The sequence below is a fragment of the Coturnix japonica genome, chromosome 2 (assembly GCF_054131305.1).
Source record: "Coturnix japonica strain WE chromosome 2, WE-NBRP24, whole genome shotgun sequence".
Taxonomy (NCBI): domain Eukaryota; kingdom Metazoa; phylum Chordata; class Aves; order Galliformes; family Phasianidae; genus Coturnix; species Coturnix japonica.
In genome coordinates this window covers 67,721,678-67,785,498 of record NC_140664.1, presented here as the reverse complement: position 1 = coordinate 67,785,498, position 63,821 = coordinate 67,721,678, and the positions used below count along the sequence as shown (strand labels likewise).

At 44.2% G+C, this 63,821-nt stretch overlaps 2 protein-coding genes and 3 long non-coding RNA genes across 5 annotated transcripts; 2 read left to right on the top strand and 3 right to left on the bottom strand.

The window, feature by feature from the left end:
* Positions 1-5,899: 5,899 nt before the first annotated feature.
* On the top strand, positions 5,900-12,413 carry LOC146761908 (uncharacterized). The gene is made up of 4 exons (XR_014942704.1): positions 5,900-6,702; positions 8,062-8,480; positions 8,884-8,986; positions 11,937-12,413. It is a non-coding gene; the product is annotated as an uncharacterized LOC146761908 (long non-coding RNA).
* Positions 12,414-18,045: 5,632 nt separating this feature from the next.
* Positions 18,046-23,552, bottom strand: LOC146761907 (uncharacterized). The gene has a single exon (XM_085537732.1). It carries the CDS (start codon positions 22,529-22,531, stop codon positions 21,059-21,061), a length of 1,473 nt encoding a protein of 490 aa, XP_085393858.1. The 5' UTR covers positions 22,532-23,552; the 3' UTR covers positions 18,046-21,058.
* On the bottom strand, positions 23,252-29,183 carry LOC107310341 (uncharacterized). The gene has a single exon (XM_085537733.1). The coding sequence runs from the start codon at positions 27,736-27,738 to the stop codon at positions 26,266-26,268; it is 1,473 nt and encodes a 490-aa protein (XP_085393859.1). The 5' UTR covers positions 27,739-29,183; the 3' UTR covers positions 23,252-26,265.
* A 6,352-nt stretch (positions 29,184-35,535) lies between these two features.
* Positions 35,536-37,217, bottom strand: LOC146761906 (uncharacterized). The gene is made up of 4 exons (XR_014943715.1): positions 37,042-37,217; positions 36,862-36,924; positions 35,936-36,609; positions 35,536-35,600 (listed from the first exon to the last, which is right to left on the bottom strand). It is a non-coding gene; the product is annotated as an uncharacterized LOC146761906 (long non-coding RNA).
* Positions 37,218-42,120: 4,903 nt separating this feature from the next.
* On the top strand, positions 42,121-47,321 carry LOC146761905 (uncharacterized). The gene is made up of 3 exons (XR_014942703.1): positions 42,121-43,171; positions 43,597-43,706; positions 46,627-47,321. It is a non-coding gene; the product is annotated as an uncharacterized LOC146761905 (long non-coding RNA).
* The last annotated feature ends 16,500 nt before the right edge of the window (positions 47,322-63,821 follow it).

The window sequence follows — 63,821 nt, the reverse complement described above, 5'->3', positions numbered from 1 at the left end:
AATGGGACAGGACTTCACTGAATGCAGTTTAAAAGCAAATCACCCCAGCTCTTGGTTGGGCTGTTGCCCTCTATTGCTGGGGATCCCTGACCCCTGGCCTCTGGCTTTCCACCCATGCATCCTTCCTTGGAGCCAAGTGTTCCTTTCCCAGCAGCAAGCACCAGGCTGGAGTCAGCACCAAAACCAAAACCTCCTTGCATCTTTCGCGTCCTTCTTTCACACATAGTCTTTTAGTTTCAGAAAATAGGGCCAGACCCCAATGAAACAAGAGCTCTAGGACAAAGCAGCTGCTTTATTTTCCTCCTTCCCTTTCCTCATCTACACCCCACAGAAAGACCATTTGCCAAGTAAGGGATGCAGTGATCAGGTGTATGAGGGGCAAAGCGAATCAAGCTTAATTTCAGAGGCTTGCCTCTTCCATGTGACTTCCCTGAGGTCTGATACAATCGTACAGTCATAGACTCATAGAATAGCCTGGGTTGAAAAGGACCACAGTGTGCAGGGTCACCAACCACCAGACCAGGCTGCCCAGAGCCACATGTTGCCTTGTGTAAGGTAACCTAAAGAACTACGTCCATTATTGAGAATGTGCATCTGACGGCCCCATGACCAAGTTACACGCTGATCACACCAATATGGTGAGCTGTAAAATGGCGTTTAATGAACCGTGTGAGACCCTTATATAGGGCTCCAATTTCAGCCTCATATATATACATTACCGAGCACGGGGAGGCCTATCGCGTTACATCCCGTGAGTTCGTGCCGCCTAATACATCATTTCCCCCTCTCCATGCTCGATAAAGTATGCCCCGTTACATCCCGAACGCTAATCCTTAATCCTAATATAAAAATGTTAGTCTATATAATTTAAACTTGATAAGTTATCTAAAAAGTGAGGTAGACAAGCTACAGAGGTAGGTAGTGCAATATCTAATAACATCAGTAGTTTTCTAATGATTATATCCAAGGCATCTTGGGTTTATACAGTTCCTTCTTCTTCTCAAAGTTTATCATATACCCGTTGGTACTCCATTTTTTCGTTAAACATTCTTTCTATCATACGCTGTAAACAACCCTGGACACACTGAAACAAACAAGGTAAGCAAATCATTAAAGCTAAAAAGAATAAAATACCTATGATTAATACTTTGAGAAACTGCTTAAGCCATGGGCCCAGATTACCAAACAGTCCCTCCAACCAGCTTCCGAATGCATCACCTATTGCGATCTTCTTCGTGTGTTCTTGCATCCATTCCAACTTCTTATGTATCGAATCGCTGTGGTCGCTCAGATTGAAACAACACATCCCTTCAAAGTCCTTGCACCCGTGCCCTTGAGCAAGCAGCAGAAAGTCAATTGCAGCTCTATTTTGAAGAACAGCGTGTCTGATGTTGTTCACGTCGATCAGGAGTTCCGACAGGACTGCTGTGGTGACATTAGCTTGCTTCACGGACCAGCATGCCAATCTCTCAATTTCTCTTAGGGCCTGGGCTGAAGCTACTCCCGGAGCTAAGACGGATGCAAAGATTCTAGCTGTGGGACCCCACAGCTGAACCTCATCACTACAATCCTGGTCCAATGTTTTTATTGACCTTTTCTGGCGTCGAGCTCGATCGATCTTTTTCATAACACTTATCATTGCAGTGTGATTGGGAGCCAACAATGTCAGCTTTCCCAAATAACACGGCCCCCCAACTGGATTCTTTGGTATCCCTTGCCAAGCTCTATCCCCACATATCAAAAATATGTCCTTAGGAAGGGCCTTGGCTGTACCATTGCAGTTTATTCCTTCCCCAGCTAAAGGTTCCTTTCGAGAACAACAACCAGAACATGCCAGATCATCAGGGCCCCAGTAGCATGAGAGATTATAGGTGGACCCGTTAGGATGACGTACCACATACTTCTGATTGTAAGAGAGCCACCTCCCACCCTGCTTTATGCATTGGTCTGCAAATCCACTCTTGGAGCCATCCCCGGAGCAGGGACGGGAGAATCCCTGCACCCTTTCAGCTGAGAAACCACAATATGCCCCTGACAAGCTATATGTGTCAAATTGAATGGGGTTAAGTAAAGTAAAGGGTTCCGACCCAGTTGTTCCCGAGAATGGTGCCCCATTCCCGAGTAGGCCTTCCCATACCCTGCGATTGGACAGTTGACCCGGTGTCCTAAAACCCGAAAAATACAAACATCTAACCGGGCGTTCCCACTTTTGAGAGTTCTTATTCCATGTTACGTTACCAACCGATTGGGATCCAAGAAGCTGCAACTCTGGTGGATCCCAGGGCAAGGAGGTGTTCAAGGATCTAATAAAACATGCAGACATTCTGGCCCAGTCAGTGAATTTAGACTCAAATGCTTTCATAAAGAAAACTTTGTCCACTGCATCTCTCTTGCAGTTGTTCTTATGCACATATCCGTTGAACTCCTTTGGGTCCCACCTGGGTACACCTAAAAGGCATGTTCTAAACGGTGATGTGGCTGACTGCAGGCTAAGGCAGAAATCTTTCTGCCCAGTTCGATTAGACCATGTAACCCAAATATTTTCTGGTTGTGATGTTAAGTGAGTACCCTCTCCCCCGGTAATGAATGCAATTACACAAAGACACACAGCAAGTGATACAACAGATGTCCTTCTCGTTGGTACTAGCAGCAGTTCTTTATCTGTTCTTTTTCCTTTTTCTGAAGAGTCACTTCGCGGTTGCAGCTGGCGGGTTCCCATCAACCATGCCTGAAAAGAATCCTTTATAACAGAAGTCAGCGCTTCCTTAGGCAGTTCCGATCCTTCTACTGCCTGTATCAATCAATTGGCAAACTCAGAGAATGACTCTGAGGGACCCTGCATAATCTCTGACCACGGGGCTACAGGCTCTGCTTTTCTTATAAAGTGTATAAAAGCAGAGGTAGCCGCCCCCGTGGTGGCAAGCAGCTCTCCTGGGCGGAGGTCCCTAAGCTGCCTCTCTGCAGATCCAGCCAAATCCGCAGATGAACCTGAAAGCCTCATTAAATCAGTTTTTGGATCTCCCTCCTTCCCATTTGCTGGATGCTGTGGATCGCGCGCAGCCTGTGCTAAAACAGCTTTGAGTTGTATTATCCACTCCTCCTTCCACACAGTAAACTGTACTGGTTCGAGGGCTACTCTCATAAGGCTTTCAATATCATATGGGAGTAGGGGACCTGGGGCTACGAGAGCCTCAAAGGCACTCATTGTCATCGGGGATCTCAATCCCTTTTTGTCAATCGCCTCTATAAACCGAGCAACTGCTTTTGCTTCCAAAGGTACCCAAACCGGTCCCTCCTGTTTGACTACAATTGGGAACACCGCCCAGTCCCGCTCCTTGAGCCCCACCTCTCGCATTGTATCGCAAATGTCAGTCCAATCAGTGGGCTTACGCGATATCTCTCGCTCCTCCCACTTCTCCCCCCTCCTCCGGGGAACCACGACCGACTGGGTGGGGACAGGCAATTCCTTCTGTTCCTCCCCTTTCTCCTCCCCCTTCGCGGGAGACGAAACCGACGGGGTGAAGGCAGACAGTACCTTTTGTTCCTCCCCTTTCTCCTCCCCCTCCTCGGGAGGCGAAACCAAAGGGGTAGGGGCAGGCAGTACCTTTCGTTCCTCCCCTTTCGCGGGATGAGGTCCCTCCTCCGGGGGTGGGTCTAGGGGTGGCTTAACGCCTCCATGGCGCGCCTCCCCCCATGACTCTCCCTCCCTCGGACAGGACCCACCCCCCTCAGGTGAACGAAAGCTCTGCAAACAGGGGTATAGGCGGGGATAATATGGCGGCGCCTCCCCAGATGAGGCAACTTCCGCCATCCCTTCCGGAGTTGTTTCGGGCGCCGCCATGGCCATTGTGAAAACGGCCGGCGTGGTCGGCGCCATCTTGGGTACGGAGTCGCCGCAAGGGAGCGGTTCCTCCGCACCCTCCGGGACCCCAGACGTCCCGGAACCCACCCCAAAAACCCCATTCGCGACTGCCTGGATCTTTTTCTCCTCCTTAGCCGCTTTAAGCGCACCCAGGACCAAAACCCAGGTTTTTAACTCCTCCGCCTTATAATCGTTTGTTGCTCTTAGGAGCAGGGCAGCGGTGAAAGATTCCCACCGCTCCGAATCGAGCAAATTACAAGGGGAGGGTGAAAGCTCCGCTTCCTGCAAAAAAGTAATAACGGCAACAATCTCCTTCTTAGAAGGAGCATTCCTACCGCAGTGGGTTTTACAAACCCGTAATAGTACCTTTGTGACGGAATCATGTCTTTTCTGGTGCTCGACACCGTACGTCCTCGCACCCTTTGTATATATACCCGGGCCCAAAGTCCCACGGTCTTCCACGGTCTCACCGCAGGATAATCAGTAGCTGCAGTCAATATATCGCCCCTCCGGCGCTTCCACGGGATCTAACCGTAGGATTCGCGTCCGTCTCGCGGTTAGCCGTCGCACACTCACTCTCAGGACTGTCTCACACGGGGCACCAATTGTTGCCTTGTGTAAGGTAACCTAAAGAACTACGTCCATCATTGAGAATGTGCATCTGACGGCCCCATGACCAAGTTACACGCTGATCACACCAATATGGTGAGCTGTAAAATGGCGTTTAATGAACTGTGTGAGACCCTTATATAGGGCTCCAATTTCAGCCTCATACATATACATTACCGAGCACGGGGAGGCCTATCGCGTTACATCCCGTGAGTTCGTGCCGCCTAATACATCAGCCACATCCTGCCTGGCCTGGTCCTATCACTATCCACCCTCGTAAACAGCCGTTCCCCCTCCTGTTCATATGCTCCCTTCAAATACTACAAGGCCGCAGTTAGGTCTCCCTGTAGCCAAGCAAAAAAAGTTCCCTCAACCTGTCCTCGTAGGAAAGGTGGTCTAGCCCTCTGATCATCTTCGTGGCCCCCCTTAGCATTATTTGCATTTCTCTTTTGCCTTCCTAAAAAAACTACACCTGCTTCCGGGCACATTTCATCCCACTGTTAGGCCTTGTAAGAAGCACTACGGCAAGTCCACATGCAGAAAACACTGTCATTCCATTCAGTAACAGAGAAACCATTCTGCCCTTGCTCATGACTCTCGTCCCTGCCTCCTCCTGAACTGGACAGTGTTTGTGGGCAATGAAAGAAATCCCCACATTCTGGAAAATACAGACAAATAAGAAATAGGCAGAAAAGCGGCACTAATACTTTGTCACTAGTGGGAATCTCCACAGAAAGTGTTGTGCTAAAGATGTGAGGTTAAGGGATCATCACTTAAGATAAAAGTCATAGCATGGAAGATTTAGGGATGGCGTGCTGACTAGAAGGAATAAACAACACTTACCTTGTATCTTATTCATTTTCTCTCTCTTATCCTCGGATATCTTACCCTCATCTACAAAGCTCTGAGGTTGTCCAAAGCCTGTTGCCATGAGCTTTGCTAAACGCAGCACTTCTGTGGCTCAGAGGTATTACACTGGCACATCGCAAAAGAGAACTCCATAACCCAAGTGTCGAGGGAAGAAGAAAGGGGAACTGTTACAATTAATTACCTCCTCTAAATTGGTAACTCTAGGCTTCTTGTCACACACTAGTGCCTTAAAGCAGAACAGCACAGATCTTGACAACCATGACAGGGATTTCTGCATACAAGCAACCACACGAGGCTGGGCACACTCTCCTGTCTGTTTGCCATTCCTAGAAAGACCCAGAAGAGCTCAGTGTTCTCTTGCTGTTAGTTTACATACTCCAAGCATTTCCAAAGGCATGCTGCTCTGCAGAAAAAGCTGAGCTGTCCAGAAAGTTTGTTCAGGAAGAATGCAGCAGTATCAGTGCCCGTCATCCTGGGGGACCTGAATGCATTTGTTAAGAGAACAGGGAAAGAAGAGGGAAGAGAACAAAAAACCAGGCACTAGCAGTGCTGCCCACAGGGGGCGGGGCTTGAGGCAGGGCCTGTGCCAGAGGGGGGCCTGGCACAGTTAGGGCCAGCTCAGGGCCTGGAGCAGAGGGGGAGCAGGCAGAGGCAGGGCCTTGGGGCCCAGGATGGAGGAGGACCAGGCACAGCTGGGGCCAGCTCAGGGCCCAGACTGGAGAGGGACCCGGCACAGTTGAGGCCACTGCAGGGCCCAGGTGAGAGGGGAACCCAGCACAGTCGGGGCTGCTTTGGGGCCCAGGCTGGAAAGGGGCCCGGCACAGCCAGGGCCTTGTGGCAGCACTCAGACTCTCCAGTTCAACCGTTAACCATAACCTCAAATGGTAACTGTAGTGAAAGGCAGAAGCTGATACAGCTGCTTTACTCTGTTTTAATTTTCCTAAGAATGGTGAAGAACTCGAGCTAGCAAACAGAAACAGAAATTCTGGAAAAAAAACCAACACAAATCTAAAAAAAAATCCCAAATACACTTTTCTGAAGAACAGGATTCACTAAATGTTACTATGGAGCAGATCTCCAAGTAGAGACTCTTTCTCTTAGACAGCCAGCTCTTAGATGAGATTAGGGAGGGCAGGAACCAGGCTCTCCCCCTTTTTTGCACATTTGAAATGCTTCCAGCTGTGCTCCACAGCAGAACATCTTTTAATGAAGATTAAAGCCTGTGAAATGAAAGAATCCTTTCCTATTTCTTTCACATTTGTGTTTATTGACTTCAGTTCCAACCAGGTGGACTCGCAGTGTCTTACAAGTGAGACCTGGAAGCAGGTACAGAGTGGAGACCCAGCTCCCTCAATCTCCAGGTGAGTAACAGCAGCCAAGGAGGCCTTTGGGCTCTGCAGGGTCCAAGTGTGGAGCATTACACACAGGAACACCTGAGTATAAAGACAGTGGCAGAGCTGTAGAGCTAGCAATAACAGAGAGGCACAGTGGCTCAGCTCATTTCCCACAGTAACACTGGAAATAAGAGCCATGAGGGAAATGCAGATGCTTTCTGCCTTCCTCTTTTGTCTCATGCCTTCTGCCCTTATCAGAGGGGAGGAATGAGCTGCACTTCCACAGAGACATTCCTCTCACAGCCACTCACACCTCAGGTGTGGAGGGGTGAGCTGGGGCTGCTGGTGGCAGCTGTGGAACACTGCCATCTGTGGTGCCCCATCCTACCCTGGAGATGGGCATGTAGAGCTGAGAACCTTTGACACTGTGCAAATGACTGCAAGCAGAGATGCAGCAGAGGGAACACAAAGCATCTAATAACTTATCATACAAAGCAATGAGTAATAGAAATAACAATATTTCCAACCAAATATCCCCCATCCTAACAGTCATGTCTGGTCTCCAAAATCCCACCCAAACAATTTCCCACCCCCTAAAAATATTCCATTCCCCTCAAATGCCACCTCCCCTCTCCATCCAAACCTTGAATTTCCTTCCCACAATTCCCACCCAGGAATTACCCACACTAATTACCAGCATGCAAGGCATGAGGAACGCCTGTTCCTTGTGTGCGGATACCTGAAAAAGAGAAGTGGCAGGGAACTGGGGTTCTGTAGCAGGTTTTAGAGGCTCTGCATGGAACACAGCCCCAGGCCACAACCCCATCAGCTGCTGGGGCAGCAGCATCCCTGTCAATGGGGGATTTCGCCAGTGGTGGGCAGGGACAGAGTGAAGCCACACCTTGATGTAGCTCTGCATCTGCTCCTTTCCTGCTCATGTCCAGTCCTTTCCTCTATTGCACTTTCCATCTTCTGTCCTTCTTTCTTACCTTTATCCTTTCTTCTTTTCTTCTCTTTTCCTCTTTTTTAGTTGTCTTACCTGTATCTGTTTTTCCCCTCTTCTGTTCTTTTACTGCTCTGGTCTGCATCCAGTGTCTGCACCACAGCTCTAGGTTGGACTTTGTGTTGGGATGGAGAAAGGTTCACAGGGCATAGATTTGTACAAGAAGAGCTCTCCTGCTGTGCCCAACAGGTGATGAAAAGGAGCCCTCAGGACCCAGGTCCACAAAGGCAGCTTTTTTTTCCAAAGGCCACAGCGTAAGCTCGTGTAACTGGGAAGGACTCTGTTGTATATCTCCTAGAAATGCCTTTGAATGAATAATTTTCTGAACTTGTTTCCAGTTGTTGCTCAGAGGAAAAGAGGTTTTTATACTTTTATCTTTTCAGGAAGACAGAGAGGAGGGAACTTGTCTGGTGAAATGCTCAGGTGCCATTTCCTTCCTTGCACCAACAGCCTGTTTGTGTCCACGCGATGCCAGTTGTCCTCCTGACAGTTTCTACTGATCCTTCCCTGAGTCCTTCTGCTAAGCACTGCTGTTTCTGTATCCTTGGGGCCCTGTTAGGACTAAAAAGAGGAGCGGATAACAGATGGAAGGATCTGGCCTTCTGCTGGGTGATAGCCACCTCCATGTCATGTTCCTGCTTTCTCTTTTCCCCCGGTGGCATTGTGCTTCCCAAGGAGCATATGGACCTTTTAGATGGGAGTGCACAGCAATGATCCAACAGGGTCTCAGCTTCCTTCCTGCCCTGCACCTGAGTGAGGGACACCGTGACCTGCTCAGGAGGCAAGATGTCATGTCAGGGAGGTGCGTTTTCCTTGTTCTTTGTCGTCTGTGCTTGGCTCTGCTGTGCTGTGCTGTTTTTTTCCTTTGTAGTGCTAAACTTTGATTCCCTGGTCTTTGGCTTGCTTTTTTCTTTATTTTTCTTTGTATTGCTATTTTATTTTTCTTTTGCTGTGTCATGTTCTGCTTTATGGTGACATTTGCAAGAGACTGTGAATTCTCCTGGTTCAAACTGCAGTCAGCTTCATCAAATGTGTAAGAAATATATAAGGGCTGCTGAGGCCAGGCTAGATTTCCATTTCTTTATGAACTGGGGTGTTGCTGCGGATGTGTTTATCTCCTGTTTTGTCTCTTGTGCTTGTTCATGAATTTTAGAACATACTATGTCAGTGTTTGTTTCTATCCTGCTTTCTCTTCTCTCTGGCAGGTCAGCTCATGTTGATGGCATCACTGTATGAATCGAGGTCAGTTTAGGAGCAGCTGCTGGTGGAAGGAATCAAGTCCAGGCTAATAAACGGAAGCATCTCCTGGTAAGGTGTCAGAGGCGGCAGTAATGATGTCTGTCATCATAAAAACCAGAGGGCAGGCTCATCCAAGTTCTTGCTGGCTGATGTTTGGGAGTATCTTGTTTTCCAGCTGAATGATAAGAAAGCTAAACATGCTGAGCCGTTACAGCTTGAGCTGAAGTTCTGAATGTGCTCCCGGATGTTTCCTTTAGTGGTAAATCATGTTCTGGCGCTGTGATAGTCCTATCTCTGTCATTATTTGGAGCACAGTGTCTGGTTGCAAGCCTTGTGTGCCTGTTTCCATGAACCTTGCTTTCTTTCTGTCTTCAGAGTCAGTGCAGGGTGCTTCCTTGCTTTTGGTGGATTCATCCAGGAGGCTTTCAGAAGGCCAATTGCAGTATTCATAACACAGAGACAATGGGAATGGACTGTCGTTACCACCAGGCAAAATTTTCGCATGTCATGAACAATATAAACAAAATTCTTATTTCTGGCCTGGCCCTGAGCTGCTGCAGCTTAAAGGCTGTTTGCTTTTGGGTGGCCCTTCCTGGAATTACCTGATGAATTTTCCCCCAATTTTTTAATGGCATTTGCACTCATAGCTTCAATTCTAAATTTGGGAGAGGAGTTAGATAAGGTTAGGGTAAGGTGTTTCTTTTTTTTTCTATTCTCCTAGGTGACTGTGTATTTTCTGCCAGTGCTGTGCTAGCTCTGTAACCGGGGATGGTCCTAATGCTCATGAAAAGGCTCTACTGGCAGCACAGAATTTGACCATTGGACTGCCTGCTGGATTAATTTCTGTAGATTGAACAAACCATCTCAAAAAGCATACAATCAGTTTATTTTTTGAAAGGTTGTCAGCTTTTGAGGTCGCTGAGAAGTCTTGGTTTATCAGTCACTAGCAGCTTGCTGGAGCTTGAAGTAGTTGAATCGTCCCTTACAGAGCAGTTAAATAAAACCTTCTAATTACTTTGGCATTGTAGCTCTGAGCTAGGCTATACCGCTGGTGTGTGTGCCTGTGCTGCAGATGCCATCCTTCCTCATCCTTCTGCTCCTCCTTGGCAGAAGGTATCACCATCAGCTTTCTACCTCACCCAGCAGTTGTTCTCTGAGCAGAGACTTGGTCGCTTCCCAGTTTCTCTGTGGCACTTCCCTAGGCTGTTAGTTCTCTCTTTTTCTATTGGTGTTCTGTGTAGTCTTCAGTTTGCCCTTAGATGCCAGGCCACATGAAAAGTGTTTTCAAATTATATCCATCCTGATTTCTTTACGTGTTGTCCTTATTTTAAACAAACAAACAAACAAAAAAAAAAATCAACAACAACCAAAACAAAACACAGCAAAAAAAAACCAAACCAAAACAAAAAAACGTCCTTTGTTCTCCCTGCTTTTCTGTCCTGTCTGGATTTATTTGTTTTTCTCTTCAGCCTGCTTTCCTTCCAGTGCTGACAGTCATGGGGAACTCCTAGTTGTGTCAAGGAAAATGAATGCCACAGCACACATTCCTTCTTGATGTATAGCAGGTGCTGGTGATAGCAGAGCCCCTGTTCTCTGTGAGCAACTTGTGCTTAGCCTGCATTCGTTGATCTCTGATCTGCTAACCTTGTGAGAAGATGAAACAGAGCTTCCAGCTACTTCACTGGGATTGTGGTTTGCACTGCTTTGACTTTAGTCCTGCTGGCCAGTGATGGACAAGGCAGAGGTGTTGGGATACTGAGAGAAGTGTTTGTGTTTTGAACTGGGCATTTTTTTATTTTTATTTTTTTCTTAACCATCACTGGGGACTGCTTCAGTTTAGCAGAGGAGCCTTAGTGGTGTGGTTGCCTCAGGTGTACCTGATCTCATGATGGTATGTGGCCTTTTGGCAGAGTTTGGGAACTGACCCCTCAAAACAGTGTTTAGAACTAGTTGCAGGTGATAGCAAGGCTAATCCAGTAAGGTTTTGATGAATCTGTCACAGAAGAGTTACCTGTCCTTATGAGCATGGCTGGTGTGTGGTGTATGTTGCTGCGACCTTCCTTCTTCTGTGTTTGATGAAGTAGCTGCTTTTTGGGAGGGACATTAAGGCTTTGGATGTGATAAGTTGGAATCCTATTGTGAGCCCAAATTCAGCAAACAGTTACTGCTTAACAGGGGCCTCAGGCATATGTTTTAAGTTTCTCTGTTTCCTGTAGGACTTAAAAACGTGTTTATAGCTTTGCAGAGTATATATGGAACAAGGTGTGCTTGAGTATCTTGTGTTCTCCTTGGCAAGGACGTAATAAAAACCAGTCCTGGATGTTTGGTGAGGGAGCAGTGTTGAGAGAGGCGAGCCAAGTGGTGGTAGGAGTCCTGAGCCACCGGGTTTCTGTGCCTCTGTGTGGAGCTTTTTGCTTTGGAAATGTCCAGATTAGCTTTGGCTAAGCCTCTGAGCTTCTGGATGCTTCTCATAACCAGCTCAAACCTCTCAAAAGCTTGAGGTTTGTCCATCACTAATTTTCAAATGAATTGCATGGGGAAATGAAGATTAAAACCAAAACCCTCAAGTAGAAGTACTTGTTATTTTAAGAATAGAAAGTATAATGAATATGCCAGTAGTGTTTGATTGTTATGGAGGAGCACAAAGTAGTGGTCAGGAGATAGGAGAAATAAGGAGGAATGTCTCTTGGTTCTTTTCTCTAGGATCTTCAGGAACTGTTGATAAACGTAAAGATGGGTAATACACACATAAAGAAAGATAGTGGTTTTAAGGGTTAGAAAAATATTGTGAAGCACCCGTGTTTCACCCCAGATTAAAAGATTTGGAACTCTCCCAGAGTAGAGAACAGTTTGTCTGATTTCCATTTTGCTGAGCAGTTCAGGCCATCAGAGAGGACTTGCTGGCCTCTGGACAAAGGGAGGGTGTGAAGGAGAGGAGGAAACAACGATGTTAAGATCTGTGAAGAAGGATGAATGGCAATGGTTGTTTGTCACCTTACTGCCCTTCTTGTCTCCCTAGAGCCCAGCTGACTTCCTGGGATTGCTGAATAGCTGCCTTTTGTTGCCTTTTGCTGCCTCTTGCCTATCAGACTAAAAACCAGTGGTGTAAAACTGAGTGTGAATTTAGTGGGGTAAGTCCTTGAGTATTCTTTATTTCCGTAAAAGGCATTGGATGTCTCAGGATGGAAGTCCACGTACCTGCTCAAGTGTATTACAGCAGTCATGGAATTTCTATTTCAGAGACTTTTCAAAGCCCTTCAGGTGGAAAGGCAAAGGGATGTGCAACTTTGGAGTAGTAAATGGTGCATATTAAAATGTAAAGAGGGCTAATTAATGTAAACAGACTCTAGTCATGCCGGTGTATAGCTTTCTTTAGGAGGGTACTCAGGAATTCTTTTCTGACAATGAGTGATAGTGTCCCAACTCCAGGTGCGTGCTCAGCTTGGAAATGCATGCACATAGCTTTTGCTTGGCCAGCTGCTTTGAATGCATCTCACTACATCATCTTGTCTTGACCTCTTTGCTCCCTCCATCAAAAGTTTTTCTCGGTCTAGACTAGTTGCAGGTACTCACTGTGTTATTTTGACCCACGTGAGATCAATACAGAGATGAATACAGAAAATTAAGTAGGGTTGTGCAGCACTTATTTGAACGTCTTAGGGAAACGATCGTGCTTAGGATAGGGTATCTTCCACACTGCTGATTGTCATCGTCGCCCACCCTTTGTGGGACTCAGACTTGTAGAACTAGCTCTTTGAAGAGAGGGCTCCTAAGGTATTAACCCATGTAAACTTCAGAGTACCAGGTTGTGTGATGGCATTTATGAGGCAGAGCCCACAGGGAATATGCCTCTGTCGTCACTCAGTCTTGTGATGACACAGTGCCCGCTGCAGCATGGGGTCAGTGGGACTGCAGGCACAGCGGCATGGAAGCTGAGCCAGCCACAGCCTGGTGTGTGCTGTGCAAGTTGCCCTGCCTGGTGCTGGGCTTAGTGCTGCCCTGTGCTGATGAAGGCAGCCTCGGATTGGTGTGAGGCAGCACTTTTTGCAGCTCCCTGCCAATCAGGACCCCGACCAGCAGCAGGTTACTTGTGTGAGCAGTGGCGTGGGGGGGAGCTCATTTCACTTGCCGTTACAGCCTCAGAGAAATGTGGTTATTTTTAAAATGAAGCTTCTGACTGCCGGAGGACTCGTGTCATTCTCGCATCCCACTTTAGTGGATCTTGTCATGTGACTTGAGTGCACAGGCTGAGAGTGCAGGCTTGTTGGATTTCATTTGATCTTTCCTGTCGACAGGAACCAGTGGGTGGCTTCCAGAATAGTTCAAGATGTTTCTGTTAAGATCGAGTTTGAACCCTGAGCTCTTGATATTGTGCTGCTGATTAAAGCATTCTTTCCAATCAGCTGAAGAAATAGGCTTAGGAACACAGAGCATAATTCCTAGCTGCAGTAGATGATAGTGTAGCTTGAAGAAGTGTTCCCGTGGCGGCTCAGGTAGTTTAGATCTTAATAGCATCTGGTAGTCTAAAGCGTGACTGATTCAGCTGGTGTACTTCTCTTTGTATTGTTGTCTCTTCATTGTTGGTGGGTAATATCAGCAACCAGCCCAGCAAAGACTACTGGTTGGCAGATAGGCTTCTGTACTTAGCCTTGGAAGGCAGGAGGATGCAGAGAGTAACATTTTGCAGAGTGCAGAGTGATTATAGAAACTGCAGAAGGTCAGCTTTGATAGGGATCATAGAGTCATAGAATTGCTCAGTTTGGAAAAGACCTTAAAGATGGTCAAGTCCAACCATAACCTGACCAAATGTACCCTAAACCTGACAGCCTGCTGCCAAATCATGTCCCTGAGCACCACATCCAAATGGTTCTTAAACACATGCAGGGGTGGTGACTCAACCACCTGCTTGGTTTTTCCTTTGAGGAGCAAGCTGTCAGAGATGTCACTGCAGGAGCTGGTGCGGAAACTGGACAGAGGTGTGTACTTGGTTTTCGAGAAGTTGCAGGGCCTAAGAATCTGCCTGGAGAAAGTGATTGTGGGGAAGCCAGAGACACTGCAAGTTCCATCACAGCTGCCACAAGGACTGTGGTGTTAAATCTCATTGAATCATAGAATTGCTCAGGTTGGAAAAGGCATTAAGGATCATCAAGTCCACCCACAACCTAACCATACTAGCCTAACTCTAACAGCCCTCCACTACACTTTGTCTCTGAGCACCCCATCAAAATGATTTTGATGATACCTTTTGCATACCCCTTTTACCTTTGCCTTTTCTTCTATGTCACTTACCTTTTGCCTTTCCTCTGTTGAATTTGCCCTCAGGTTTTTTCTTCTCGCACTGCCATTTGCTTTTGCCCTTTGCCTTTGAATTTTGCATTTTGCTTTTGGTGTTTTCCTTTTGTCCTATGTCATTTGCCGTTTTCCTTTACCTTTGGCATTAGCTTTTTCACTTTACCTTTTGCATTTCCCTTTTGCCTTTGTCTTTTGTCCTCTGCAATTTTCCTTTTGCCTTTGCCTTTTGCTTTTTCTTTTGCCTTTGTTGTTATGCACTGTCTTTATCCATAGCCATTTGCATTGACAAGTTGCCTTTGCATTTTCAGTTTTCCTTTTGGCATTTGCCTTTGCCTTCTCTCCTGTGCCATTTGCCTTTTTCCTTTGCTTTGTCATTTTGCCATTTTCAGTTCCCTTTTGCCTTTGCCTTTTGTACTAACTGTCCCACTTAGCTTTTGCCTTTGCCTTTTGGAATCTGCCACTTACCTTTTGTCTGTGCGTTTTTCTTTTGCCTTTTGCCTTTTCCTTTATGCTTTGTCTTTTGCTCTTTCCATTAGCTTTTACCCGTTGTCTTTGCATTTTCAGTTTTTATTTTGTCATTTCCCGTTGCCTTCTGTCGTATGCAATTTGCCTTTTCCTTTACTCTTTCAATTTTCCTTTTTCATTTCCCTATTGCCTTGGCCTTTTGATCTATGCCACGTACCATTTTCCTTTTGTTTATTGCCTTTTACCTATTGCATTTTACATTTGTCTTTGCCTTTTGCATACATATTACATTTTCCCGTTGGCCTTGGTGGGTGCATCTGCCCTTGTGTTTTGTATTTTCCCTTTGCCTTTTGCCTCAGCCCTTGGCTTTTGACCTTCCGTTTGCCTGTTGCCTTTTTCTTTTGCCCTTACCTTATAGCTTTGCCGTTGCATTTTGTCTTTTCCCTCTGCCATTTGCTTTGGCCTGTTGCATTTGCCTGTTGCCTTTGCCTTTGGCAGTTTGCTTTTGCTTTTGCATTTTGCCTTGTGTCCTATGCCATTTTGTTTTGCCATTGCCTTTTGCTGTTGCCTTTTGCCCTTTTTATTTTTCATGTCTTGCTTTGCTGCTCCGTCTATGTTGCCATGGATTGCTTTTGAGTTTTGGGTTTTTTTTTTCATATCTGTTGATTCCTTTATTTTTTTTTCCTTTTCCATTCTTGGCACTGTTTTATCCTTCACTATGCGGTATTCCTTTTTGTTACTCAGTATTTCAAGCCATTTTGCTTTCCTTACCTTGGCTTCTTAGTTCTTCAGCTTTCATTTCTCTTTTTTGTTTTATCTTTGCTCTTTAGTTTTTCTTTTGAATCTTTACCTGCCCTTGTTTTTGAGTGTTCTTTGTTTCTTTCCAGTGCTCAGCACTGGTGAGCTTTTTTATTGTTTCTTTGATATGGACTCTTTGCTTTGACATGATCTTGTGTTCAGGTGATTTGCTTTACTCTTGCATTTCTAGACCTTGTTTTGCTTTGCTCTGTTTTCCTTCCATGTTTCGTTTTCCCCTGTTTGATTTTTTATAGTGCTCCTTTTTCTTTACTTTCCATGGTCCTTGTTTCATTATTGTTGCCTCTTTGTCTTTCCTGTTCCTTTATTTTCCTTAGTGATTTTTGATATTGTTTTTATTCGTTTCCTCTTTGTGTGTCCTGCAATTCTGTCTCCTGCCAGTGTGTGTTTCCTGCTATTGTGTGTTTGTCTCCTGCCAGTGTGTTTTTTCTTTCTGTCTTTTAATACTTCTCTGTTTACTCTCATGGCTGCTTAAATCCATCCCTTACCTCCTTCTTGGCATGACTGCAGATGCTTTGCATTCCTACAAAGATATCTTTTGTTCTAAATGTCATCCAGAGACCCAATCTGGGCTTGTCACCCTGATGTAGCATCTCTGGTTGAGGCAGCAGCATGCCCTGTAGCTACCCATTCCTCCTCCCTGGCATGGATGTATTACTTTTTGTGTCCTCGAGACTCTGTTTGCATGTCTGCATTCTGTCTTTGATACTACTTTTCCCTAGTGCTTTCCCTTCGTACATTTCCTCAGAGTTTTTCCTCATTGATTTTTCTTAGTGTTGTTGCTTATTGTTTTTCCGTACTGTTGTGTTTTTTTTATTTTATTTTTTCTTTGTTTTGGTTGTGTGTGTCTCCTGCCAGTGTATGCCTCCGGTCAGTTCGTGTCTCCTGCCAGCACTTGTGTCCTGCTACTTTGTGTTTCCTGCCTGTGTTCCTCTCATTCCAGTCTGTTTTTTTTTTCTTTCTTTCTTTCTCTCTTTTCTTTTTCTTTTCCTCTTGTCACTTCTGAGATTCATTTCCCAGTAACTAGCCTTACCTTCTCTGGTGGACGTAGCAGCATGCGCTATAGCTACCTATTCCTCTTCCCTTGTATTGTTGGTGATATCTTGGCCTTTTTCTGGCTCTGTTGGCATCTCTGCATCACCATGGGAGTGCATTCTTTTCCTTATCCTTTTTTTGATGTGTATTCCTTTGTTTGTTTCAGTTGTTGTTGAATTGTTATTTTGTTGTTGTTGTTTTTTACTTATGCTGTTTTTTTCATTTCTCTTAATCTCTGAATTTTAACTCGTTATCACTTAGCCTAATTTATAGCCTGCAGTTCTTTTCCCCGAGTCACGTTCAGGTTTGGAACCAGTCAGCCTGGGGTTACACCTCCCCATGCTGCATCTTTGTTGTTGCTAGGGAAAAGGAGTGGTTCCTTTTCTACAAGATACTCTGAAAACATCTGTACTAAATGCACGGGATTTGATTTTGGTTGCGGAAAACAAACTGCTCCCCGTCTTACTCCCCCGTCACTTCCTTGGAGCCTTTCCTACTGTTCGCATTTGCAGTTCCTCTTGTAGACATGTAGTTAGATAAGAGCATCTCTGCTTTCCTCGTCCCTTTCCAGCTTGCCCTGATTCTTCTGCTGCTGTCCTGCCTCTTCTGCTTCTTTCTCTGGTTCTCCTTGTTAAATAAATTGCAGCCCAACCTTCAAAAAGGAAAGAAGAATTTAACTGCAGTGACCGATGTCCTTATCCCACTGTGGTCTGTGCTGAAATGGCTATTGACTGAATTGGGAACAAGGCTGCCTTCCTCCTGCTTTCACATAGCCTCTCTATGGCATACAATAAGTGGGGTTTCACAGGTTGCGTGAGGAGCATCCGGGTCCAAACCTTCCCTCCTTGTCAATGCAGTGGCTGGGGAGGTTTCACAGCTCCTTGGAGCCAGGGAGCTCTTTGGTGGAGCTGACGGAGGAAGGTCCCACCTCCATCAGGGGAAATAAGAAGGAATTCTGCCATGCAAAATAAGGAATAACATACCAAGTGGGGATTGAACAGTGAAGCAGGAAACAGATGCTCTGTTGGAATACGGAATAAAGGGGGACTAAAAGAGGGAAACTTAAAGGTAGTTTATAGAAACAAGTAAAGGATAGTTAAATTTTACAAGTAAAAGAAACAAGGGGCCAAGGAGAGCAAAGAGGATGCAGATAAGGAGTGAGACCTCACGGACGACATCAGCCAAGGAGAAGAATAGATATTGTAAACTACCAGAAGAGGAGTTTCATCCCCCTGATAAGAACAAGAGGGGGTCTTCATGCTAAAGACCTATTGAATATGTATCAGAATTCCGAGAACTATTGACTATGTATTAGAATTCTGAGAAATCATTGAGTATGTATTAGATGTACCTATATCTGTGTCATGATTTTAGAAGTTAGTGTGGAAGTTTGGTGGAGCTATCCCCCTTACACCCGGCACTGGAATAAACATACCTGCTGTCTCGCTCCAATTTACAGGAGGGAGGCAAGGTTCTTTTGTGTATATACCCGGCGTGAGATTAAGAAGCAACGGTTCAAATGTTGGTCCAACCAGTTTATTAAAGACCTAGGTGTTTTTTTAGGGAGACGGGGAAGGGAAGGTAGGCGATAGGGAAAGTAGGAAATGTAAGCAAGGAGTCTTTGCAGATAGCAAAAGAGACATAGTCACCACCGTGGATCCAGCGAGGTACACAGCAGTTAATCTCAGGAACTCGTCTGATCACCGCGGGAGATGGGAGACAGCCAGGGAGCTCCGCAGCAAGCCGGTCCCGGGGGTTCTTCCGACGAGGTTTTCCCCTCAGGGAATTCTCCGTCAAAGGTGTCTTTGGGAGTTTGTCTCCAAAGTCCCCAGTTTAGCGAGGGCCTTTTATCCCCCATTTCGGTGGGAATTTTCCTCTTCGAAGTCTGAGAATTGCAGCTCAGCATTTTTGGGGGAAATACCAAACTTCTGAACAAACAGGCAAACACTTCTCAAAAGATGATTTACAACCAGCTTTTGTGACATTCCTGGCCACAGATGAGCCAGCAAGGAAGGAAGAGGGGGTCTCTGTTGCTGGACACAAGCGTTATCGCCTTCTGCAGTGGTCCACTCCTTCGAGCAGCACCCCTGAGAAAGAATGCTCATTCTGCTTCTGCTTATCTTTGCAATCATAAGCAGAGGTACTGTGGCACAACAACACCCACCATTCACCCTCCTAGATAGTTAGCAGTCACCAGTCTTATCATCAGAAAGGCCTCATGAAGCAAGCTTTGAGACAACAAAAGAAAACCAGTTCTGTCTTTCACACCACCCCGTGGCTCAAAGGTTGCTTGAAATTGATGCGCAAATGACCATTCACGGTGGTGAGGAAAGGAAAAAAAAAAAAAAAAAAAGCATAAGGGAAAAGAGGGATGGGTGATATGGGGGAATTAAATGTTACACAATCATCATCATTCAATCAAAACCTTGATTGATAACACATTAACTAAACATGAGGTTACATGTAAGATCATAATTTTTTGAGTTGACATATACACACTGATTCCAGCTTTCATTTTAGACAATTCTATAAATGGAAATTTCAAAGTTAATGTATTATTACTTATCAACAACTATGAGGTGGCAAACCACCAAAAGAAGACAGAAGGAACACAATAGCGGTGAATGTGATAGGCAGTGCCTGCAGGGCGTCCCCTGCTTCAAAGTGCACTTTGCCTTTCTCACCCATCACAGATTCTCTCCTGTTTTAATTCTTGCTAGAGATTGCAAGGTTTTTTCACATGTGCTCCACATCCGCATGGCCAGTGCATGATATAGAGCCCAGGTGGAACACCTGCTCTTAAAAGATAACAAACAACTATATTAGATCTCTCTACAATACAAACTACTCAGAAAAGTTATTTAGAGCTACAGTTACTTATTCCTATTGTTTGTTACTTGCTTTACCCATAGCTTCCTGTCTTTATTTAATTGGTAAACTTTTTCTTGTTGACCTACTCCTACTATTGTTACAAAAATCATCTAAGGGTAGTAATTATTGATGCAGTACAGAGTGAGATGCACCCGTATCTACCAGAAAACAAACATCTTTACACTGCTATGTGCATGTTGCATTCAGTCCACTGGGGGCAAAACTCATCCTGGGATCTTCAGGTCCTGCTCTAGTGCAGCTGCTATTATTCTTCCCAATTCTTTCATTACAATCCCTCTTTCTATACAATTTCCAAGCTCCATTCACATACCCTCAATTATACTTCTGTATCATTAACAGTTCTTATACCATCAAAGCAGTTTGTCCCATTCCCTTCAGAACCCACAGATCAAACAACACAGTTCTTCAGTTTCCACAACACCCTTAGTACCATATAACTTTCCTTTAGCAATCCATACTTACATATACCATAAACATTTAAAAATCACAAAGACAGTGACAATAACCAATAGTATCAAATAAACATGTAAAACAAATAAATAGGGGTATTTGTGTCAGCTGCTGTCCACTTGAGCATTTCCAAAGCAGTTCAATTGCTGAGAGATATAAATACTAGTTTGGCAAGTTAGAGTACTGTTATAGTCTACCGAACTTTTCACAGGACAGTGTGTGTGTAGGATACCCCACAGTATAAACCATAAGAGGGATAATCCCAGAAACATACACGTCTCTTATCAAAACTTAGACATTTTTCAACAACCATGTTTTGTATGAAACTCCTGAACTTATGTGGCACTGAAAAACATCACTGCAAAGGGTTTTATGATAGATTTCTTTTTTGACCACATCTATTAGATGGGTCCCTTGGTTCATTTCCCAATTTGTTAGGAATTTGGAAACACTATGGAGGAGTTACATGCAAATCATAATCACTTTGACAAAAAGGGGTAAAAAGAAGGGATCAGAAGGAATCCTGATCACTGTGCAGAAAGTACCAGAAAGTCAGGATGACCTGAAAAAACTCTGAACCAAATTGTGAAGTTCTAACAGATCCAAGGACTGATATCAATCACAATCCACAACAACAAACAAAAGCATAATACTATTGCAACCAAAATATGTAATAAGAGAGGTAAATTCAGAATTCTAGCACAATCACATCTTCAACTTTTCTGTCACAAAACACAAATGGTTAAAGTCAGCTATCAGTCATTCTGTTCAGTGAAGGTCCCACGGGGATCTTCTGTAAAATAAAACAAAACAACAACTTGCCCTTTTGGGGCTTTGTTAATACAATTAAAAAAATGAGAGAACAATCCATCGAGGAGTATATTTTACATTCCTTTTTCGGGGTGTCCTTAGCCTTCTAAGGATATTTGTTAAGGGATTTCATTAAGGTTAGGGAAACGCCTCATGTTAGCTGAGTCAGTCCACACAAGCTGGCCAGAGAGATAAGTGTTTCCCTAGCTTATCAGCAACTGGATCGTGACTCACAGGGGCAATTGGCAGGAGTGGGGAGGCCTTGGGACAGAAGGTGTTAAATCGAGGATCTCCTTTTGTTGTGAGCTTTCTAATAAACATCCACCCTTCACTGCCTTCCCCCCCCCACCTCCCACTCATCTGGGGGAGGGGGCGAAAGCATCAGCTTTCCTTGAGCTTTTGTTCTGGCCACAAGTTAACTAATTTCTCTAACCTGACTGTGGGTAATCCATTTATCAAGTCTCGTGGAACACCCTTTTGCCAGCCCAGTGTCCAGAGACGATTACGTTTATGATCAATATTTCGCCTACCTGTTCTTACTGGCAATGAGACCCTTCCAGTTCCACAGAGTTTTGGGCTAGGTGGCCTAGGAGCAAGGATGGTTGCTGCAAGCCTTACTTCCTCTGGCTCAGATATACTGGAAGAAGCCACAGGCCCATATTTCCTTTCATAATTAATCAACTCTTGGGCAACCTCCCCCCATGTCCATACTTTATATCCCGACTGCAAATGGCCTGAGGTGCCAGTTCCTTCTAATGCTGCTAGGGTTCTTTCTCCCTGAGGCATAGCTTGTATCTTTCCTTGTAGTTGTATACCTATAGGTTTCAGTGATTCTGGAAGCCCCCTGATTAAAGAAGTCATCCTTTCAGGATCCACAGGCATCATCATAGGTGATCCATGATGTGTCTGCAGCTTTCTATCATACATCATTTGGAGACAAGCAGCTTTTTGAACACTTTCAACCAATTGATCAGCTGTCCCATTAATAGCAAGAGGGTCTCCCCTTTCTAAAGGGTTAAGACCACCTGCCCAATAGGCAGCCCTCTGTGTTAGGGACCAGGGAGCACGGTTGTTACCAGTAGTTAAAAATACTCCAGGCCCCCAATAACCTTCAGCTTCCTTTTCAGTTAACAGTATTTGGTCTCCACCAGTTAAGCTGACTCTCCATACATATTCTGTTTCCGATTCCTTTGGAGAGCGGCTAAAATCCTTTTTCAGTTTTGCTAATTCAGTGGCAGAAAAGGGAATTTCTTTAACATTCATTTGAGGGTCCAGATCCTCACTGTTATCAAACGTATATTCAGTTTTTATCAAAGGACGCAATTGGGCTGGCGAGTCCTCTAATTTGCCAAGCCCTTCCTTTATTCCTTGTAGTTCCTTCTGAGGAAAAGTTTTCTCTTGAGGCAAATTATGGACAGCAGTATTGCTAGTATTCTTATATGTTAATAGTTCCTTAAAAGCCATTTGCAACAAAACTGTATTATGTTGCTCTCTTTGTAATTGTTCTTCAAGGTTCACTATTTGATTCTGCAGAGTTTTTACCAATTCTTGCATTACTTTAACTGATTCCTGTAATGCTTGTATGGTTTGGGTTTCTGCCGAATGCTTTTCATCTCGGAACTCCACGGCAGCTTTTAAAGCAGCACCGAGTACCGCACAAATAAACGATTTTCCTTTCCCGGCTCGAGTATGAGCCTCATATTGTAAAACACGAATGCGGTCGGAAACACTCTGCAAGTTATACCAGTTTTGTCGTGCCCAATCCACCCCTGATAAAGAGGGCCGAGCACCATGCTTTTCTAAAAGGTCAAATAGCACATCTTCACTTTTCGTAGTGGCAATACTGCCACTCATTTCTCAATACCCAAAAAGACACACACTAAGGGAAGACAAGGCACACTTAACTCCTTACCCCTCCCCAGGGAGGCACGCACCTATCAAACAAATGCAAATGCTACAATCATTCCTCCCTTTCACAAAAGACCAAGAAGCCCAATCAACACTTACAAAGAAAGTGTAAACGCCTAAATCGCTCCTGGCTACCCTGTCAGGCCAGAAAAACTTCAAGCTTAAAGCCACACAAGTTACAAAACGCTTCTAGGTTTCTCAGAAAGGAATAAACTTCTTGGAGAGGCACAAACGTCAAAAAATTACTTCCTCACTTCCCCAAGAAGCGCACACACAAAACTTTCAAATTCCAAAATACGTTACAAGTTACTTAAACCACAAAATGCGAAATAGTCTTCCCGAGGAGGCACACACGTATAAAACAAGAGCAAATAGTCAAAATTAATTCATACGTCCCCGAGAGGTAAACACTTAAGCAGTAAAGTTTCAGAATGTGGAGCGATCTTCCTGGAGAGGTGCTCACATCTAAGTTACCCAAATTATCGCTCCTTGCAACTCCAGGAGGTGCACATAGAAAAGTTTTAGTCTATGTCTGGGAGGACAACACTCTCACGGCGGGCATCCTGCCGACTACGCCAATAAAAATGTCTCACTCCAATTTACAGGAGGGAGGCAAGGTTCTTTTGTGTATATACCCGGCGTGAGATTAAGAAGCAACGGTTCAAATGTTGGTCCAACCAGTTTATTAAAGACCTAGGTGTTTTTTTAGGGAGACGGGGAAGGGAAGGTAGGCGATAGGGAAAGTAGGAAATGTAAGCAAGGAGTCTTTGCAGATAGCAAAAGAGACATAGTCACCACCGTGGATCCAGCGAGGTACACAGCAGTTAATCTCAGGAACTCGTCTGATCACCGCGGGAGATGGGAGACAGCCAGGGAGCTCCGCAGCAAGCCGGTCCCGGGGGTTCTTCCGACGAGGTTTTCCCCTCAGGGAATTCTCCGTCAAAGGTGTCTTTGGGAGTTTGTCTCCAAAGTCCCCAGTTTAGCGAGGGCCTTTTATCCCCCATTTCGGTGGGAATTTTCCTCTTCGAAGTCTGAGAATTGCAGCTCAGCATTTTTGGGGGAAATACCAAACTTCTGAACAAACAGGCAAACACTTCTCAAAAGATGATTTACAACCAGCTTTTGTGACATTCCTGGCCACAGATGAGCCAGCAAGGAAGGAAGAGGGGGTCTCTGTTGCTGGACACAAGCGTTATCGCCTTCTGCAGTGGTCCACTCCTTCGAGCAGCACCCCTGAGAAAGAATGCTCATTCTGCTTCTGCTTATCTTTGCAATCATAAGCAGAGGTACTGTGGCACAACAACACCCACCATTCACCCTCCTAGATAGTTAGCAGTCGCCAGTCTTATCATCAGAAAGGCCTCATGAAGCAAGCTTTGAGACAACAAAAGAAAACCAGTTCTGTCTTTCACACCACCCCGTGGCTCAAAGGTTGCTTGAAATTGATGCGCAAATGACCATTCACGGTGGTGAGGAAAGGAAAAAAAAAAAAAAAAAAAAGCATAAGGGAAAAGAGGGATGGGTGATATGGGGGAATTAAATGTTACACAATCATCATCATTCAATCAAAACCTTGATTGATAACACATTAACTAAACATGAGGTTACATGTAAGATCATAATTTTTTGAGTTGACATATACACACTGATTCCAGCTTTCATTTTAGACAATTCTATAAATGGAAATTTCAAAGTTAATGTATTATTACTTATCAACAACTATGAGGTGGCAAACCACCAAAAGAAGACAGAAGGAACACAATAGCGGTGAATGTGATAGGCAGTGCCTGCAGGGCGTCCCCTGCTTCAAAGTGCACTTTGCCTTTCTCACCCATCACAGATTCTCTCCTGTTTTAATTCTTGCTAGAGATTGCAAGGTTTTTTCACATGTGCTCCACATCCGCATGGCCAGTGCATGATATAGAGCCCAGGTGGAACACCTGCTCTTAAAAGATAACAAACAACTATATTAGATCTCTCTACAATACAAACTACTCAGAAAAGTTATTTAGAGCTACAGTTACTTATTCCTATTGTTTGTTACTTGCTTTACCCATAGCTTCCTGTCTTTATTTAATTGGTAAACTTTTTCTTGTTGACCTACTCCTACTATTGTTACAAAAATCATCTAAGGGTAGTAATTATTGATGCAGTACAGAGTGAGATGCACCCGTATCTACCAGAAAACAAACATCTTTACACTGCTATGTGCATGTTGCATTCAGTCCACTGGGGGCAAAACTCATCCTGGGATCTTCAGGTCCTGCTCTAGTGCAGCTGCTATTATTCTTCCCAATTCTTTCATTACAATCCCTCTTTCTATACAATTTCCAAGCTCCATTCACATACCCTCAATTATACTTCTGTATCATTAACAGTTCTTATACCATCAAAGCAGTTTGTCCCATTCCCTTCAGAACCCACAGATCAAACAACACAGTTCTTCAGTTTCCACAACACCCTTAGTACCATATAACTTTCCTTTAGCAATCCATACTTACATATACCATAAACATTTAAAAATCACAAAGACAGTGACAATAACCAATAGTATCAAATAAACATGTAAAACAAATAAATAGGGGTATTTGTGTCAGCTGCTGTCCACTTGAGCATTTCCAAAGCAGTTCAATTGCTGAGAGATATAAATACTAGTTTGGCAAGTTAGAGTACTGTTATAGTCTACCGAACTTTTCACAGGACAGTGTGTGTGTAGGATACCCCACAGTATAAACCATAAGAGGGATAATCCCAGAAACATACACGTCTCTTATCAAAACTTAGACATTTTTCAACAACCATGTTTTGTATGAAACTCCTGAACTTATGTGGCACTGAAAAACATCACTGCAAAGGGTTTTATGATAGATTTCTTTTTTGACCACATCTATTAGATGGGTCCCTTGGTTCATTTCCCAATTTGTTAGGAATTTGGAAACACTATGGAGGAGTTACATGCAAATCATAATCACTTTGACAAAAAGGGGTAAAAAGAAGGGATCAGAAGGAATCCTGATCACTGTGCAGAAAGTACCAGAAAGTCAGGATGACCTGAAAAAACTCTGAACCAAATTGTGAAGTTCTAACAGATCCAAGGACTGATATCAATCACAATCCACAACAACAAACAAAAGCATAATACTATTGCAACCAAAATATGTAATAAGAGAGGTAAATTCAGAATTCTAGCACAATCACATCTTCAACTTTTCTGTCACAAAACACAAATGGTTAAAGTCAGCTATCAGTCATTCTGTTCAGTGAAGGTCCCACGGGGATCTTCTGTAAAATAAAACAAAACAACAACTTGCCCTTTTGGGGCTTTGTTAATACAATTAAAAAAATGAGAGAACAATCCATCGAGGAGTATATTTTACATTCCTTTTTCGGGGTGTCCTTAGCCTTCTAAGGATATTTGTTAAGGGATTTCATTAAGGTTAGGGAAACGCCTCATGTTAGCTGAGTCAGTCCACACAAGCTGGCCAGAGAGATAAGTGTTTCCCTAGCTTATCAGCAACTGGATCGTGACTCACAGGGGCAATTGGCAGGAGTGGGGAGGCCTTGGGACAGAAGGTGTTAAATCGAGGATCTCCTTTTGTTGTGAGCTTTCTAATAAACATCCACCCTTCACTGCCTTCCCCCCCCCACCTCCCACTCATCTGGGGGAGGGGGCGAAAGCATCAGCTTTCCTTGAGCTTTTGTTCTGGCCACAAGTTAACTAATTTCTCTAACCTGACTGTGGGTAATCCATTCATCAAGTCTCGTGGAACACCCTTTTGCCAGCCCAGTGTCCAGAGACGATTACGTTTATGATCAATATTTCGCCTACCTGTTCTTACTGGCAATGAGACCCTTCCAGTTCCACAGAGTTTTGGGCTAGGTGGCCTAGGAGCAAGGATGGTTGCTGCAAGCCTTACTTCCTCTGGCTCAGATATACTGGAAGAAGCCACAGGCCCATATTTCCTTTCATAATTAATCAACTCTTGGGCAACCTCCCCCCATGTCCATACTTTATATCCCGACTGCAAATGGCCTGAGGTGCCAGTTCCTTCTAATGCTGCTAGGGTTCTTTCTCCCTGAGGCATAGCTTGTATCTTTCCTTGTAGTTGTATACCTATAGGTTTCAGTGATTCTGGAAGCCCCCTGATTAAAGAAGTCATCCTTTCAGGATCCACAGGCATCATCATAGGTGATCCATGATGTGTCTGCAGCTTTCTATCATACATCATTTGGAGACAAGCAGCTTTTTGAACACTTTCAACCAATTGATCAGCTGTCCCATTAATAGCAAGAGGGTCTCCCCTTTCTAAAGGGTTAAGACCACCTGCCCAATAGGCAGCCCTCTGTGTTAGGGACCAGGGAGCACGGTTGTTACCAGTAGTTAAAAATACTCCAGGCCCCCAATAACCTTCAGCTTCCTTTTCAGTTAACAGTATTTGGTCTCCACCAGTTAAGCTGACTCTCCATACATATTCTGTTTCCGATTCCTTTGGAGAGCGGCTAAAATCCTTTTTCAGTTTTGCTAATTCAGTGGCAGAAAAGGGAATTTCTTTAACATTCATTTGAGGGTCCAGATCCTCACTGTTATCAAACGTATATTCAGTTTTTATCAAAGGACGCAATTGGGCTGGCGAGTCCTCTAATTTGCCAAGCCCTTCCTTTATTCCTTGTAGTTCCTTCTGAGGAAAAGTTTTCTCTTGAGGCAAATTATGGACAGCAGTATTGCTAGTATTCTTATATGTTAATAGTTCCTTAAAAGCCATTTGCAACAAAACTGTATTATGTTGCTCTCTTTGTAATTGTTCTTCAAGGTTCACTATTTGATTCTGCAGAGTTTTTACCAATTCTTGCATTACTTTAACTGATTCCTGTAATGCTTGTATGGTTTGGGTTTCTGCCGAATGCTTTTCATCTCGGAACTCCACGGCAGCTTTTAAAGCAGCACCGAGTACCGCACAAATAAACGATTTTCCTTTCCCGGCTCGAGTATGAGCCTCATATTGTAAAACACGAATGCGGTCGGAAACACTCTGCAAGTTATACCAGTTTTGTCGTGCCCAATCCACCCCTGATAAAGAGGGCCGAGCACCATGCTTTTCTAAAAGGTCAAATAGCACATCTTCACTTTTCGTAGTGGCAATACTGCCACTCATTTCTCAATACCCAAAAAGACACACACTAAGGGAAGACAAGGCACACTTAACTCCTTACCCCTCCCCAGGGAGGCACGCACCTATCAAACAAATGCAAATGCTACAATCATTCCTCCCTTTCACAAAAGACCAAGAAGCCCAATCAACACTTACAAAGAAAGTGTAAACGCCTAAATCGCTCCTGGCTACCCTGTCAGGCCAGAAAAACTTCAAGCTTAAAGCCACACAAGTTACAAAACGCTTCTAGGTTTCTCAGAAAGGAATAAACTTCTTGGAGAGGCACAAACGTCAAAAAATTACTTCCTCACTTCCCCAAGAAGCGCACACACAAAACTTTCAAATTCCAAAATACGTTACAAGTTACTTAAACCACAAAATGCGAAATAGTCTTCCCGAGGAGGCACACACGTATAAAACAAGAGCAAATAGTCAAAATTAATTCATACGTCCCCGAGAGGTAAACACTTAAGCAGTAAAGTTTCAGAATGTGGAGCGATCTTCCTGGAGAGGTGCTCACATCTAAGTTACCCAAATTATAGCTCCTTGCAACTCCAGGAGGTGCACATAGAAAAGTTTTAGTCTATGTCTGGGAGGACAACACTCTCACGGCGGGCATCCTGCCGACTACGCCAATAAAAATGTCTCACTCCAATTTACAGGAGGGAGGCAAGGTTCTTTTGTGTATATACCCGGCGTGAGATTAAGAAGCAACGGTTCAAATGTTGGTCCAACCAGTTTATTAAAGACCTAGGTGTTTTTTTAGGGAGACGGGGAAGGGAAGGTAGGCGATAGGGAAAGTAGGAAATGTAAGCAAGGAGTCTTTGCAGATAGCAAAAGAGACATAGTCACCACCGTGGATCCAGCGAGGTACACAGCAGTTAATCTCAGGAACTCGTCTGATCACCGCGGGAGATGGGAGACAGCCAGGGAGCTCCGCAGCAAGCCGGTCCCGGGGGTTCTTCCGACGAGGTTTTCCCCTCAGGGAATTCTCCGTCAAAGGTGTCTTTGGGAGTTTGTCTCCAAAGTCCCCAGTTTAGCGAGGGCCTTTTATCCCCCATTTCGGTGGGAATTTTCCTCTTCGAAGTCTGAGAATTGCAGCTCAGCATTTTTGGGGGAAATACCAAACTTCTGAACAAACAGGCAAACACTTCTCAAAAGATGATTTACAACCAGCTTTTGTGACATTCCTGGCCACAGATGAGCCAGCAAGGAAGGAAGAGGGGGTCTCTGTTGCTGGACACAAGCGTTATCGCCTTCTGCAGTGGTCCACTCCTTCGAGCAGCACCCCTGAGAAAGAATGCTCATTCTGCTTCTGCTTATCTTTGCAATCATAAGCAGAGGTACTGTGGCACAACAACACCCACCATTCACCCTCCTAGATAGTTAGCAGTCGCCAGTCTTATCATCAGAAAGGCCTCATGAAACAAGCTTTGAGACAACAAAAGAAAACCAGTTCTGTCTTTCACACCTGCTTTATAACCCATCTCTGGATTATAGAGTTTTATTCCGCAAGTCAGGATGAAATGCATTCATTTGGCTATGGCTTTTTGGATGCAGCACTGCTTAGCAGCCCTGGGATGTGGGAGCACTGACATGATGCAGCGGGATGCCACTGGGATGCAGGGACAATTCCTGCTGTTCCGCAACCCAAACTCAGCTCTTGTAGAGGCCCCGGAAGGAAGAGTGCAGTGCTGTGCAGTGTTACTGGGCTGGGGATGAAGGCTGAGGATGACTCATCCCCACTCAAGGGAAGTGCTGTGTGTGGCTGGTCTCATGCGTGTGCCATGGACTCTTTCCTTACCGGAACACACAGGAGTTTTGAGGCACAGCACTGAATGACTGTGCTGGGTTTTCCAGAGCCCCCAGGGCTTTGGGGACATTACTGCCACCATGTCACTGTGCCCTGGCTGCTGGTGGGTCTGAGTTCATTGCTGTCCCTTTACCCCCCACCGCTGCCATCCCTAGAATTGATCCCTAGCTTGATGCCTTGTTCCATCCTCTTCCTGGTGACTCTTTAGGACAAGTAGGGACAGAGCCACTGGTGTCTCCCCCCCTTGTAGGCCTGGGGATTGTCCTGAGTACCCAGCATCACTCTGCTGATGAGAACCAGTTTCTAGGGTCTGTCCCCTGTCCTCAGCTTGGCTGGGGTCCACCCGTATGGAATCACCTGTAAATAAGGGATAATAGGGACAGCAGCAGGACTGGGGGCTGCTGCAGCACCCATGTGCATCCAACCCCTCAACATCACATAGGAGACCCCCTCTACTTGCTCAGTGAAGAAATAGCCCCCCCAACCCCCCCCCCCAAAAAAAAAATCCCCGAGTGACTCATTTGGGGCTAAAAAGGCAGCAAAAAGCAGAAGCTTGGGAAGGGTGGGAGGGGCATGGGAGGCCTTTGCTCCTGTCCCCATTTGGGGTAAGAAAAGGGGCTAAAGGGTTGCAGAGTGGGACCCCCTCAGCTGTCTGCCCCCAGAAGCTGGAGGGGGAGGAAAGGAGAGGGAGAAGTGGAAGATGAGGGGGGAAATGAGGACACTTTGAGTTTGACAGAAAGCCTTTAATTCCAGGAAAGAAACGCTTGGCTTTGACTCAGCAGCACTCAGAGCAAAAGCCATCCCTGTGCCCACTGTGATGTCCTGCCAAACTTCTGCCCTGCAGCGCTTGGCTCACCCTGTTGCCTCAGTTTCCCCTCGTGCGACGTGCAGTGGTGCCACACCCAGCCATCCTCAGGACCCACAGTGAGTCTGTTTGTGACCAGTGTGTCACTGATTGACAGCATCCGGGTGGGAATGCATCAACATAGAGCCAGGGGAGAGCTGAGCAGCGCTGGGGTTGGGGGGAAGTCAGCCCCAAGGGGAAAGAAAGTCTCCCCCGTGGAAAAAGTGGGTCGTTTAAAGCCTTGGGTGAGATGCTGGAGAACAGGAAATGAATGAGCTTAATATGTGCGACCTGGGTACTGCCTGAACGTCCTCCAACACCACAAGTGCTGTCCAGAGCTCTCCAGTGTCCCCTCGTGCTCCTTGCAGTTCCCCAGTAAGCTCCCATTGCCTCCCAGTATTGTCTAGACTCTCTTTGTGCAAACTCTGTATCCCCCAGTACTGCCCGGAGCCACCTCAGTGCTGCCTGCGTCCTTCAATAGCCTCCCAGTGGCACCAGTACTGCCCAGTGCCCCCAGTTAACACAGCCATTGTACAGTACATGACCATCTCCTTCCCCGAGAACAACACAAGGCCACAGAGACGTTGACAGCAACGATGGTGCTGGAGACATTCAGTCTGGAGGAGCTGCAGCTCTTGGTTCACTGCAACCACTCCAGCATCCCCAGAGGTGAGCATGGAGGTCTGGGTGGCCTTTGGTGCTGCAGGAATGACTGCAGGCAGAGATGTACCCAAGTGAGCACCAAACATTTAACACATTAACATACTAAACAGTAAAGAAATGACAATATTCCCAACCATTTCCAGGTAAAGGCAGAAATCTTCCTTTTACACTTTGTACCTATTAAACAAAGAAACAAACAAACACGTGCTGAAATCACAAGTGATAACCTTGCTGCCAGTACTGGTTGACCTGAGTGATCTCTCCAGAGGTGCTTTGAAGTGGTTGTTCCCTTGGCAGAGGAGAGAAGTAAGCTTCGTGCTTGGGTACTTAAAATAAAGTTCAGTGTTCTGGGTCTTCCAGTGCGCCTGCCTGGGGAAGCAAGCAATTCTTTGGGAGAAACCATCACATTTCTCTTTCATTTGACAGAACTCAGTGCAGTATCAGCTTAATGTGAACACTGAGGTCCATCTGCAATTATTTTAGAGAGTTTTGTGCCACACAACCCGACTGTTTGTTTCATCTTGCCTCAGATGCAATGGCTGACTTCCTGACTGGCATCCTCACTCGAGCAGAGAGCCACTTGGGCTCCTGTCCCCGTGACCTGGATGCTGAAAAGAAGCTGTGGGACTCAGCCAGGAGGGATCTGTCATTTCATTTGCTGGGAGGAACCAGCAGGCCTACCTTGCCAGTGTCCAGAGTGCCTGCCTCATTTTTGGCCAAAGTCAGCAGTAGATGGACTCAGAGCTCTGTGCATGTGCCTCTTCACTGTCCTGCTTGGCTGGTGGCACTCAGGGGGGATTTTGTGAGGTGAGGTCTCTGCTGGGCGATTCAAGCTCAACACATTTGAAGTTGAGTGGCAGACAGTATGTATTTTGATTTCCAGGCTTGTGACTTGGTCACAGGGACTGGCAAGCAGGGAGTTAACTGGCAAGCAGGGAGTTAACTGGCTCGCAGCTCTGCGGATGGAGAGGGCTCTCTGGAGATTTTGCCCTGTTGCTGCACATTGCTGCCAGCACCACAGCCAGAGGCAGATGGCCATACATCAGTGGTGGGATGCACAGAGAATGAACACCTGCCTGCCCATCAGTAATACCCCAGAGACCACAGTCTGCAACTAAGGAGACAGAGTGACAGAAAGCATGCTGTATGTTTGCAGTCCACATTATGTCTAGCACTTAGAGGTATGTTTTGTCTGAACTGTCTGATACTTTGGTCAGTTATTGCTACAGAACAGAAGCAGACAGTGACTTCTGGATGGGCAATTAATTCTAACAAAGAGAAAAGCACTGCAGGAAGCCTTACCTCCACCTGCAGAGAAATCAGTTCCCAGCCCTATGTCAGTTCAGTTAAGCATCACTGCTCCTTCCCCAAGGAGGATCCTCTATGAAATGCAACAGGACAAAATGTGAACCTTTCACAATGTATCAATCCTTTCAAACCAAGGAATCTAGCATCTCAAAATGACTACTGCTCGACTACCAGGTCGTTTCAGATCACATAGGCTTCAGCATCTGGGAAGCCTCTGTTATTAAAGGAGAAAAGGGCTCATGCACTTGAATAAGGGCCACGACTTTGGGGACAGCAGCTACTCCCATTCTTTTCCATCTAAAGCTGTAATTTAGCTTTCACTGCATCTACTTCATGCAGCCATTCATTAGTTCTGCAGTGCACTGAATGGTGCAAAGACTGTGGATCAAGGGAACCAATCTAACCAGTCCTTAATTTCCTGATGAGAAATCTCTCTCAGTCTCTTGGAATAGCACTGATCACTTGGAGCACATTAAAGTAAAGCACCCAGGAAAAAGTTCCTCCGGTGGCAAAAGTTGCATCACAGCGCCACCTGCTGGAGACCGACATCTCGAGGGAAGCAGGATGGATGTTGCAGCCAAATGTGCTCCTCCACCACTGGTTTTCTGAGACGTACCCGTGAGCACCACACATTTGTACGGTCTGTCTGTCCGTAGAGCTACAAAGGCAGAAGCAGAACATCTATATGGTTTGTTGTAGCTGTGGGTTGTGACTGATATCAGTTCTTGGATCTGTTACACTTCACAATTGTGTTCAGAGTTTTTTCAAGTCATCCTGGCTTTCTGGTGCTCCCTGCACAGTGACACCATCTCTTCTGTCACCCCATTTAGTCAAACTGACTGTGATTTGCATGTAGCTCCTCCACGGTGCTTCCAAATTCCTAACAAAGTGGGAAATGAGACAAGGGATCCATCTGATATCTGATAGATGCTGACACAAAAGCAATCTGTCATAAAGCCCTTTGCACTGATGCGATTCAGTGTAATACCTAGCATGGGTTTGTTTAACTTTCCTTGAGACTGCAGGTCATTTCTAGCAGTAACAATGCTTACTGCAGGTCACTCAACACCACATTATGACTATGAGTCTTATTTGAAATCCATTCCTAGCCATGAGAGCTGGGCAGTATTTAAATAGCGCTTCTTTGGAGCTCAGGATTGGTTCATCCCTAAAGGTAGGAAATAGGGATGGGGGGTGTCCTGGAAATGGGTGATGCTGAGATTGTGGAGATGCTGAACGCCTTCTTTACTTTGGTTTTCACTTCAAAGACTGCCCCTTGGGACTCCTGGACCCTGGAGGGAAGAGAGAAAGCCTGGGAAATGGAGAGCTTTCCTCTGGGTGAGGAGGGGGTGATCTGGGAGCATCTGGGTGGGATCAGTGTGCACAAATCAATAGACTCTGATGGGATGCATCCACATGTGCGGAGGGAGCTGGCAGAGGTAATTGCCAAACTCTGTCATCTTTGACAGGTCTTGGAGAAGTGCCTGAAAGCTGGAGGAGAGCCTGTGACACTGCAGTCTTCAGAAAGGAGCAGGAGGAGGATCTGGTAAACTGCACGGCAGTCAGTTTCACCTCTGTCCCTGGAAAGGTGCTGGAACAGCTTGGTCTGGATGCCTTCTGCGAGCAATTGGAAAGGAAGAAGTTTATCAGCAGTATTCAGCTTGGATTCACCGAGGAAAAGTCATGCTCAACCAACCCTGCAGCCTTCTATAATGGCATCACAGCACAGAGTCCATTTGGAGACCTGTGGTCTGCAGTGTTCCACAGGGCTTGGTGCTGTGTCTGATCTTGTTCAGTATCTTCACAGATGACCTTGAGGAGGGGATAGTGTCCATGCTCTGTAAGTACGCCTATGATACAAAGCTGGGAGGAATGGCTGGCACACCTGAAGTCTGTGCTGCCATTCAGCAAGACCTGGACAGACTGGAGAGCTGGGCACCAATAAATGTGATGTGGTTTAACAAAAGCAAGTGCAGAATCTTCAGCCTGGGAAGGAGTAGCAGCAAGTATCAGTACAAGGGCACGGAATGTTGTGTGGGCACCTGGGTGTGCAAAGGAGGCATGGTGGCACACATAGATGTCCATGCACATGGGTAGACAGAAGGACAGGGTTGCACATCAATGTGTGTGCACAGTGTTATTCAAATGGCTGGGGTCATACAAGTATGAGCAGGCATGTGGCTGTGTGCAAGAGAGGAGCTGCCCATGTTTGTGTGCAGGGCTGTGCAATGGAGTGGGGTTGTACAGCTGTGTGCGGGGGCCAGGTTCTGTGTGCCATGGAGCTCCATGGGAAACATCTATGAGTGCTAGGAACAGCAGGAGCACTTGGAGCACTGCCTGGAAGAGCGGTGCTGGGATGGGCTGTGGTGGGCCGAAGATGTGTAGTGGACCTAAGATGTGTAGATGCTACTCTGGACCAAATGTCGTGCAGCTGCTCATGGAATGCCACTGGACAAATCAGGCTGTGCAGTCTTTGTGAATATGTAATTATGATAGTTTATTGATAGAATGCAATAAAGGAAAAAAAATAAATAAAGAAAGAAAGAAAATAAATAAAGAAAAAAATCCCAGAATGTAGTAAAACATGGAATGCTGAGTTGGGCTGCAACTGAAATGCTGTGCACTGCAGACGCTGCCTTGTGACGCTTTTCTTCTCAGTCCTTCATGTGCACCTTCTGCATCATCTCCGCAAGTATGTTCATCTCTGCGAAGAACTGGAAAGAAACAAAGCAAGCGTAGAAGTAGGACAGAAACAATCTAGGGAGATCTCATGAAGAAAGCCTGACCAGTAAACTTCCAGAATGACCCCGTGCGGAACAGCACATTCCTTTCATTCAGGTCACTGACACTACTTCCCATGACACGTTGTCTATGGTAAGATTCATGCTCTGTCATGGAAAGGTCGTTTCAAAGGTTGCAGTGCCCAACATGGCAAGCTTCTTTATCACAGCAAAACCTTCTGGCTGTTACCAACCACATTGTTCTCAAGCCAGAGGAAGGCGTCCAAGCTCCCCATGGCAGCTCTCACTGACAGTGTCATTTCCTCAAACACAAAATTTTTCTATTCCATCGCTTCTCTCAGGATTTTGCCATCTCTTTTATGTCTGACAGATGTAAGCACTGAGACCAAAAAGAGAATGCGTGTCTGTGTTCACCAAGGACTCACCTCTGCCCGTGCAGCTCTCAAAGAAGCCTTTCTCATTTCCCTTTTCCTTTCTTTTTGTTGTTGTCTTCTTGCTGGAAAGCAAGAATACCAATGAATTCATTTTGTCAACAGCAAAGCTGCAGAAACATGGGTGCCGAGAAAACAAATGGCAGTCCAAACACAAAGCAAATGGGACTAGGAAGCCTCTCAGTGAGTAACATTTCCAGGGGGAAATACAGAAGAGCATAGTGAAGTTAATGGAAAGAGATGCGTTTAGGTATTCTGGCACCTCGCTGCCTTTGGACTTTGTAGCCTTCAACTCTTTTCCCCTCCACAGAGAAGGAAAAGGTAAAGCAAGCCCTAAGCAAACTCAGTGTGTTTGATAAGGACAGCACTTCACCGGGACGGTGCCTCAGCACCTTCTTACCTCTTTGCTTGGAGCTCCGTGGTGGGGTTGGGGCCGGCACACTGCCTGTGCTCTGGCCCCTGGCTCTTTTGTTAGCAGGCAACTGCGCTGCTGCCTGTTGCTCTTCGTCCAAGCCCTTGCGTTTCCCTCCAGCGAGAGTCTTGGAGACAGAGCAGGGGCACACAGCCAGGGAAGGTCTTCTCCCTGAGCTGGGACCTGCTGTTACTGGAAGCCCTCCAGCCTGGACATGATCTCTCCCAGAAAGCACTTCCTGCACTGCTTTCACGTAGATCATTCCATTTGGCTCACATTTTACATCTGTTATAATCAAGAAAGGAGAAGCAGTTAGACTTCAAGGGAGCCCAAGGCTACTTTCAGTCTGCAGAATGGCCCACAATACTAGGAAATCTCATCTTGAGTGTTCACAGCAGCAGATCTTAGGTGAATTGTGGGTTTACATTTCAAATCTGGACAGGGAATGTAATTGTAAATCCCAGGGACAAAGACCTCAAGCAACATGCAGCAACAACACTCCCAGGAAAGAACAGACAGAAAGCCTGACTAGAACGACATCAAATCAAACCCCGATGCCTGTTGTGCCTCTGTACCTCTCTTGGGTGCCACGTCACAGGCTGCAGTCCTCCCCAGACCTGCCGCAAGGCTGCGCTTTGCTGGAAGGCCGCTTGCGTCATCTTCTGGCAGAAAGAAACAAGAAATACTTGAAGAGCATCTCTTGGGGGGAAGATTTGAGCACAGCCAACCACCAACTTCAACTCTCCAAGTGTAGTTCCTACCATTTTCCTTTTTGCTGCTACAGCATGGTGCCATTTCTGCAGTCAGCACAGATCTGCAGTGGACTTTCTTCACTCTTCCATCACACATGCACCCCTTCATGCAGCCCTATTTAGGGGCAGGTACCCACACCACAGCTCACAAGAGGTTCTTACCTGCATGGGCTTTCCGTTTCCCACCTTGCCCAGCACCATTGCATGGACGCACGGGCTCTGTCCCTAAAACAAGAGATCGTGTGTTGATTTCACAGATGACAGTAGCAGTATTGTCCTGTTAGCCCGTGTCCACCCCCCACTAAAGAAAGACCCTGTTTTACAGACAGAAGAGAAACTCACTTTTGCGTGGCAGTAAGGACGGTCCATCCCCATTGCGTCCCTCTGCGCGCTGAAAGGTGCAGCTGGATGTCTGGCAGCTGCGCCGCCTCTGAAGAGAGAAAGGAAGAAACTCAGGTCGGAACGGGCAGCTGAGAGCTTCCAGATCGTGCCAGAGATGGGATATCAGAGCGCTGAGACATCACTGATCACTAAGGGAAAATACAGCCTGAGCCCTGACCGTGCCATTAGCCCAGGCTGTCAGCAGTGAGCTCAGGATACAACCGCTTACTGAGGTCCCAAAGGACCAGCAGGGCTCCCCCTGTTCCACTCCTTCCCCTTACAAATGAGAACAAAGAAGAAAAGTCAAGCCAAAGGAACCCAGCCATACCTTTCCGCTCACAGAGCAGGCATTCGGTCCGCACTTGTCTCCTTGCTGAGACATGATGGCTCAAGTATCAGAGGAAGCACAAGTTCTCTCACAAGCTCTCTCCACAGGAACTTTCCCTGCTCTTGGAAAGAGCTGGCTTCACTCTTCCTAAGACTGCCTCGATCCTCCAAATCTCCCTTCAAACAGGAACCCTGCAGAAATCATCCACAAGAGAAAAGTCATGAGGGAGAAGTATATTCCCAGCTTTGTTCTGCCATGCAATTGAGTCTCTTGTGGAGGGAAAGGTCTGGGAATCAGCTGGCTGCAAGAACGTCCCAACGCTAGCTGCAGCTTGTGTCTGACTGCCGTGGCTTGTGTCAGCAAGTGCTCTTCTCCATCTCCTCAGGAGCTCTGCACCCAGCCATCCGTGTGGTAGTGAGGCACAAGTTGCGCTCTGTTTCCTTTTGAATGGTGTTTCATCATCCTCACCAAAACACGGGTTGGAATCTCCACAAGAACCTCTTTCCCCTGGGAACAGCCATGTGGAGGGGCACTGCTGGAGCTGGGGACTTCTCCCCGGCCTAGCATTTCATGTCTGTAGAGACACCTCCCAGCAGCCAGCCAGCACCAAACCCAGCTCACCTGTTGGGCCTGTTCAGCGTAAGCTGCGCTCAGCTCACCAACACAGCACAGCAGTCCTTCGGACAGGCTCTGCCAGGGTGATCTGTTCCACGAAATGCACAGAGCTCAGTCTCCGCGTGCAGCACGCTCGCCAGAGCACCAGCTCTGCTCACCACCTGTGGGACACATGCTCTTCCCACCGTGCCAACCATTGTGACCTCAGCAATGCTCGCATGACTTCTGCGCTTTCATCATAATGGGAGGAAGTGGACACCTTCTAGATCCGAATTTAAGGAAACCAACGCCAGGGTCAGCCCATGGGGTGATCTGAAGTCAAACAACAGGGAAGTGAAGGTGACTCTTGTGCAGCTGTCATGGTTTTGCAATTTTTATTAAAAACCAGTCAAGACTAATGTGGCCTCATAGTGCTCAGTGGAGTCCCAGGGGAGATAGTGGGAAGGAATAGGGGTGCACATCTGTATGCCCCGAGGCTGGTGCTCACCTCTCTGACTGTGGATTTAGTCTCTGGAACTGATGTTGAGTGCTGGCCTCATGGGCTTGGGCTTGAGGCCCTTGGACCATTGCTGGCCTCAATTAGTGGGGCTTCTGCCAGTTGGATACAGCTGCTGGCTGAACTGGCCAGGATTGAGTCTTCCCTCTGTTGCCTCCCATGTGCATATCCACCCCAAGAATGGAAGTCCTCCTTTTATATGTACCCCATTAAACCACAATGTGGAAAGCAAACCATTTAGGCACCTGAAATGCTTCTGCTCCTGCAGTCTGGCAGAAAGCAATGCCCTCTATTTCATGCCACCTCTGCACAAACTGGAAGGGAATGGGGAGACATATGTCAGAACCAATGGGACAGGACTTCACTGAATGCAGTTTAAAAGCAAATCACACCAGCTCTTGGTTGGGCTGTTGCCCTCTATGGCTGGGGATCCCTCACCCCTGGCCACTGACTTTCCACCCATGCATCCTTCCTTGGAGACAAGTGTGCCTTTCCCAGCAGCAAGCACCAGGCTGAAGTCAGCACCAAAACGAAAACCTCCTTGCACCTTTCCCGTCCTCCTTTCACACATAGTCTTTTAGTTTCAGAAAATAGGGCCAGACCCCAGTGAAACAAGAGCTCTAGGACAAAGCAGCTGCTTTATTTTCCTCTATCCCTTTCCTCATCTACACCCCACAGAAAGACCATTTGCCAAGTAAGGGAGGCAGTGATCAGGTGTATGAGGGGCAAAGTGATTCAAGCTTAATTTCAAAGGCTTGTCTCTTCCACGTGACTTCCCTGAGGTCTGATACAATCGTACAGTCATAGACTCATAGAATAGCCTGGGTTGAAAAGGACTACAGCGTGCAGGGTCATCAACCACCAGACCAGGCTGCCCAGAGCCACATCCTGCCTGGCCTGGTCCTATCACTATCCACCCTCGTAAACAGCCGTTCCCCCTTGCTGTTTATATGCTCCCTTCAAATACTACAAGGCCGAAGTGAGGTCTCCCTGAAGCCAAGCAAAAAAAGCCCAGTTCCCTCAACCTGTCCTCATAGGAAAGGTGCTCCAGCCCTCTGATCATCTTCGTGGCCGCCCTTAGCATTATTTGCATTTCTCTTTTGCCTTCCTAAAAAACTACACCCCCTTCCGGGCACATTTCATCCCACTGTTAGGCCTTGTAAGAAGCACTATGGCAAGTCCACATGCAGAAAACACTGTCATTCCATTCAGTAACAGAGAAACCATTCTGCCCTTGCTCATGTCTCTCGTCCCTGCCTTCTCCTGAACTGGGCAATGAAAGAAATCCTCACATTCCAGAAAATACAGACAAAAAAGAAAGAGGCAGAAAAGCAGCACTAATACTTTGTCACTAGTGGGAATCTCCACAGACAGTGTTGTGCTAAAGGTGTGAGGTTAAGGGATCATCACTCTTAAGATAAAAGTCATAGCATGGAAGATTTAGGGATGGCGTGCTGACTAAAAGGAATAAACAACACTTATCTTGTATCTTATTCATTTTCTCTCTCTTATCATCGGATATCTTATCCTCATCTACAAAGCTCTGAGGTTGTCCAAAGCCTGTTGCTATGAGCTTTGCTAAACGCAGCACTTCTGTGGCTCAGAGATATTACACTGGCACATCGCAAAAGAGAACGCCAAAACCCAAGTGTAGAGGGAAGAAGAAAGGGGAACTGTTACAATTAATTACCTCCTCTAAATTGGTAACTGTAGGCTTCTTGTCACACACTAGTGCCTTAAAGCAGAACAGCACAGATGTTGACAACCATGACAGGGATTTCTGCATACAAGCAACCACACGAGGCTGGGCACACTCTCCTGTCTGTTTGCCATTCCTAGAAAGACCCAGAAGAGCTCAGTGTTCTCTTGCTGTTAGTTTACATACTCCAAGCATTTCCAAAGGCATGCTGCTCTGCAGAAAAAGCTGAGCTGTCCAGAAAGTTTGTTCAGGAAGAATGCAGCAGTATCAGTGCCCGTCATCCTGGGGGACCTGAATGCATTTGTTAAGAGAACAGAGAAAGAAGAGGGAAGAGAGCCAAAAACCAGGCACTAGCAGTGCTGCCCACAGGGGGCGGGGCTTGAGGCAGGGCCTGTGCCAGAGGGGGGCCTGGCACAGTTAGGGCCAGCTCAGGGCCTGGAGCAGAGGGGGTGCAGGCGGAGGCAGGGCCTTGGGGCCCAGGATGGAGGAGGACCAGGCACAGCTGGGGCCAGCTCAGGGCCCAGACTGGAGAGGGACCCGGCACAGTTGAGGCCACTGCAGGGCCCAGGTGAGAGGGGAACCCAGCACAGTCGGGGCTGCTTTGGGGCCCAGGCTGGAAAGGGGCCCGGCACAGCCAGGGCCTTGTGGCAGCACTCAGACTCTCCAGTTCAACCATTAACCATAACCTCAAATGGTAACTGTAGTGAAAGGCAGGAGCTGATACAGCTGCTTTACTCTGTTTTAATTTTCCTAAGAATGGTGAAGGACTCGAGCTAGCAAACAGAAACAGAATTTCTGGAAAAAAACTAACACGGATCTAAACAAAAAATCCCAAATACACTTTTCTGAAGAACAGGATTCACTAAATGTTACTATGGAGCAGATCTCCAAGTAGAGACTCTTTCTCTTAGACAGCCAGCTCTTAGATGAGATCAGGGAGGGCAGGAACCAGGTTCTCCCCCTTTTTTGCACATTTGAAATGCTTCCAGTTGTGCTCCACAGCAGAACGTCTTTTAATGAAGATTAAAACCTGTGAAATGAAAGAATCCATTGCTATTTCTTTCACATTTGTGTTTATTGACTTCAGTTCCAACCAGGTGGACTTGCAGTGTCTTACAAGTGAGACCTGGAAGCAGGTACAGAGTGGAGACCCAGCACCCTCAATCTCCAGGTGAGTAACAGCAGCCAAGGAGGCCTTTGGACTCTGCAGGGTCCAAGTGTGGAGCATTACACACAGGAACACCTGAGTATAAAGACAGTGGCAGAGCTGTAGAGCTAGCAATAACAGAGAGGCACAGTGGCTCAGCTCATTTCCCACAGTAACACTGGAAATAAGAGCCATGAGGGAAATGCAGATGCTTTCTGCCTTCCTCTTTTGTCTCATGCCTTCTGCCCCCATCAGAGGGGAGGAATGAGCTGCAGTTCCACAGAGACATTCCCCTCACAGCCATTCACACCTCAGGTGTGGAGGGGTGAGCTGGGGCTGCTGGTGGGAGCTGTGGAACACTGCCATCTGTGGTGCCCCATCCTACCCTGGAGATGGGCATGTAGAGCTGAGAACCTTTGACACTGTGCAAATGACTGCAAGCAGAGATGCAGCAGAGGGAACACAAAGCATCTAATAACTTATCATACAAAGCAATGAGTAATAGAAATAACAATATTTCCAACCAAATATCCCCCATCCTAACAGTCATGTCTGATCTCCAAAATCCCACCCATACAATTTCCCACACCCTAAAAATATTCCATTCCCCTCAAATGCCACCTCCCCTCTCCATCCAAACCTTGAATTTCCTTCCCACAATTCCCACCCAGGAATTACTCACACTAATTACCAGCATGCAAGGCATGAGGAACACCTGTTCCTCGTGTGCGGATACCTGAAAAAGAGAAGTGGCAGGGAACTGGGGTTCTGTAGCAGGTTTTAGAGGCTCTGCATGGAACACAGCCCCAGGCCACAACCCCATCAGCTGCTGGGGCAGCAGCATCCCTGTCAGTGGGGGATGTCGCCAGTGGTGGACAGGGACAGAGTGAAGCCACACCTTGATGTAGCTCTGCATCTGCTCCTCTCCTGCTCATGTCCAGTCCTTTCATCTATTGCACTTTCCATCTTCTGTCCTTCTTTCTTTCTTACCTGTATCCTTTCTTCTTTTCTGCTCTTTTCCTCTTCTTAAATTGTCTTACCTGTATCTGTTTTTCCCCTCTTCTGTTCTTTTACTGCTCTGGTCTGCATCCAGTGTCTGCACCACAGCTCTAGGTTGGACTTTGTGTTGGGATGGAGAAAGGTTCACAGGGCACAGATTTGTACAAGAAAAGCTCTCCTGCTGTGCCCAACAGGTGATGAAAAGGAGCCCTCAGGACCCAGGTCCACAAAGGCAGCTTTTTTTTCCAAAGGCCACAGCGTAAGCTCGTGTAACTGGGAAGGATTCTGTTGTATATCTCCTAGAAATGCCTTTGAATGAATAATTTTCTGAACTTGTTTCCAGTTGTTGCTCAGAGGAAAAGAAGTTTTTATACTTTTATCTTTTCAGGAAGACAGAGAGGAGGGAACTTGTCTGGTGAAATGCTCAGGTGCCATTTCCTTCCTTGCACCAACAGCCTGTTTGTGTCCACGCGATGCCAGTTGTCCTCCTGACAGTTTCTACTGATCCTACCCTGAGACCTTCTGCTAAGCACTGCTGTTTCTGTATTCTCAGGGCCCTGTTAGGACTAAAAAGAGGAGTGGATAACAGATGGAAGGATCTGGCCTTCTGCTGGGTGATAGCCACCTGCATGTCATGTTCCTGCTTTCTCTTTTCCCCCGGTGGCATTGTGCTTCCCAAGGAGCATATGGACCTTTTAGATGGGAGTGCACAGCAATGATCCAACAGGGTCTCAGCTTCCTTCCTGCCCTGCACCTGAGTGAGGGACACCGTGACCTGCTCAGGAGGCAAGATGTCATGTCAGGGAGGTGCGTTTTCCTTGTTTTTTGTCGTCTGTGCTTGGCTCTGCTGTGCTGTGCTCTTTTTTTCCTTTGCAGTGCTAAACTTTGATTCCCGGGTCTTTGGCTTGCTTTTTCCTTTATTTTGCTTTGTATTGCTTTTTTTTTTCTTTTTGTGGTTTTTTTTTTTTTTATTACTGTGTCATGTTCTGCTTTATGGTGACATTTGCAAGAGACTGTGAATTCTCCTGGTTCAAACTGCAGTCAGCTTCATCAAATGTGTAAGAAATATATAAGGGCTGCTGAGGCCAGGCTGGATTTCCATTTCTTTATGAACTGGGGTGTTGCTGCGGATGTGTTTATCTCCTGTTTTGTCCCTTGTGCTTGTTCAAGAATTTTAGAACATACTATGTCACTGTTTCTTTCTATCCTGCTTTCTCTTCTCTGTCTTTCAGGTCAGCTCGTGCTAGAAGTCGATGGCATCGCTGTATGAATCAAGGTCAGTTTAGGAGCAGCTGCTAGTGGAAGGAATCGAGTCCAGGCTAATAAACGGAAGCATCTCCTGGTAAGGTGTAAGAGGCGGCAGTAATGATGTCTGTCATCATAAAAACCAGAGTGCAGGCTCATCCAAGTTCTTGCTGGCTGATGTTTGGGAGTATCTTGTTTTCCAGCTGAATGATATAAAAGCTAAACATGCTGAGCCGTTACAGCTTGAGCTGAAGTTGTGAATGTGCTCCCGGATGTTTCCTTTAGTGGTAAATCATGTTCTGGCACTGTGATAGTCCTATCTCTGTCATGATTTGGAGCACAGTGTCTGGTTGCAAGCCTTGTGTGCCTGTTTCTATGAAACTTACATTCTTTCTGTCTTCAGAGTAAGTGCAGGGTGCTTCCTTGCTTTTGGTGGATTCATCCAGGAGGCTTTCAGAAGGCCAATTGCAGTATTCATAACACAGAGAGACAATGGGAATGGACTGTCGTTACCACCAGGCAAAAGTTTCTTATGTCATGAACAATATAAACAAAATTCTTACCTCTGGCCTGGCCCTGAGCTGCTGCAGCTTAAAGGCTGTTTGCTTTTGGGTGGCCCTTCCTGGAATTACCTGATGAATTTTCCCCCAATTTTTAAATGCCATTTGCACTCATAGCTTCAATTCTAAATTTGGGAGAGGAGTTAGATAAGGTTAGGGTAAGCTGCTTCTTTTTTTTTTCTATTCTCCTAGGTGACTGTGTGTTTTCTGCCAGTGCTGTGGTAGCTCTGTAACTGGGGTTGTTCCTAATGCTCATGAAATAGCTCTACTGGTAGCCCAGAATTTGACCATTGGGCTGCCTGCTGGATTAATTTCTGTAGATTGAACAAACCATCTCAAAAAGCATACAATCAGTTTATTTTTTGAAAGGCTGTCAGCTTTTGAGGTCGCTGAGAAGTCTTGGTTTAATCAGTCACTAGCAGCTTGCTGGAGCTTGAAGTAGTTGAATCGTCCCTTACAGAGCTGTTAAATAAAACCTTCTAATTACTTTGGCATTGTAGCTCTGAGCTCGGCTATACCGCTGGTGTGTGTGCCTGTGCTGCAGATGGCATCCTTCCTCACCCTTATCCTCCTCATTGGCAGAAGATATCACCATCAGCTTTCTATCTCACACAGCAGTTGTTATCTGAGCAGAGACTTGGTCGCTTCCCAGTTTCTCTGTGGCACTTCCCTAGGCTGTTAGTTCTCTCTTTTTCTGTTGGTGTTCTGTGTAGTCTTCAGTTTGCCCTTAGATGCCAGGCCACATGAAAAGAGTTTTCAAATTATATCCATCCTGATTTTTTTACGTGTTGTCCTTTTTTTAAACAAACAAACAAACAAACAACAACCAAAACAAACAAACAAAAAAAACAAAAAAAACAAAACCAAAAAAACGTCCTTTGTTCTCCCTGCTTTTCTGTCCTGTCTGGATTTAGCTGTGTTTTTCTTCAGCCTGCTTTCCTTCCAGTGCTGACAGTCATGGGGAACTCCTAGTTGTGTCAAGGAAAATGAATGCCGCAGCACACATTCCTTCTTGATATGTAGCAGGTGCTGGTGATAGCAGAGCCCCTGTTCTCTGTGAGCAACTTGTGCTTAGCCTGCATTCGTTGATCTCTGATCTGCTAACCTTGTGAGAAGATGAAACAGAGCTTCCAGCTACTTCACTGGGATTGTGGTTTGCACTGCTTTGACTTTAGTCCTGCTGGCCAGTGATGGACAAGGCAGAGGTGTTGGGATACTGAGAGAAGTGTTTGTGTTTGGAACTGGGCATTTTTTTATTTTTATTTTTTTTCTTAACCATCAGTGGGGACTGCTTCAGTTTAGCAGAGGAGCCTTAGTGGTGTGGTTGCCTCAGGTGTACCTGATCTCATGATGGTATGTGGCCTTTTGGCAGAGTTTGGGAACTGACCCCTCAAAACAGTGTTTAGAACTAGTTGCAGGTGATAGCAAGGCTAATCCAGTAAGGTTTTGATGAATCTGTCACAGAAGAGTTACCTGTCCTTATGAGCATGGCTGGTGTGTGGTGTATGTTGCTGCGACCTTCCTTCTTCTGTGTTTGATGAAGTAGCTGCTTTTTGGGAGGGACATTAAGGCTTTGGATGTGATAAGTTGGAATCCTATTGTGAGCCCAAATTCAGCAAACAGTTACTGCTTAACAGGGGCCTCAGGCATATGTTTTAAGTTTCTCTGTTTCCTGTAGGACTTAAAAACGTGTTTATAGCTTTGCAGAGTATATATGGAACAAGGTGTGCTTGAGTATCTTGTGTTCTCCTTGGCAAGGACGGGATAAAAACCAGTCCTGGATGTTTGGTGAGGGAGCAGTGTTGAGAGAGGCGAGCCAAGTGGTGGTAGGAGTCCTGAGCCACCAGGTTTCTGTGCCTCTGTGTGGAGCTTTTTGTTTTGGAAATGTCCAGATTAGCTTTGGCTAAGCCTCTGAGCTTCTGGATGCTTCTCATAACCAGCTCAAACCTCTCAAAAGCTTGAGGTTTGTCCATCACTAATTTTCAAATGAATTGCATGGGGAAATGAAGATAAAAACCAAAACCCTCAAGTAGAAGTACTTGTTATTTTAAGAATAGAAAGGATAATGAATATGCCAGTAGTGTTTGATTGTTATGGAGGAGGACAAAGTAGTGGCCAAGAGATAGGAGAAATAAGGAGGAATGTCTCTTGGTTTGTTGATAAACGTAAAGATGGGTAATACACACATAAAGAAAGATAGTGGTTTTAAGGGTTGGAAAAATATTGTGAAGCACCTGTGTTTCGCCCCAGATTAAAAGATTTGGAACTCTCCCAGAGTAGAGAACAGTTTGTCTGATTTCCATTTTGCTGAGCAGTTCAGGCCATCAGAGAGGACTTGCTGGCCTCTGGACAAAGGGAGAGTGTGAAGGAGAGGAGGAAATAACAATGTTAAGATCTGTGAAGAAGGATGAATGGCAATGGTTGTTTGTCACCTTACTGCCCTTCTTGTCTCCCTAGAGCCCAGCTGACTTCCTGGGATTGCTGAATAGCTGCCTTTTGCTGCCTCCTGCCTATCAGACCAAAAACCAGTGGTGTAAAACTGAGTGTGAATTTAGTGGGGTAAGTCCTTGAGTATTCTTTATTTCCGTAAAAGGCATTGGATGTCTCAGGATGGAAGTCCAGGTACCTGCTCAAGTGTATTACAGCAGTCATGGAATTTCTATTTCAGAGACTTTTTCAAAGCCCTTCAGGTGGAAAGGCAAAGGGATGTGCAACTTTGGAGTAGTAAATGGTGCATATTAAAATGTAAAGAGGGCTAATTAATGTAAACAGACTCTAGTCATGCCGGTGTATAGCTTTCTTTAGGAGGGTACTCAGGAATTCTTTTCTGACAATGAGTGATAGTGTCCCAACTCCAGGTGCGTGCTCAGCTTGGAAATGCATGCACATAGCTTTTGCTTGGCCAGCTGCTTTGAATGCATCGCACTGCATCATCTTGTCTTGACCTCTTTGCTCCCTCCATCAAAAGTTTTTCTCGGTCTAGACTCGTTGCAGGTGCTCACTGTGTTATTTTGACCCACGTGAGGTCAATACAGAGATGAATACAGAAAATTAAGTAGGGTTGTGCAGCACTAATTTGAACGTCTTAGGGAAACAATCGTGCTTAGGATAGGGTATCTTCCACACTGCTGATTGTCATCGTCGCCCACCCTTTGTGGGACTCAGACTTGTAGAATTAGCTCTTTGAAGAGAGGGCTCCTAAGGTATTAACCCATGTAAACGTCAGAGTACCAGGTTGTGTGATGGCATTTATGGGGCAGAGCCCACAGGGAATATGCCTCTGTCGTCACTCAGTCTTGTGATGACACAGCGCCCGCTGCAGCATGGGGTCAGTGGGACTGCAGGCACAGCGGCATGGAAGCTGAGCCAGCCACAGCCTTGTGTGTGCTGTGCAAGTTGCCCTGCCTGGTGCTGGGCTTAGTGCTGCCCTGTGCTGATGAAGGCAGCCTCGGATTGGTGTGGGGCAGCACTTTTTGCAGCTCCCTGCCAATCAGGACCCCGACCAGCAGCAGGTTACTTGTGTGAGCAGGGGCGTGGGGGGGAGCCCATTTCACTTGCTGTTACAGCCTCAGAGAAATGTGGTTATTTTTAAAATGAAGCTTCTGACTGCCGGAGGACTCGTGTCATTCTCGCATCCCACTTTAGTGGATCCTGTCATGTGACTTGAAAGCACAGGCTGAGAGTGCAGGCTTGTTGGATTTCATTTGATCTTTCCTGTCGACAGGAACCAATGGGTGGCTTCCAGAATAGTTCAAGATGTCTCTGTTAAGAGCGAGTTTTACTACACGTAACTGGAACACAGAGCTCTTAGATATTGTGCTGCTGATTAAAGCATTCTTTCCAATCAGCTGAAGAAATAGGCTTAGGAACACAGAGCATAATTCCTAGCTGCAGTAGATGATAGTGTAGCTTGAAGAAGTGTTCCCGTGGCGGCTCAGGTAGTTTAGATCTTAGTAGCATCTGGTAGTCTTAAGTGTGACTAATTCAGCTGGTGTACTTCTCTTTGTATTGTTGGCTCTTCATTGTTGGTGGGTAATTTCAGCAACCAGCCCAGCAAAGACTACTGGTTGGCAGATAGGCTTCTGTACTTAGCCTTGGAAGGCAGAAGGATGCAGAGAGTAACATTTTGCTGAATCAGAGTGATTTTAGATATTGCAGAAGGTCAGCTTTGATAGGGATCACAGAGTCATAGAATTGCTCAGGTTGGAAAAGACCTTAAAGATGGTCAAGTCCAACCATAACCTGACCAAACGTACCCTAAACCTGACAACCTGCTGCCAAATCACATCCCTGAGCACCACATCTAAATGGTTCTTAAACACATGCAGGGGTGGTGACTCAACCACCTGCTTGGTTTTTCCTTTGAGGAGCAAGCTGTCAGAGATGTCACTGCAGGAGCTGGTGCGGAAACTGGACAGAGGTGTGTACTTGGTTTTCAAGAAGTTGCAGGGCCTAAGAATCTGCCTGGAGAAAGTGATTGTGGGGAAGCCAGAGACACTGCAAGTTCCATCACAGCTGCCACAAGGACTGTGGTGTTAAATCTCATAGAATCGTAGAATTGCTCAGGTTGGAAAAGGCATTAAGGATCATCAAGTCCACCCACAACCTAACCATACTAGCCTAACTCTAACAGCCCTCCACTACACTTTGTCACTGAGCACCGCATCATTAATGCTCGTTAATTAAGGTCAGGGAGCGTTTTTTATTGGTTAATCTTCCTTGGACTCTTTGCTTTGACATGACATTGTATCATTCTGTTTGACCTAGTCCACTTACCTAGTCTGCCTTTTGCCTTTGCCTTTATGTTTTGTCTTATGCCACTGCCATTTCCCTTTGCTTGTTGCCTTTGCCTTTTGTCCAATGCCATTTGCCTTCTTCCTTTTCCTTTTGCTTTTCCCTTTTGCATTTCACATTTGACTTTGCTTGTTGCCTTTCTATTTTGCTTTTGCCTTTTGCCTTTCCTCCATTGAATTTGCTTTCAGGTTTTTGCTTTTCGCTCTGCCATTTGCTTTTGCCCTTTGCCTTTGCATTTTGCAGTTTGCTTTTGGCGTTTGCCTTTGCCTTTTGTCCTGTGCCGATTGCCTTCTTCGTCTACCTTTGGCATTAGCTTTTTCACTTTATCTTTTGCATTTCCCTTCTGCCTTTTTGTCCTACACTACTTACCTTTTGACTTTGCCATTTGCCTTTGTGTTTTGCCTTTGCCATTACGCTTTGTCTTTTGCTCTTTCCATTTTCTTTTACCCGTTGCCTTTGCATTTTCAGTTTTCCTTTTGATGTTTGCCAGTGCCTTCTGTCGTATGCAATTTGCCCTTTCCTTTGCTCTTTCTTTTTTCCTTTTTCATTTCCCTATTGCCTTGGCCTTTTGTCCTATGCCACGTACCATCTTCCTTTTGTTTATTCTCTTTTGCCTTTTGCATTTTACATTTGTCTTTGCCTTTTGCATACGTATTGCCTTTGCCTGTTCGCCTTGCTGGGTGCTTCTGCGCTTGTGTTTTGTATTTTCCCTTTGCCTTTTGCTTCAGCCCTTGGCTTTTGACCTTCCGTTTGCCCGTTGCCTTTTTCTTTTGCCCTTGCCTTATAGCTTTGTCGTTGTGTTTTGTCTTTTCCCTCTGCCATTTGCTTTGGCCTGTTGCATTTTCCTGTTGCCTTCGCATTTGGCAGTTTGCTTGTGCTTTTGCCTTTGCATTTTACCTTCTATCCTATGCCATTTGGTTTTGCCGTTGCATTTTGCCATTGCCTTTTGCCGTTTTTATTTTTCGTGTATTGCTTTGCTGCTCCATCTTTGTTGCCATGGATTGTTTTTGAGCTTTAGGTTTTTTTTGTCAGATCTGTGGATTCATTTTTTTTTTTCCTTTTCCATTCGTGGAGCTCTTTTATCCTTCACTATGCAGTATTCCTTTTTTTTTTCCTCTGTGTTTCAAGCCATTTTGCTTTCCTTTCCATGGCTTTTTAGTTCTTCATCTTTCATTTCTCCTTCCTGGTTTTCCGTTGCTCTTTGGTTTTTCCTTTGTATCTTTGCCTTGCATAGCTTTTGAATGTTCTTTCTTTGTTTCCAGGGCTCATCACTGTGGAGCGTTTTTATCTGTTTCTTTTAGTTGGACTCTTTGCTTTGCCATGATCTTGTGTTCAGGTGATTTGCTTGACGTTTGTATTTCTAGACCTTTGCTGTGCTCTGTTTTCCTGTTTATTTGTTATTCCCCCCTTTGCTTTTCTGTAGTGCATCTTTGGATTTGCTTTCCATGGTCTTTGTTTCATGTTTGCTGCTTCTTTGTCCTTCCCGTTCCTTTCTTTGCATTCTCTTTCTCCTTGCTGAGAGTATTCTTTTTCTTTCCAGACTCTTTTTTTTTCTCTTTGCTTTGAGTTTCTCCTTTCCTTTTCCTTCTTTCTTGCCTGGCTTGGCTTTCCTTGTCCCCTTGCCCGTGCCTTTCCTCTTTCTTTGCCTTCACTTACCTGATGTTTTTTTGCCCTCGCTTGTTCTGTTTGGTTTATTCCTTTCTGGCTTCTTCAGCTCCAGCCTCCTCTTTTGGCTTTCCTGCTCTGCTTGATGCATTTGCAGTTGTTTTTTTTGTCATTTTCTCAGGTCTGTCCACGCCTCCTGGGCAAGGATGCCTGTTCCCTCGTGGTGGTCTTGCAGCTTTTTCACCGGTGGCTGGCAAGATCCGTGCCCGGTAGCTACCCGTACCTCCTCCTTGGCATGACTGCGGGTGCTTTGCCTTCCTCCAGACAGATGTTATGTTCTAATGGTGATCGGCAAATTCTTCTGGGCTGGCCACCCTGACGTGGCATCGCTGGGGGAAGTAGCAGCATGCCCTGTAGCTACCCTTTCCTCCTCCCAGGCACGTATGCTGAGTTTTTGGCCTCCTCCAGACTCAGCCGTCATCTCCTTCTCGCCATGTGAGTGTCTACTTTTCCTTTCATTTGATGCTGTTGTTTCTAATGCATGGCTTGATGTTGGTTTTCTCTGATCCGTTTCCTTATTCTTTTATTTCTTCTGCCTTGGTTTACGGTTCCTCCTGACTTGGAATGAATGCTTAACTTCACTTTTTTCAGGTTCAATGATATCCATTCATCTTTCCTTTACCTTTTGACTTTGCCCTTATGTTTTGGCTTTCCACACTGCCATTTGCTTTTGCCCATTGCCTTTGCATTTTGCTTTTGGCATTTTTTTTTTGCCTTTTGTCCTGTGCCATTTGCCTTATTTCTTGAAATTTGGCAGTAGCATTTTCATTTTGCCTTTTGCATTTCCCTTTTGCCTTTGCCTTTTGGACTAACTGTGCCACTTAGCTTTTGCTTTTGCTTTCTGGACTTTGTTACTTACCTTTTTTCTTTGCCTTTTTCTTTTGCCTTTCGCCTTTTCCTTTATGCTTTGTCTTTTGCCATAGACATTTGCTTTGACCCGCTGACTTTGCATTTTCAGGTTTCCTTTTCGTGTTTGACTTTGCCTTCTGTCATATGCCATTTGCTTTTTCCTTGACATTTGGCAGTAGCATTTTCATTTTCATTTTGCATTTCCCTTTTGCCTTTGCCTTTCTTCTATGTCACTTTCCTTTTGCCGTTCCCTTTTGACTTTTGCCTTTCCTCCATTGAATTTGCTCTCAGGTTTTTGATTTTCACACTGCCATTTGCTTTTGCCCTTTGCCTTTGCATATTGCAGTTTGCTTTTGGCATTTGCCTTTGCCTTTTGTCCTGTGCTGATTGCCTTCTTCGTTTACCTTTGGCATTAGCTTTTTCACTTTACCTTTTGCATTTCCCTTTTGCCTTTTTGTCCTACGCTACTTACCTTTTGACTTTGCCATTTGCTTTTGCGTTTTGCCTTTGCCATTACGCTTTGTCTTTTGCTCTTTCCTTTTTCTTTTACCCGTTGCCTTTGCATTTTCAGTTTTCCTTTTGACGTTTCCTGTTGCCTTCTGTTGTATGCAATTTACCCTTTTCCTTTCCTCTTTCATTTTTCCTTTTTCATTTCCCCATTGCCTTGGCCTTTTGTCTTGTGCCACGTACCATTTTCCTTTTGTTTATTGCCTTTTGCCTTTTGCACTTTACGTTTGTCTTTGCCTTTGGCGTATTGCCTTTGCCCGTTGGCCTTGCTGGGTGCTTCTGCGCTTGTGTTTTGTATTTTCCCTTTGCCTTTTGCCTCAGCCCTTGGCTTTTGACCTTCCGTTTGCCCGTTGCCTTTTTCTTTTGCCCTTGCCTTATAGCTTTGTCGTTGCGTTTTGTCTTTTCCCTCTGCCATTTGCTTTGGCTTGTTGCATTTTCCTGTTGCCTTTGCATTTGGCAGTTTGCTTGTGCTTTTGCCTTTGCATTTTACCTTCTATCCTATGCCATTTGGTTTTGCCGTTGCCTTTTGCCATTTTTATTTTTCATGTCTTGCTTACCTGCTTTATCTTTGTTACCATGGATTGATTTTGAGTTTTGTGTTTTGTGCCGGGTATGTGGATTCATTTTTTTTTTTTCCTTTTCCATTCTTGGAGCTCTTTTATTTTTTCTTATTTTTAATAAGAATTATTTTCTTATATTTATTTTTTCTTCTATTTCACTTTCCTTTTGCCTTTGCCTTTTACCATTTGCCTTTCCTCCTTTGAATTTGCTTTCAGGTTTTTGCTTTTCACACTGCCATTTGTTTTTGCGCTTTGCCTTTGCATTTTGCATTTTGCTTTTGGCGTTTTCCTTTTTTTTTTTTCCTCTGCCATTTTCCTTTTGCCTTTGCCTTTTTCTTTTTCTTTTACTTTTAATTTTTTTTTCACTTTTTTTTTTCTTTTTTTTCTTTTTCTCTTTTTCTTTCTCCTCTTTTTCTTTCTTATTCTCTTTTTCTCTTTCTCTTTCCCTTTCTCTTTCTCCTTCTCTTTTTACTTCTCTTTCTCCTTCTCCTTTTTATCTTTCTTCTTTCTTCTTATCTTTCTCTTTTCCTTTTTCTTTCTTTTTTATCTGTTTTTCTTTTTCTTTTTTCTTTCTTTGTCTTTCTTTTTACTTTTTTTTTCTTTTTTTTTCTTTCTTTTTTCTTTGTCTTTCTTTTTACTATTTTATCTTTTTTTTTCGTTCTTTTTTCTTTCTTTGTCTTTCTTTTTATTTTTTATTTTTACTTTTTTTTCTTTCTCTTTTTCTTTTGCCTTTCTCTTTATATAATGTCTTTTGCCATAGCCACATAGCCATTTGCATTGACACGTTGCCTTTGCATTTTAAGTTTTACTTTTGGCATTTGCCTTTGCCTTCTGTCCTATGCCATTTGCCTTTTTTTTCCTATGCCATTTTGCCGTTTGCAATTGCCTTTTGCCTTTGCCTTTTGGAATAACTGTGCCACTTACCTTTTGTCTTTGCGTTTTGGACTAACTCTGCCACTTACCTTTTGTCTTTGCATTTTTCTTTTGCCTTTCGCCTTTTCCTTTATGCTTTGTCTTTTGCCATAGCCATTTGCTTTGACCCGTTGCCTTTGCATTTTCAGGTTTCCTTTTGGTGTTTGAATTTGCCTTCTTTCATATGCCATTTGCATTTTTTCCTTTATATTTGGCATAAGCATTTTTCTTTTTTTTTTTTTTCTCTTTCTCTTACTCTTTTTCTTTCCTTTTCTCTTTTTTTTGCTTCTTTTTTTATTTTCTTTTTCTTTCTCTTTCTCTTTCTTTTTTTCTTTTTCTTTTTTCTTTTACTCTCTTTTTCCTTTTTTAGTTTTTTGTTGTTTTTCTTTCTTTTTCTTTCTTCTTTTACTTTTACTTTATTCTTCTTTTTTTCTTTTTTATCTTTCTCTTTTTATTTTTTCTCTTATTTTTTTTTCTTTGTCTTTTTATTTCTCTTTCTCTTTTTATTTTTTCTCTTATTTTTTTTCTCTCTTTTTATTTCTCGTTCTCTTTTTATTTTCTTTCTCTTTCTCTTTTTCTTTCTCATTATCATTTTTTTTCTCTTTTTCTTTTTCTTTTGCCTTTGCCCTTATATTCTGTCTTTTGGCATGGATATTTGCATTGACACATGGTTTTGCATTTTCAGTTTTTCTTTTGGTATTTGCATTTGCCTTCTGTCCTATGCCATTTGCCTTTTCCTTTCCTATTCCATTTTGCCGTTTGCAATTCCTTTTTGTCTTTGCCTTATGGACTAACTTTGCCACTTACCTTTTGTCTTTGTGTTTTTCTCTTGCCTTTCGCCTTTTCCTTTATGTTTTGTCTTTTGCCATAGCCATTTGCTTTGACCCGTTGCCTTTGCATTTTCAGTTTTCCTTTTGGTGTTTGACTTTGCCTTCTGTCATATGCCATTTGCCTTTTTCTTTACATTTGGCAGTAGAATTTTCATTTTGCCTTTTGCATTTCTCTTTTGCCTTTGTCTTTTGTCCTCTGCCATTTTCTTTTTGCCTTTTGCGTTTCCTCCGTTGAATTTGCCCTCAGGTTTTTGCTTTTCACAATTCCATTTCCTTTTGCCCTCTGCCTTTGCATTTTGCATTTTGCTTTTGGCATTTTCCTTTGTATTTTTTTCCTCTGCCATTTTCCTTTTGCCTTTAACTTTTTCTTTCTTTTTATCTTTTTCTTATCATTTTTTTTCGTTTTTTTTCTTTTTTCTTTTTTTCCTTTTTTTCTTTTTTTCTTTTCCTTCCTCTTTTTCTTTTTTTTTACTTTCTCTTTCTTTTTCTCTTTCTTTTCCTTTTTCTCTTTCTTTTTGTTTCTTTTTTTCCCTCTTTTTATTATTTTTTGTGGTATTTTTCCTTTTCTTTCTCTTTTTCTTTTTTTTCTTAATTTCTTCTTTTTTTTTTTCTTTCTCTTTCTCTTTTTCTTTCTCATTCTCATTTTTTTTTCTCTTTTTCTTTTTCTCTCACCTTTGTCCTTATGTTGTGTCCTTTGCCATAGCCATTTGCATGGACACACTGCTTTTGCATTATCAGTTTTCCTTTTGGCATTTGCCTTTGCCTTCTGTCCTATGCCATTTGCCTTTTCTTTTGCTTTGCCATTTTGCCATTTGCAATTCCCTTTTGCCTTTGCTTTCTCTACTAACTCTGCCACTTACCTTTTGTCTTTGAGGTTTTCGTTTGCCTTTCGCCTTTTCCTTTATGCTTTGTCTTTTGCCATAGCCATTTGCTTTGACCTGTTGGCTTTGCATTTTCAGGTTTCCTTTTGGTGTTTGACTTTGCCTTCTGTCATATGCCATTTGCCATTTTCCTTGACCCTTGGCAGTAGCATTTTCATTTTGCCTTTTGCATTTCCCTTTTGCCTTTGTCTTTTGTCCTCTGCCATTGTCCTTTTGCCTTTGCCTTTTGCCTTTTGCCTTTCATTCGTTGAATTTGCCCCCAGGTTTTTGCTTTTCGCACTGCCATTTGCTTTTACCCTTTGCATTTTGCCTTTTGCTGTTGCCCTTTTCCTTTGCGTTTTGTCTTGTGCCATTTGCCTTCTTTGTTTACCTTTGCCATTAGCATTTTCACTTTACATTTTCACAGAATCACAGAATCACAGAATCACATTTTGCATTTCCCTTTTGCCTTGCTTTTTGTGCTATGCCACTTACATTTTGACTTTGCCTTTTGCCTTTGCTTTTGCCATTACGCTTTTTCTTTTGCTCCTTCATTTGCTTTTATCCGTTGTCTTTGTTTTTGCTTGGTATTTTTGATTATTAATTTTGCTTAGTGTTTTTGCTTGCCTTTTTTGCTTGGTGTTTATGGTAGCCTTTTTTCTTAGCATGTTTACATAGTGATTTGATTAGTGCTTTTGATTAGATTTTTGCTTAGTGCTTTTGCTTATTGTTTGTTATGCGTTATTTTGCTTATTTTTCTCATTTGTGTTTTTGCTTGGCGCTTTTGCTTGGCGCTTTTGCATGGCGCTTTTGCTTGGCGCTTTTGCTTGGTGCTTTTGCTTGCCGCTTTTGCTTGGTGTTTTTGCTTGGCGTTTTTGCTTAGCGTTTTTAGTGTTTTTGATTAGTGATTTTGGTTAATGCTTTTGATTAGTTCTTTTGCTTAGTGCTTTAGCTTATTGATTTTCATTCATGATTTTGCTCCTTGTTTCTCAATTGTGTTTTTGCTTATTGTTCTTCCTTAGATTTTTTGCTTTGTTTTTTTGCTTTGTTTTTCTCTTAGTGTTCCTGCTTAGTGTTTTTGATTAGTGGATTTTTCTTTAATTTTTTTCCTAAGTGATTTTTTTATTGTTTTTCTTTCTTGTCCTCTTTGTGTGTCTCCTGCCAGTGTGTGTGTGTGTCTCCTGCCAGTGTGTGTGTGTGTCTCCTGCCAGTGTGTGTGTGTGTCTCCTGCCAGTGTGTGTGTGTGTCTCCTGCCAGTGTGTGTGTGTGTCTCCTGCCAGTGTGTGTGTGTGTCACCTGACATTGTGTTTTTTCTTTCTGTCTTTTAATACTTCTCTGTTTACTCTCATGGCTGCTTAAATCCATGCCTGGTAGCTACCCTTACCTCATCCTTGGCATGACTGCAGATCTTTTGCATTCCTACAAAGATATGTTTTGTTCTAAATGTCATCCGGAGACCCAATCTGGGCTTGTCAGCCTGATGTAGCATCTCTGGTTGATGTAGCAGCATGACCTGTAGCTACCCATTCCTCCTCCCAGGCATGGATGCTGTGCTTTTAGTGTCCTCGAGGCTCAATTTGCATCTCTGAATTCTTTTCCTCTGTGGTTTTTGGTACTACTTTTCCCTTGTGTTTTTTTTCCACACTTTTCCTTACCGTTTCTACTTAGTGTTTTTGCTTCGCGTATTTACATATTGCTTTTGATTAGATTTTGCTTAGTGCTTTTGCTTACTGTTTGCCATTCAGTCTTGTGTACATCATTATCATTTGTGTTTTTGCTTAGTGATTTTGCTTATTGTTTTTGCTTGGCGTTTTTTCTTAGTGTTTTTGTTTAGTGTTTTTGCTTAGTGTTTTTGCTTAGCGTTTTTGCTTAGCGTTTTTGCTTAGCGTTTTTGCTTAGCGTTTTTGCTTAGCGTTTTTTGCTTGGCTTTTTTGCTTGGCTTTTTTGCTTGGTAATTATGGTTATCGTTTTTTCTTAGCAAATTTTATTACCTTTTTTCTTTTAGCTTTATTGCTTAATGTTTTTTCTTAGTGTTTTTGATTATTGCTTTTGATTAGTTCTTTTGCTTACTGCTTTTGCTTACTGTTCCTCATTCATGCTTTTGCTTATTTTTTCTCATTCATGTTTTTGCTTCTTGCTTTTGCTTATTTTTTTTGCTTAGTGTTTTTGCTAGGCCTTTTTGCTTGACATTTATGCATAGCGTTTTTACATATTGCTTTTGATTAGATTTTTGCTTAGTGCTTTTGCTTATTGTTTGTCATTCTTGCTATTGCTTAGTGTATTTGCTTTCTGTTTTTGCTTTCTGTTTTTGCTTTCTGTTTTTGCTTTTTGTTTTTGCTTTTTGTTTTTTCTTTTTGTTTTTGCTTTTTGTTTTTGCTTTTTGTTTTTGCTTTTTGTTTTTGCTTTTTTTTTGCTTTTTGTTTTTGCTTAGTGTTTTTGCTTTGTTTTTGTTTTTGCTTTTCGTTTTTGCTTTTCGTTTTTGCTTTTCGTTTTTGCTTTTTGTTTTTGCTTTTTGTTTTTGCTTTTTGTTTTTGCTTTTTGTTTTTGCTTTTTGTTTTTGCTTTGTGTTTTTGCTTTGTGTTTTTGCTTTGTGTTTTTGCTTTTTGTTTTTGCTTTTTGTTTTTGCTTTTTGTTTTTGCTTTTTGTTTTTGCTTTTTGTTTTTGCTTTTTGTTTTTGCTTACTGTTTTTGCTTACTGTTTTTGCTTACTGTTTTTGCTTACTGTTTTTGCTTACTGTTTTTGCTTACTGTTTTTGCTTACTGTTTTTGCTTACTGTTTTTGCTTACTGTTTTTGCTTACTGTTTTTGCTTACTGTTTTTGCTTACTGTTTTTGCTTACTGTTTTTGCTTACTGTTTTTGCTTACTGTTTTTGCTTATTCTGTTTGCCTGGCATTTTTGCCTGGCGTTTTTGCCTGGCGTTTTTGCCTGGCGTTTTTGCCTGGCGATTTGCTTGGCGATTTGCTTGGCGATTTGCTTGGCGATTTGCTTGGTGTTTTTGCTTGGCGTTTTTGCTTAGTGTTTTTTCATAGCGTTTTTGCTTAGTGCTTTTGCTTATTTCTCCTGCCAGTGTGTGTGTCTCCTGCCAGTGTGTGTGTGTCTCCTGCCAGTGTGTGTGTGTGTCTCCTGCCAGTGTGTGTGTGTGTCTCCTGCCAGTGTGTGTGTGTGTCTCCTGCCAGTGTGTGTGTGTGTCTCCTGCCAGTGTGTGTGTGTTTCTCCTGCCAGTGTGTGTGTGTTTCTCCTGCCAGTGTGTGTGTTTCTCCTGCCAGTGTGTGTGTTTCTCCTGCCAGTGTGTGTGTGTCTCCTGCCAGTGTGTGTGTGTGTCTCCTGCCAGTGTGTGTGTGTGTCTCCTGCAATTGTGTGTGTGTCTCCTGCCAGTGTGTGTGTGTGTCTCCTGCCAGTGTGTGTGTGTGTCTCCTGCCAGTGTGTGTGTGTGTCTCCTGCCAGTGTGTGTGTGTGTCTCCTGCCAGTGTGTGTGTGTCTCCTGCCAGTGTGTGTGTGTGTCTCCTGCCAGTGTGTGTGTGTGTCTCCTGCCAGTGTGTGTGTGTGTCTCCTGCCAGTGTGTGTGTGTGTCTCCTGCCAGTGTGTGTGTGTGTCTCCTGCCAGTGTGTGTGTGTTTCTCCTGCCAGTGTGTGTGTGTTTCTCCTGCCAGTGTGTGTGTGTTTCTCCTGCCAGTGTGTGTGTGTTTCTCCTGCCAGTGTGTGTGTGTGTCTCCTGCCAGTGTGTGTGTGTGTCTCCTGCCAGTGTGTGTGTGTGTCTCCTGCCAGTGTGTGTGTGTCTCCTGCCAGTGTGTGTGTGTCTCCTGCCAGTGTGTGTGTGTGTCTCCTGCCAGTGTGTGTGTGTGTCTCCTGCCAGTGTGTGTGTGTGTCTCCTGCCAGTGTGTGTGTGTGTCTCCTGCCAGTGTGTGTGTGTGTCACCTGACACTGTGTTTTTTCTTTCTGTCGTTTAATACTTCTCTGTTTACTCTCATGGCTGCTTAAATCCATGCCTGGTAGCTACTCTTACCTCATCCTTGGCATGACTGCAGATCTTTTGCATTCCTACAAAGATATGTTTTGTTCTAAATGTCATCCGGAGACCCAATCTGGGCTTGTCAGCCTGATGTAGCATCTCTGGTTGATGTAGCAGCATGACCTGTAGCTACCCATTCCTCCTCCCAGGCATGAATGCAGTGCTTTTAGTGTCCTCGAGGCTCAATTTGCATCTCTGAATTCTTTTCCTCTGAGGTTTTTGGTACTACTTTTCCCTTGTGTTTTCTTTCCACACTTTTCCTTACCGTTTCTACTTAGTGTTTTTGCTTCGCGTATTTACATATTGCTTTTGATTAGTTTTTTGCTTAGTGCTTTTGCTTACTGTTTGCAATTCAGTCTTGTGTATATCATTATCATTTGTGTTTTGCTTTTTGTTTTTGCTTAGTGATTTTGCTTATTGTTTTTGCTTGGCATTTTTTCTTAGTGTTTTTTCTTAGTGTTTTTTCTTAGTGTTTTTTCTTAGTGTTTTTTCTTAGTGTTTTTGCTTAGTGTTTTTGCTTAGTGTTTTTGCTTAGTGTTTTTGCTTAGTGTTTTTGCATAGCGTTTTTGCTTAGTGTTTTTGCTTAGCGTTTTTGCTTAGCGTTTTTGCTTAGCGTTTTTGCTTAGCGTTTTTGCTTAGCGTTTTTGCTTAGCGTTTTTGCTTTGCGTTTTTTGATTGGCATTTTTGCTTGGTAATTATGGTTATCGTTTTTTCTTAGCAAATTTTATTACCTTTTTTCTTTTAGCTTTATTGCTTAATGTTTTTTCTTAGTGTTTTTGATTATTGCTTTTGATTAGTTCTTTTGCTTACTGCTTTTGCTTACTGTTTTTCATTCATGCTTTTGCTTATTTTTTCTCATTCATGTTTTTGCTTCTTGCTTTTGCTTATTTTTTTTGCTTAGTGTTTTTGCTAGGCCTTTTTGCTTGACGTTTATGCATAGCGTTTTTACATATTGCTTTTGATTAGATTTTTGCTTAGTGCTTTTGCTTATTGTTTGTCATTCTTGCTATTGCTTAGTGTTTTTGCTTAGTGTTTTTGCTTTTTGTTTTTGCTTACTGTTTTTGCTTACTGTTTTTGCTTACTGTTTTTGCTTACTGTTTTTGCTTACTGTTTTTGCTTACTGTTTTTGCTTACTGTTTTTGCTTACTGTTTTTGCTTACTGCTTTTGCTTATTGTGTTTGCCTGGCGTTTTTGCCTGGCGATTTGCTTGGCGTTTTTGCTTTTTGTTTTTGCTTTTTGTTTTTGCTTTTTGTTTTTGCTTTTTGTTTTTGCTTTTTGTTTTTGCTTTTTGTTTTTGCTTTTTGTTTTTGCTTTGTGTTTTTGCTTTGTGTTTTTGCTTTGTGTTTTTGCTTTGTGTTTTTGCTTAGTGTTTTTGCTTAGTGTTTTTGCTTAGTGTTTTTGCTTAGTGTTTTTGCTTACTGTTTTTGCTTAGTGTTTTTGCTTACTGTTTTTGCTTACTGTTTTTGCTTACTGTTTTTGCTTACTGTTTTTGCTTACTGTTTTTGCTTACTGTTTTTGCTTACTGTTTTTGCTTACTGTTTTTGCTTACTGTTTTTGCTTACTGTTTTTGCTTACTGTTTTTGCTTACTGTTTTTGCTTATTCTGTTTGCCTGGCATTTTTGCCTGGCGTTTTTGCCTGGCGTTTTTGCCTGGCGTTTTTGCCTGGCGATTTGCTTGGCGATTTGCTTGGCGATTTGCTTGGCGATTTGCTTGGCGTTTTTGCTTGGCGTTTTTGCTTAGTGTTTTTGCTTAGTGCTTTTGCTTATTTCTCCTGCCAGTGTGTGTGTCTCCTGCCAGTGTGTGTGTGTCTCCTGCCAGTGTGTGTGTGTGTCTCCTGCCAGTGTGTGTGTGTGTCTCCTGCCAGTGTGTGTGTGTGTCTCCTGCCAGTGTGTGTGTGTGTCTCCTGCCAGTGTGTGTGTGTTTCTCCTGCCAGTGTGTGTGTTTCTCCTGCCAGTGTGTGTGTTTCTCCTGCCAGTGTGTGTGTGTCTCCTGCCAGTGTGTGTGTGTGTCTCCTGCCAGTGTGTGTGTGTGTCTCCTGCAATTGTGTGTGTGTCTCCTGCCAGTGTGTGTGTGTGTCTCCTGCCAGTGTGTGTGTGTGTCTCCTGCCAGTGTGTGTGTGTGTCTCCTGCCAGTGTGTGTGTGTGTCTCCTGCCAGTGTGTGTGTGTGTCTCCTGCCAGTGTGTGTGTGTGTCTCCTGCCAGTGTGTGTGTGTGTCTCCTGCCAGTGTGTGTGTGTTTCTCCTGCTAGTGTGTGTGTGTTTCTCCTGCCAGTGTGTGTGTGTGTCTCCTGCCAGTGTGTGTGTGTGTCTCCTGCCAGTGTGTGTGTGTGTCTCCTGCCAGTGTGTGTGTGTCTCCTGCCAGTGTGTGTGTGTCTCCTGCCAGTGTGTGTGTGTGTCTCCTGCCAGTGTGTGTGTGTGTCTCCTGCCAGTGTGTGTGTGTGTCTCCTGCCAGTGTGTGTGTGTGTCTCCTGCCAGTGTGTGTGTGTGTCTCCTGCCAGTGTGTGTGTGTGTCACCTGACACTGTGTTTTTTCTTTCTGTCGTTTAATACTTCTCTGTTTACTCTCATGGCTGCTTAAATCCATGCCTGGTAGCTACTCTTACCTCATCCTTGGCATGACTGCAGATCTTTTGCATTCCTACAAAGATATGTTTTGTTCTAAATGTCATCCGGAGACCCAATCTGGGCTTGTCAGCCTGATGTAGCATCTCTGGTTGATGTAGCAGCATGACCTGTAGCTACCCATTCCTCCTCCCAGGCATGAATGCAGTGCTTTTAGTGTCCTCGAGGCTCAATTTGCATCTCTGAATTCTTTTCCTCTGAGGTTTTTGGTACTACTTTTCCCTTGTGTTTTCTTTCCACACTTTTCCTTACCGTTTCTACTTAGTGTTTTTGCTTCGCGTATTTACATATTGCTTTTGATTAGTTTTTTGCTTAGTGCTTTTGCTTACTGTTTGCAATTCAGTCTTGTGTATATCATTATCATTTGTGTTTTGCTTTTTGTTTTTGCTTAGTGATTTTGCTTATTGTTTTTGCTTGGCGTTTTTTCTTAGTGTTTTTTCTTAGTGTTTTTTCTTAGTGTTTTTTCTTAGTGTTTTTGCTTAGTGTTTTTGCTTAGTGTTTTTGCTTAGTGTTTTTGCTTAGTGTTTTTGCTTAGTGTTTTTGCTTAGTGTTTTTGCTTAGCGTTTTTGCTTAGCGTTTTTGCTTAGCGTTTTTGCTTAGCGTTTTTGCTGAGCGTTTTTGCTTTGCGTTTTTTGCTTGGCATTTTTGCTTGGTAATTATGGTTATCGTTTTTTCTTAGCAAATTTTATTACCTTTTTTCTTTTAGCTTTATTGCTTAATGTTTTTTCTTAGTGTTTTTGATTATTGCTTTTGATTAGTTCTTTTGCTTACTGCTTTTGCTTACTGTTTTTCATTCATGCTTTTGCTTATTTTTTCTCATTCATGTTTTTGCTTCTTGCTTTTGCTTATTTTTTTTGCTTAGTGTTTTTGCTAGGCCTTTTTGCTTGACGTTTATGCATAGCGTTTTTACATATTGCTTTTGATTAGATTTTTGCTTAGTGCTTTTGCTTATTGTTTGTCATTCTTGCTATTGCTTAGTGTTTTTGCTTAGTGTTTTTGCTTACTGTTTTTGCTTACTGTTTTTGCTTACTGTTTTTGCTTACTGTTTTTGCTTACTGTTTTTGCTTACTGTTTTTGCTTATTGTGTTTGCCTGGCGTTTTTGCCTGGCGATTTGCTTGGCGTTTTTGCTTTTTGTTTTTGCTTTTTGTTTTTGCTTTTTGTTTTTGCTTTTTGTTTTTGCTTTTTGTTTTTGCTTTTTGTTTTTGCTTTTTGTTTTTGCTTTTTGTTTTTGCTTTTTGTTTTTGCTTTGTGTTTTTGCTTTGTGTTTTTGCTTTGTGTTTTTGCTTTGTGTTTTTGCTTTGTGTTTTTGCTTTGTGTTTTTGCTTAGTGTTTTTGCTTAGTGTTTTTGCTTAGTGTTTTTCCTTAGTGTTTTTCCTTAGTGTTTTTCCTTAGTGTTTTTCCTTAGTGTTTTTCCTTAGTGTTTTTCCTTAGTGTTTTTGCTTACTGTTTTTGCTTACTGTTTTTGCTTACTGTTTTTGCTTACTGTTTTTGCTTACTGTTTTTGCTTATTGTGTTTGACTGGCGTTTTTGCCTGGCGATTTGCTTGGCGTTTTTGCTTGGCGTTTTTGCTTAGTGTTTTTTCATAGCGTTTTTGCTTAGTGCTTTTGCTTATTTCTCCTGCCAGTGTGTGTCTCCTGCCAGTGTGTGTGTTTCTCCTGCCAGTGAGTGTGTGTCTCCTGCCAGTGTGTGTGTCTCCTGCCAGTGTGTGTGTCTCCTGCCAGTGTGTGTGTATCTCCTGCCAGTGTGTGTGTGTCTCCTGCCAGTGTGTGTGTGTCTCCTGCCAGTGTGTGTGTGTCTCCTGCCAGTGTGTGTGTGTCTCCTGCCAGTGTGTGTGTGTTTTTCCTGCCAGTGTGTGTGTGTTTTTCCTGCCAGTGTGTGTGTGTTTTTCCTGCCAGTGTGTGTGTGTTTTTCCTGCCAGTGTGTGTGTGTTTTTCCTGCCAGTGTGTGTGTGTGTCTCCTGCCAGTGTGTGTGTGTGTCTCCTGCCAGTGTGTGTGTGTGTCTCCTGCCAGTGTGTGTGTGTGTCTCCTGCCAGTGTGTGTGTGTGTC

Bases quoted from the DNA above. Each gene is read 5' to 3' on its own strand.
- LOC146761907 (XM_085537732.1), bottom strand. From the start codon at position 22,531: ATGAGTGGCAGTATTGCCACTACGAAAAGTGAAGATGTGCTATTTGAC.
- LOC107310341 (XM_085537733.1), bottom strand. From the start codon at position 27,738: ATGAGTGGCAGTATTGCCACTACGAAAAGTGAAGATGTGCTATTTGAC.